Genomic DNA, 72,089 nt, shown 5'->3' on the forward strand with positions numbered 1-72,089 from the left:
GTCAATCTCTGTTGGCTGGGCACTCACTGTGCTCACTGCCATTGCATTTCATCCTTATGGAAGAGCTACTATCTGGGAATTGAAAGCTGTCATAAAAAAAGAAAAGAGAAAGCTCTGGAGTATCTATGCATAAGCAATTAAATTATCCTCCTGGAAATAATACACATTACTTGTCCTCATTACTGTTGGCTAGGACTGCCACTTGCCCTAGCCAAACAAGAGAGTCCAAGAAATCTAATTCTATCTGGTGGTTGGAAAATGACAAGGTAGAAATGGTTAATGAGCAGCATTGATAATTACCACAGTGCATGAGGCTTTATAACTTCAAGAGGGAAAGAAGGATAAAGAGGTGAGAAGACCTCCAAAGGGGATCCTCAAATAAAACAAGGCTTAGCAGTATGGAGCTTATCTCAGTCAGCCTTATTGTTGGGCTCTTATAATTACAGACTTCTTTGTTTATGTTCATTTTCCTTTCTTCTTATCAACATTCCCAGTGATATTCTATTGCATTTCGTCTTAGAATGTGTTGTAGGTTCCACTGGTGATAGGACATAGCTGATTGTTCGTCCTTCCCCTTATGTCCTATGTAGGATGTAAAAAACTCCTTTGATGGTCATCTTCTCTGTTGTCTCTGAAATTTGAGGTGGGGGGACCACTTTGACTCAGAGCAAAACATCTGGTACCTAGAAATGAAAAGAACTCTGATTTAAAAGGTTATCTTATGCTGAATGGCCATTTTATATCAAAGCTCCATATAAGCACTGGATGATTTTCTTGATAAAATACTATGGAAATGGCAAGATGGATTTGTCCTTCTCTTCAGATAACATGAATCATTAGGGGAGAGAAATTGCTGTTATTAGAAAAGAAATCCACCAATATAAATGGGAAAAAGTATGTCTTTGAACTCCATTTGAAAGGCTATATTCCCTCCCCCTATAATGTTGGCTGAAAGCACAGGATAAAAGCATTTTCTAAGATTCTACAAGGAAGCAGAAGAGTGATTTTTGTTCTGCATAAAATACTGGGTCACCACAAAAAGTTCAAGGTTACTGAGGAGATGTGGCATCAACAAACAGGAAACAGAGAAGAAGAGGGGCAATAAAAATAGGGATAAAGTAGAAGGGAAAAGAAAACACACAGAATGAAATACAATAGGTTAAATGCATTCCTTTCTCCTCATATCAATATTGGCACTGAAGACAAAGGCATTTACTCAGTAGATCTCACAGTGCCTACTGATGTTTGTGCAGAAAGATGTCACTGCATTCCAGGCCCTCCAATATAATCATTGAATTCAAGAACCTCTGTGTAGTAAAGAGTAACTTTGCCTAGAGACCTGTTTGTCCCTATGTCCTGGTTCCTAGAAGATAATCTCTAAGACCTTGGTATGTCCTGCCTGATCAGAGGTCTTTGTTTACCAAAAGGCCCAGGGTCACACCAGATAGTGTATGATAGCAATGTGATTGATGGTGGGGAGCCCTTCGCCCTGCTTGTCAGCTCAACATCTGGAAAGGCTGGAGGCTAAAGTTAGTCATGTAGGAAGTTGAACATGTCTATGTGACCAAGCTCCAGTAAAAGCTCTAGACACCGGGCCAGCCTGAGCAATGTAGGGAGACCCCAGTCTCTATAAAAAATAGAAAAATTGGCCAGCCATGGTGGCACATGCCTGCAGTTCCAGCTACTCGGGAGGCTGAGGAAGGTGGATTGCTTGAGCTCAGGAGTTTGAGGTTGCAGTGAGCTATGATGACACCACTGCCCTCTGTCCTGGGCAACAGAGCAAGACCCTGTCACAAAACAAAACAAAACAAAACTCTAGACACTGAGGCTTGAGTGAATGTCTCTGGTTGGTAATACTCCATCTGTACTGTCATAGATCATTGCAGGGAGAAGTAGGCACTATTTGCACAATTCCACTGGGGTAGGACAATTAGAAGTTCCATGTTATGAATGCTCCAAAACTCTGCCCTATATTCTTTATTTGGCTGTTTTTAATCTGTATTCTTTTGCTGTAGTAAACTATAACTATGAGTATAACAGTTTTCAGTGAGTCTTGTGAGTCCTTCTACCAAATTATCAAAACTGAGGGTGGTCTTGATGATCCCTAAACTTGTCATTGGTGTCAGAAGTGAAGGTAGTCTTGGGAACCACTAAATTTCCAGCCGGTATCAGAAGTGAAGGTGATCTTGGCGACGTCTATTAAACTTTCACACATACCCTTTCCCCAATCATAGGTCATTGTCCTGAAGGCCCTTCATCATATAGTTCTGGGCTATTTAGGTTTTTTCAGGACAGCAGATGGGTAATGAGGACCATTTAATCATTGAGGCTTGATATGTAGATATGTTGGAAATGAAATGTAATAGAAAATAGTGTTGACTTCATGAAAAGCCAGCCTTCCCAGAGAACCAGAATATGCTTCAGGAAACAATGAAATTGATTGCTTTAACATTATTTAACATTGATTGTTTTAACATTTAACATTAAAAGACATTATCTTTTCTCTTACTTGACAAAAAAAACATTCTCCATTGCTTTATTACAATATCATATTATCATTATAGGACTAACCTGTTATATATATATTATATATATATATATGTAAAATATATATATATGGATTATGCCTGTTCATGCATCTGGTAAATAAACTGCTGTTCTCACTCCTGCTTAGTGTCTGTTCTCTGTGTGCTTTTTGACTTCCACCTATGCTACTTGATTCTTCTGTGCTTTGTGTGTCATGCACACAAAACTTTCTGAGATAGGATTTAGTTGAGTAAATGTTTCCCTGTTTGGATTATCAACACTGGAGAGAGCTCCCCATGTCAGCCCACCTCAGAGGCCAATGGACAGCCTATTCAAAGCTTCCAATGAAAATATAATGCAAGCCACATATGTAGGTTTTAAAAATTTAATAGCTACATGTTTAAAAAGAGAGAAGAAACATGTATAATATTATATCTAAATTATATCTAAAACATCATTTCAACATATGGCACTAGCTACTTATCAAGTACTTAGTAGCTACACGTGGCTGGTGGCAACCTTATTGGATAATACAAATCCTGATGATAGTTGAGGTCCAGGTAGAATAACGGTGAACCCCATGCTTCAAAACCTGATTTTTGAGAAGAAATATAGGATGATAATTATTATAGAAGATTCTGGAGGCCAATATACTTACTTATTAAATTTTAGCCATATCACTTACATGTAGTGTAGCCTTGGGAAAAAATGCTTTACACTGTTAACTATAATTTTCTCATATATAAAATAAGCTTGCATAATATCTTCCTAATTGGGTTATGTATCTGTCACAGTCTTGGCAGGAAGCAAATTGTACACTCAAAGGAAAGGTTAACAAAGTGACTATTTACAGCAGATGTGTGCAAGGTTAAGGGTATTGATAAATAGTGAGGTGTCCAGGGACTAAAGACAGTGACAGGCCTTCATTTTACCTCTCCATTTCCTCTTCCAGCCTTAAAGGGATGTTGTTACCAGAGTTGGGTTGAAAGTTTAGAGGTTTGGAAAAGTGGCCACCTCACAGGAATGGACAGAGCCCAGGCACTACCAGAAAGGTAGTGAGGCCAGGAGGGAGCAGGGTCTATGCAGGTCAGGCTACATCTCTGAACTCTTCTTCTTTTCTTCTCCCATCTCCTACTGATGCTTCTCCTTGCTCAAACCCAGCAAGAAGTCAGGGCAAGGGATGAAATTTGTAGAAGTCAATCCTCTCGGGACCAGAACAGAGTAGAGGCTGAATCTGGGTAGGGGAGGCCAACTGACAATAAGCAACACAAGTTATTATGAGGGTTAAATGAAAAGTAAATCTATGTTCAGAACTTAGTATTATCCCTGGCACATAGTGTACTCAATGCATATTAGCTATTATTAATAATAAAATTGTTTGAAGTCTACACTTATCTTTGGTACCAGCAGTTGTGATTAAGGTAGTGAGGCTGTAGGTAGGTTAAGTACTTAAAGGTTGATAGTGTCTTGAATGACATGGGCTCCAATCTCTTTAACACACCAACATTTCCTATCAGATACTAAATATTCAGCGAGCCAAACCTACTGTTCTTCTATCCTCTCTGTTTGTACAACTTTGCTTGGAAGCAGTCCAACTTGAGGATAATCAATTCTCTGACAGCCCCCTATTCCATTTGCCAAAAGATCAATTTGTCAATGACAATTTGCCAAATTCACCAAAGATACTGATTTCCTTAAAGACTTATTTCTTCATTGCTTCTCTTTATAATGTTTATGGGAAATTTTATTTAATGACTTGACAGATTCTAGGAGGATGGCAAAGAGTTAGAACTCCATGTTCAGAAACCCCTGACCCTCTGTTTCTCTTAGCTGCATGCTTCATTTTTCTTTCTCTCTGTTCTTTATCTTCTTTGTTGGCTCCTTGTGTTCCCTGCCCTCTTGGGTTGTCCACTACTTGATCTTCCCTCTCTGTGCTCCTCTCTTGTTTTCTCATTTTTTCTTTGTGTCAAACATCTCCCATTTGCTTCTCTAGACCAGGATTCTCCTTCCCCATTCTCCTCTCTGCCCCAAGATTGACCCACATGGAGGGCATCAGGGGGCTCCCTTGCCCTCTGGCTCTAAGAAGTGTCAGACCAATGGGAAATACGGGCAAGAAAGTGAAAGAAAGTAGCAGAGGTTGGAATACATATTCCAGTGTGGTAACTATGGCCAGCCCTGTCCACAGACGTGACCTCTGTCAGGTAACTCTCTCTACATAACTCCCCACCTCCAGCTTGCAGAAACCTCTTCCTTCCCTTACTCTTTCAAAACTTGGGGTGATCTTCTACCCTTAGAATACCAATTCTGAAATATTCTTGTCAATGAATACCATTTGTACTAGTCTGTGTGATTTCCCTACACTCTGTTGACACCATTGAAATAATCTCTATTTGCAAGCTTTTTTGAATTATCCTAATTTGAAAGTGCCACCATTTTCCTCTTTACTGCACACTTCCCCTTAGTGTCCCTTACTCAGTGTTCCTCAGTCTCTAGTTTCTTCTTTGCTCTGTATTTTCCACGCTCTTCAAAGAGTGGTGGCTAAGACTTGCCTATGAGTGCATCTTCTGCTCTCTGTTCCAGCTCCTGAACTTGCAGAAGGAGACACTGGGGTGGGAGAGGCGCTGAGGGGTGCACAGGAAGAGAATAGATGTGAGAGATGGAGATGGGGATGGGCAGAAGAAGGACTGAGGGACAGAGGGATAAAGAGATGGTCAGTCTGAGAAGGAAAAAGAGAAGTCATGAGAAGAGCAGGACGCCCTGGAAGCCTTGTACCAGTGGAGTTCTGGTTGTGACAGCCTCCATCTTGCATCCATCCATTGTGAATGGCTAGAAGCTCAAAACTTAGCTTTGTACATTTTTTTTTTTCCCTTTGGTGAAAATCATTTGTCAAATTGTTTTTTGGCCAATTGATGAATTTTTTTTTTAATCTTTGCTTATTTTGTTTCCTCTACTTTTCCATTTGAAAAGATCACGCATTAAAATCTAAACATTTGGCTTAAGTTCCCCTAGAGTTTTGAAACCTTCCATAATTTCCCCAACAAGATGTATATTCGTCTGACATTGAGCTTTCCAGGGTATGTATCTGAGTGCTGTGAAAGCAAAAATTGCATTGGACAAGATTAAACAGGTAGGAAGATGTAACTGAAGGCTAGTGCAATAGGGAAGAGAAACCAGAATGTAGTCTGAATTTAATTCTGCTCAAAAAAAGGGCAGGTAAGCTTTTAAAATCTGGGATGGGGGTGGGGGGTCCCAGGCTTAAATCCCAGGCTGCCTGTGTTTGTTAATTGACCTCAGTCAAAGAAAAAGTAAACTGTCTTACATCTTCATGACAAGAGGTAATTTTACAGCTTGCAACAAGGTAACCACCTAGGCTAGGATTCTACCCTCCCATGGAGACTGGGAGATAGGAGCTGCATCTTCCTTGATAATTACATTTCAAGAAGATGGGTCCCAAGTCCTTGAGAAAGATAATCCTGGGTTGTAAAACTGGCAAAAAGATTTTTAAAAAGATTTACATCTTAAAAGGGCATCGAAATAATTTACAATACAAGGATAAGTTTTCTTAAGGAAATGCTCTGTGAAAAGGGAGGGGAGAGACCTCAGTGTTTAGGCCATCTGGATTCTGTATAGGCCAGTGTAGAAGGGTGGTCAGGGGCCTCGAAGCAAAAAGAAGCCCAATGTTTGGTCAAGTGAGGGAAATGCTAGGGCCTTCTTGGTCAGTGTCTTATCTCCTTTAAAGATACTCACATGTCGGTCATATTTCTTGTATTGCATTGTGAGCCTCATGAAAGCCTGAAATGTGCCTTGTCTCTGTTTATACCTCTCAAACGAGGTATTATAATTAAAAGTGAATAATAGAGCATGAATTAAATCAAAGTAAATACTAGGCAATATTAATTGTGTGTGAATGTATGTGTGTGTGTATGTGTTGGTATATAAGTTTATATTTGAATTCATCCAATTACTGTCCCTTTTGAGGAGCTTAATTTACCTACCACAGCATGGAATTCTAATACTTTTGAAGAACTCGCTCTCATCTTCTGACCCTAAGATGTGCCAACAACCCACATTCATTACCCATTTTGCTGACATTTCTCTGGAAGTGGATGCCATTTTCTCATAGAAAGACTTTGTCAAAAGAGGAAGTAAAGGCTGGGCAAGGTGGCTTATGCCTGTAATCCCAGCACTTTGGGAAGCTGAGGCAGGAGGATTGCTTGAGGCTAGGAGTTTGAGACCATCCTGGGCAACACAGCAAGACCCTGTCTCTACAAAAAATTGTTTTAAACATTAGCCGGTGTGCTGGTACACATCTATAGTTCCAGCTACTGGGGTGGCTGAGGCAGGAGGAATGCTTGATCCTAGGAGTTCAAGGCTACAATGAGATATGAGTGTGCCACTGAATTCCAGCCTGGGTGACAGAGGAAGGCCCTATCTCTATTTAAAAAAAAAAAAAAAAAAAAAAAGAGGCAGTAAAGAGTGACACTCTACATGAAACACCAAGAGCAAGCACATTTCTTTTTTTTTAGGAGATAGACTCTCCACATTCTCAAACGTCAGTCTTAGACGTGTGCAGAAAATGGTGTGTTAGGACTGGGGACAGTGTGCTGAGCCTACTGGAGGCCCTGAGAAACTGCTCCTTTGTTTGCTGTGGCTAATTACTTATCTAAAGGAACATCGGCAAATACTGCCTATATTGCTTATTCCCTCAAGTTTATACCCCAAAGATACTGAGCGTAAATTATTTGCCCCTGAAATAATAAAGCCAGGATTGACACAGTGGTTGAAATCCCTATACCACAAATGCAAGAGAAAGACAAATAAAAAAAGGAACTAAACAAAAATAAGTAAGGAAGTAAATAAATAAATAAATTTCAGGGAGTCATAGGCCCTCCTTAGGACTATCTTTTCAAGGCAGAACTGCAAGTGCTTTTGCTCCAGCTCTGATCATTAAAGTCTTTGTTTACCATAAATAAAAAAAAAAAAAACAAAAAACAGCAAGTGTGCAATAGAAAGTCAATCATTCTAGAGCGTCTGGCAAATATGTTGGTCATTTGAAAAGATAAATCACCGGCAACAGCAACCTGGATTCAAAGCACAGGCAATCTCATTTGAAGCATTCTCATCTCCAAAATGGCAATATATTGAGTAGCTTTTCTCGGTAAGATGGCCAGGAAGGCCTTACTCAACATTTTATTCATACAGTAAACACAGCCAAGCTTTTCTGAGGCAATAATCCCGTTGGAGCTCTTTGTCTAGAGCGAATGCAAATGCAGGAGACCCTGGACTCCAGCAAGACAATAAAAATCACCTTTTTTAAAAGAAACAAACCGTGGCCCTTCTTTCTACTTTATTTCCTTTTCTCTTTTCTTTCCATTGAAACAGATCCACATGGTGAAAGTATGTTTATATATATCCTGTTTGCAGGGTAAATCAAGAAATATAAATGATGTTATGGTTTGAATTGTGTTCCCTAAGAAGATACGTTGAAATCCTTATCCTCATACCTGTGAATGTGATTTTATTTGGATAGGTTCTTTGTAGATGTAATCTGGTTAAAATGAGGTCATACTTGATGAGGGTAGTTCCTAATCTCATATGACTAGTGTCCTTACAAGAAGAGAAAACAGAAACACAGGCAAGAGAACACCGTGAGAAGACCCAGTGAGAGGCACACAGAAGACAGGGGCAGAGATTGGAGTTGTGCTTCCACAAAGCAAAGACTCTCTGGGGCTGGCAGAAGCAAGGAAGAATCCTTCCCTAGAGGCTCCGCAGGGAGCATGGCCCTGAGAACACCTTGATTTTGTACATCTAGCCTGCAGAACTGTGAGATGATAATTTATGTACTTTTAAGCCAACAAGTTAGTGGTACTTTGTTACGGCAATCATAGTAAACTAACACAAATTGTTAGCTGCCTTTCAGAAAAAGCAGCCAGAAAGTGCTGCAGTATTTCTAGCGCTGAATATAAAATATTGCTTTTCGGGACCTGAAACTTCCTCTTGGCCTTTGGCTGTGGACACTACCCAGTGAAAGGAAGAAGGCTGACAAATCTCTGTTCAAGTTCCAGCTCTGATCCTTACTGGCTGAATTATCTCAGACTCGTGATTTAACCTCCATAAACTTTATTCCTCTCTGTAAAAATAGATATAATAATAGCTACCATGCAGTATGTTTTTTGTTTGTTTATTTTTGGACTAGAGGGGATAGCATATGTAAAGCACTTCACATATTATACTTTTAGTTAATCTAGGTCTCTTCCTTTTCTCTCTTCTTTTTCTTCCTGAGCACATACCTTCCCCAAAACCAGCCATCTACTAATCCCTCCTGAGGTTCAAGCTGATAATAGCTTCACATTTTATATATCCCAGAGATATCTGTAATTTAACAGACAACTCTTAAAGGCTGTAAAGCCCTTGAGGCCAAAGCAATGAATTCTAATAGAAAACTTTAGGCCTTCTGATAGGCAGTGGAGTAGTTATTTTTTGAGCTGGAGAACTTTGCAGAAGGCATCCAGAAAAGGCACCTGGCCTTACCCGTGTGACTATGCCTGGTTGGTAACAATTTATTTTGAGAAAATTGATTCTTTTTTGTGTCTAATCTGTAGCTTCTTTTTATGCATTCATTTGTTAATCAATTATTTCCTCATTTATTTATTCAAGCTCTCATTCAATTTGTCAAGTACATATTTTATGCAACACATTAAGGAAGTTACAAAGTTCAACCTAGGAAAGTTACTTCTTACTTCCAAGGAGCTTGTATTCTAGTACAGTAGAGGAAACATTCAGATAAAAAGATAGTTCATGCAATTTAGAAAGTTCTGATATTCAGAATTGGGATTTTGTTTTTAGAGAGGACTTTCCTAAGCACTCACTTAATCTCTTTTCTGTGTCTTTACTTTTTTCTTCTCTCCTTTTTCTCTCCCCCCCCCTCTTTTTTCCCTCTTGCTTCTGTATTTTCTTAGTTCTTCTCTCCCTTTCTTCATTTTTGCATGCTGATGAGAGTAAGAGCTGATGTGCCTGTGATAGAGCCATTTTTCACATGTGAATAAATATATGTACGTGTGTGTATGTCTGTGATAATCTATAACTGAGACTTGCTCTTTCTCTTAGACTAGTCTAAAATATTTCCATATCTACATCTACCCATTGCACATTAATCATAGTATTTCTCCTCCATTAGTACACATTTATTTATTCATTTCACATTTACAGAGCATTTCTTGTATGTCAGGTACCATGTGAATAAGTTATTCCATTTTCTATTTCCTCTGGCCGATGTAGCATAGATCTGAAAAATTAATACTTTTTAAACAATGTTTTTCTGTTTAAATTATTGCTGGGTTTAGAACCTCTATTCTTAAATACTTCTTTGATTCTTCATTAGTAAAAATAACAATTTATAATAATGAATACTTAATGGACATTTATGTATTAGATATTGTGATAAAATTCAAGAAGAATTAGATTGCTGAGTCAGTAACCCAATGGGAAATATATTCAGTTTTTGATTCTAATATAGGCTCTCAAAGGCTCTATCAGAAACATAGCTTTGAAAATCAAAGGATTTGCTTTTCACGAGGCAAGTAGTTCTGAGAAAAGAAAAATCTGTTGAAAAACAAAAAGGAAAGTTTATAAGGAACAAGACATAGAGTATATACCTTTACAACATGTTGAAAAAGAAAAGAAAGAAAGAATTATATCCAAGGGAAACTAAACATGGATCAACCAGTCTGGGAAGGGGTAGGAGACTGGAATATGAAGGGCTATGATCTTAGATACCTAGAAAGTGGGAGCAGATCTGGGGGTCAGGGGGGACCACATAAAGGGGAAGTTGAGAGACAGCCATGACCAGAGAGTTGCATGGTTGTTAATCAGTGGTTACAATTAGAGTGAACACATGTTGCCATGTTAGCTCTTCAGCATGCAAATGTCTTCATTCTATACCTGCCTGCAAGACATCCTGCATTTTTCAGCAGAACCTACGTCTGCCCCAAGTCGTTGATGATTCCCTTCCAAACTGGTCCAGGGAAATATGTCCTATTTCATAGCACCAGACATGTATTAACATGGCCAAATATACCCAAACAGTCAAAACGTTGAGGAAGAGAAAACTCCAAAACCTATAATTAAAACAGACTGGATATAGGTGAAAACTTAATGCTAAAAATCAATCTTAGGTTTCTGTGGGGACATGACCTGGAATATGTTAACTTCTGAATTATTTACACATAGTTTCAGATGTCTCATGCATAGAATAGCACCCTTATAACAAAGATAAGTCTCCCACACACTTCAACATCTTTCAAGATGAGTATTATATTGACAAAAATGGTGCTTTGGAATAGATATTATCCATTCAAAGTAGTTTAGTGATAAAGATAGTTATAGGAATAAATCCTGAACCACACAGTTTTCTTGGTGATCTCCAAATTCATTAAAGGTGTATTTGAGATCTCTCCTATCCTATAGAGGAAGGTAGAAGGGCAAGATGCTAGTGGGGATTATATTTTCCAAAAATGGCTATAACAATATATCCTACCCTATGTCTAACGTGTGCTCTGCTGCAGTGTGATTTTGCCAAGCTGTTTTAATCACCTCCTATGGGTTAGAGAGGGATTCCAACCTAAGGGTTATGGGGATGTCTGAACATAAAACATGTAACACTGGAGAAATGAAATTAATAGCAATTTATTAGTCATGTGAACTCACAGCCTGGGGGAGAAGTGTACCACATGATATACACTGCCATGTGGGCGTGTCACTTGGGAACACAGTGTAAAACCAGGGGCTTCGAGAGGCAGGCTTTGTAGTACCAAGAAGGTGAGGTGACCCCTGGTTCCTTTTGGAGGTTTGTTTGAATAATTCTGCAGGCTGGCAGGGAATAAAACACACTACTCAGAGAGAAGTCCTTGGCCTCCTTGATAAAGGGAGTTGTTTGGTTCAAGGACCTTATCTGTGGGAGAAGACTAGTAGGGAGGGAAACTTGCAATTAGGTTATACAAGGCCCTCCTGGTTTCACCAGATATCAAGGCCAGCTTAGGAAATACAGGTTATTTTTTTTCCTACACTCTCTACTTCTGACATCAGATGTACGTTTTTTCCCCTTCCAATTCTCAGACATCAACTGGGTATCCTACAATGCAATTCAACTTTGACACTACCTACCTAAAGTTATCATCAGATCCCAAAATATGGGCTCCATCCCACAAGACTGCCCCCAGTTGACATTCCAATTGCAACTACAGGCCAGCAATAAATCTGGGGTTCTTACAATACCTCCTTGGATTCAATAATTTGCTAGAATGGCTCATAAAACTTAGGGGAATACTTTACTCATATTTACCAGTTTATTATAAAGGGTACTATAAAGAATACAGAAAATTAGCCAAATGAAGAGGTACATAGGCCAAGGGTTAGAAGGGTCCTGAGCACAGGAGCATCTGTCCCTGTGCAGTTAGGGTCTGAGTGACTCTCCCCTCACCTGCACTTGGATACATTCACCAACCTCAAAATTCATCAAATCTCATTGCTTAAGAGTATTTATAGAGCTTAATCTCTAACCTCTCCCTCAACATTCTTCCCTAAAGTCTGTAGTGGAAATGAATGTTCCAACCCTCTAATCTCTTGGTCTTTCTGGGGACCAGCCCCATCCTCAGGCTATCTAGGGACCCCAGTTTAAGTCACTTTATTAGCATAAACTCAGGTGTCATCAAATGGGTCACTGTATGAATAACAAAAAATATTCCCTTCATTCAGAAAATTCCAAGGGTTTTAGGAGCTCTATTCCAGGAACTGGGCACAAAGACTAAATGTATTTCTTATTATATCACAGTACCGCATAAAATCAGGCCTTAATTTTAAGCCTTACACTGCACATACCTCCATAAAGATGTATTGTCTAATTCCCTTTCCTTGTGATCAAAAGTACGTGGTAAAAGTGATGCTGTGTGATTTCCAGGAGGCTAGATCAGAAGAAATTTGCAACTTCATGGAATGCAGCTTCTCTGGACTATCTCAGAATCCACCTGTGATGCAGGGAGCAGCCCAATCTTCTCCATGGCGAAGACCAGATGAAGGTGGCTAGTTGATAGTCCCTGGGTTTTCTGCTTGTGCAAACCATCTACTCAAATAAAAGGAGGAGGGAGAGGGAGAAAAAAACTAAAAAAAAAAAACAAAAACCTGAGCCTATAAACAAAGAAGACTCTTTTAAACCAGAAGAGATGGAATTATCTTTAAATTGACAATTTTAAGTGCTTGACATTATCAGACGAGAGCTCTAATTAGAAGAGATCAGCAAGAGAACATAAGGAGATTTACTTTTATTGCACATCTGATTTATGCTGAGTGAAAATATAGTTGCTGCACGTGTTCCCTCAGTCTCATCTGCCCACTAACATTCACTTCATCCCTTCATTTAGTCATTCATTTAACAAAGCGTTAACACATGCCTATCTTGTGTCTATAACATATTAGTTTAGAGATAGTCAGTGGGGTCTGGAATGAAGGGAACAGAGGCAGGGAGACCCTTAAGGAGCTCATACTTGATCCTGCTGAAAAGGAATTGGAAGAGTACAATGTTTTGTAATAGGTTTTCTTAAGTGTATGGCATTGTGGTAGAACAGAGAGGGGTCCTCAAGGCAATATTGAAGAATCAGAAAAGAGAAAGAGGCATTTAAGCACATTATTCTTTTTTCCTCCTAATACTACCGTTAATAATTTGTAAAGTACTATATGAATATAAAGTGGAATAGAATTATGAAGAGATCATTTTCCTATTCCTTCATGATTCACCACTATCCACATGGTAAAATCCAAACTTTCCAGATTACCTCTATTTCACCTCTTTCCCTGTTCATCTCCCACTATGCCTGGAGCAGAACTGAGTTTTTTACAGTCGGAAAAACATGTACTGTGTCAACTTCCCACTCTATCAAGATCTTTTTGCTCACTCTCAGATTCAGGAAACCAGTTTTGCGTTTGAAAGAGCACGTAGCTGGGGAAAAGGAGGTTGATATTTTTTAGACTTGGCTTTGTCATAGATTTGTTATGCTCACTCTCTCTAGTTCAGAACATGTTTACCTTGAAATGGGCAATTTGGACAAGATGACGCTTCAGGTTCTGTCTGCTCTATAATTCTATGAGCCTCTGAGATATTTTTTGATGAAAATTTGCAATATAATTAGAAGAAATAAGAGACAGCACTCACATATTTCATTTGTCAGGCTTATGTCCATGGGAACATTTCTTACTTTCTCTGAACATAATTTTTTTTTTCTTTTTCATTTGTAAATTGGGATTACTAATATCAGTCTTACAATATTTATATCGATGTTGGTTGCCAATAACAGAACAAATCTGCTTAACATAGGCAGAAAAGTAATCTATTGAAGGTGTAATAGGTAGTTCATAAAATGAAGAATGGTCAGGCATTAAAAAAAGCTCCCCAATTGTCAGGGAGTAGTACTTCAACTGTGGTCACACCACCATGGGAAGAGCATGGCTAATACTGAGAGCCACCATACTGGCCTAGATGCCACAGCTACCGTGGGTGCCTATGCATCCTCGCTGCTATTGCTGTCCATGTTTCATTAGATTACTGTCTCCACTTCAAAGTGACAATAAGAAATATCCAACTGGCCAAGCCTAGTTCATGTGCCTGCACTGTCACTACAGGAGGTGGGGAAGTGATTATTTGGACTTCTTTATTTTTTAGCAGTAGGCTGTGTTTTCACGATGTTTCTCATACTGGGAGCCACAAAAAATAAGTCAACTTTGCATTATAACCCTAAGAGTATAGACAATGTCGGAGGTCAATTTTAGTGCGTCATGCCTGGCACATAGTAGGTACTCAGCTTCTGGCAGCTATATTTAGGAACTGGGCTCCACTGGCTGGCTACCTCATAACTGGGGTGTTTAAGTATCCACGTTCACCAGGGATGCTAATGAGATCCGAAACATGCAGAGTCTTATGATTCATGAGAAGCAAACAAAGCCAACTGCTCGTGCTCAGCACGGGCCAGAGAGAGTTGTGGCTCAAGGTTTTAATAGCACTATCTGCAAAAGCTGCAGCTTTTGATATCCCAGTCCCTAGTGGGGAATCTGCCAGGTAATCCTCCTCTCTCCAAAGCCTGTCAGCGGAATCCATGTTAGAGATAGTGAGCAGCTGTGAGTATGAGCTCTCTGGCCAGTGAAGTGAAAGCTTTGCTTAATTGTTCTTGGTAATTACTGCCTCTAGGGAGCTGGCCTAAAGAAGTTGTTCATTTCATTTCCTCCTCTGTTAATACTCTATTTACATCCTTATACCATACTTAGTGTAAGAGAGATTTCTCTCCTCCCATTAATGATAGTGATAGCTGTTGTTGCCCCTCTAAAGTGGAATCCACATTTTCTTTTTAATTTATGAAACACTTTTATACACATCATCACCTTTCAACCTCACAATATCAGTTGAGGAAAAGGATGCTCAGAGCAAGGAAGTAATACACACAAAGCTAATCAAAGTGGCAGGTGAAGAATTGAAAAACAAGGATGTGTGGCCCCATGGTTACTGTTAGTTTCACTACTGCACCTCTTTCTGAGCCTGCAGCAGTGTTGGTGTATGGAAGTCATGCAACAAATATCTGTGGGACAGAGTGAAAGAGGAATTCAGAGATGGGGCATTTCTTGAAAGAATCAGTGAAAGTTTGAGAGAGAAGTCCCTAGAGATTACTGTATATAATTTTTCCATAACATCATCTAAACATGAGGGCCATCTTTCAAATCCTAATGCTCTGAGATTAATGCACTGCTAACAACACAATTTGCACTGTTGGAACTGTATAGTTTTGTTTTTGTTGTTTTTGCTGTTGTTTTTAATTTTTTATTATTTTATTTTTAGCGGACATAATGGTTGTACATATTTATGGGCTACAGATTATTTCAATACATACATATAGTATATAAGGATCAAATCAAGGTAATTAGCATATCCATCACCTCAGACATTTACCATTTTTTGTGTGTGTTTTGAACATTCCAAATCCTCTCTTCTAGCTTTTTGAAAATATACGCTAAGTTATCATTAACTATATTCACCCTGCAGTGCTACAAGATGCTAGAATGTATTCCTCCCACCTGTAACTTTCTATTTGTTATCCAACCTCTCTTTATCCTTCCTTCCCTGCTACACATCCCAGTCTCTAATAACCACAGTTCTAATTTCTACTTCTATGAGCTCAATTTTTTTTTTTTAGCTCCCACATATGAATGAGAACATGCAATATTTCTCTTTCTGTGCCTGGCTTATTTCGCTCAACGTAATTGTCTTCCAGGTTCATCCTGTTGAAGCTTCAGGTACCATCTGTAAAATTCATATTTTAGGTTTGCCATAGTAAGTACTTAGTATGACAAGTCCTCATTTTATGGGTTCTTCTGTCCTCTGAGTTCCAAGTATTTCATTATTAATTCCTTATTTATCTACAGAACTTAAGGAAGCCTGACTTCTACTCAGAGGTTATAGAAGTGGCTGATTTCTTTCTGAGTTTGACCCTAAGTACTATCAAGTCCAAAGCAGCATAAGTATCATTTGAAGGTTTTTGAACTTCAAAGGTAGTGAGACCTTCCTGTTAGTTAAAATTTATGGAAAGTGTCAAGGGAATTTAGAGTTGCTTGATGAGCTAATGTAGCCTGTTTCTAGAATCTCACATTGGACAAGGCAATGAAAAAGTCAAAACCTTAGTCATACATTCATTCCATTTTTATGATGCCTGAACTTGAGGCATTTGTTGCCTGGGGTCAAAAAGAAATGAGTAAATGTAGAAATAGGACAATGATATAGAGGAGGATGTCTTGATATGGCACAAGGAATGAACAAAACTCATATTCTGATGATCTCAAGCTACTGACTTGTAGTTCAGTCTGTCTTTGCCAGTCTAGGAAATAGTTATTTCTTTTAAAGCACAGGAAATTTTACAACAGAGATTTACAATGGAGATTGAGAGACGTTTTGAAGAGTACGTAGGGTATCTACTTGTTAATAAGAAATGAGGGAGCTATCTAGTATTAAAAAGCAATAGCTTAGGAGTATGAAAATATACATCATGGACCATCACTAAATAATTGGGTACAGGGCCACTAGCATCAAATGGTAGAAAATGTCACGCAGCTACTAATATATTCGTAACTCGATTCACGAATGATGTGCCTTAATTTTAAGGCATAGCATTTTTAGACCTAAAAATGCAATAAGATACATGGTATACTTAACCTTCGATTAGTACAACGGTATTTCTTTTTGACCTATTCTACTGATAAAAAAATTTTCTGTATTCATGGTATTATACTTGCATGATTATGACCCTATATTTGAAAGGCACCAACAGTCTAAGAGTCATACGTATGTTGCAACGTTTGCAGTGTGAGTGTTAGAGAATCTTAGGAAGGGAAGTGCTTTGAAGTGTTTTAGCCACGTTCAGTGGAATCCTGGGCCAGCAGTATCCACATTATTAATAATTTGTATCTTATTAGATTTCAAATTCTTAAATCCTACCACACAAGACCTACTACATCTGAAACCCTGAGGGTGGGCCCAAGCAGTCTGTGGTATAACAAGCCCTCCAGGTAATTTTGATGTACATTGAAGTTTGAAAAATTCTAGCCTAGCAGTTGGAAGTGCAGACTCCCTCAATCCAAATTAGTAATTCTGCTATTAACAGCTGAGTGACATTAGGCTAAATAATCTCTCTCTGATTGTGCTCTTAAATGAGGCAACATTGCCTGGCCCCAGGTAAGTACCATATAAACACTAGCTCTTGCCTCAAGGGGTAGAAATGGCACCATCCCTTAGTACTGCCAAAGCCTTTCTTTTAGAACTCTTGGAAGCGTTGCTTTTAGGACTGTTCGTCTATTTTCAGTTACAAAATGAGAACAACAAATTGTCACTGCCTTACTTTAATGTTTGAAATAGATTCTCCAATAAGGAGCTGCTTTTTTGTCCTTAATTGAAAGAAAAATATCCCTTACATTTCGATGCTGAAAAAAATACTCATTACATCTGATCTACTCTTACCACAAGCCTTGAGACACATGTTTCCAGAGTGAATTACAAGAGCCACAGGCAGCAACTATTGCTTTTCAAGCAGCTCAATAATCCATCATTCCGCCTTCGCTTCTTCTCCTGCAATTCACCTGGATGCAAAGAGATTGCCTCCTAACTTTTATTGAAACTTTTCAGATTCAGGCTCCAAGCTAAATTCCTTGCCTTCATTTTGTTTAATATTTTGAAGACTCTAACTTTTTAGTATTGATTGACTATCCAAGCAGGCAATCAAAATGCTTGATCAATAACAGTCACTCATTTGCTGCCATGTTGTCCTTCCAGAGCAATAGGTGGTTAAACCCTCTTGACCTTCTATTTTAATTAATTCTAGTCTTTATTAATAAGCCCCTTACAAGCTTACAAACTCTGCAAAATTGCATCTCTCAAGGAGGAACTTTGCCTTTTTTGCGTTTTCCTGAAATCAATGAAAGTGAAGCCAAAGCCACAAGAAGCAAAGCTGGAATGGGAACATAGGAAAAAGGGGGCTCCCATGAACTGCCCTGACAGCTGATAGATGGCAACCTGGTCCTGGGGTAAATCACTGCTGAATGTGCTCCACCCCTGCTGTTTGGCTCAGGGCAGATTACAGGAATGACTAATTGGTATTGCTTCTGACTTCATTGCTTTTGCCCAGAAGCAAAAGTTATTGGAACAAGAAAAAGTAATTAGGGTTCACAGAAGGAGCACCTGTAATTCTGTGTGGTGTGCACAGCTAGAAGTTAAGAGAACTGACTGCCAATGATAAGAATATGTAATTTTTGCCAAGGTGCTTCTTCTGCATGGACCACAATTTCTTCATCACTCAAATGATAGGCTCTTTTTGGATGGTCTCTTGGGTTCTTCTTTACCTCTGAACTTCTATAATTACTTCCTCTCTCAGAGCCACTTCTCTCACTGGAGAGGTAGTTAACAGGGTGAGATTTGTGTAGATCTGGGTCCTCTGGAAAAATGCCAATTTCTTTCCCTTATGAATTATTCCCCAGCACATTACAGATGTTGCACACAGATGACCACATTCGCTTACTCTAGTCAATAAAGATATATTCAGATTTCAAGGGCTGAAAATTCACCTTTACATAATATTTAATTATTTCATTTGGAGCATTTGTTTTTTGACAAATTAGAAGATTAAAATTAAAAAATAGAAAGTATAACATGTAACTGTATGTACTACCTAAAATAGATAATAGTTAATATATTGTAAAATTTGCTTTGTCTATTTTTTAAGTCATAAAACCATACACATTATGAATGAAGTGAAATTTACTTTGCTTTAACTCCAACCATTCCAAAAAACTCTCCTTCCATTCTTAGGCAACTGTGTTCATAAATTCAATGTGTATTATCCTAGTTCATTAAAAATCTTCCAGATAGGTGGATATATCAATGGTTTGATTGAAAGATGAATAGATTCATCAATACATAAAGATTCTAACAACTATACATAGGTAAATAGACAAACCCATTTATGTAGATCCATTTATAGTATTATCTTTAAATTTACATTTATATTTATTCTATGTCTCATTCTTCAAATTGCTTATTTCTCTCAGTGCTTATGCTTTTGAGACTACCTATGTTATAAAAAAGTCTAGTTCATTCCTTTTAATTGATATCAAATATTGAATTGTGTAAATGTACTACATTTCATTTTTCCATTATTCTAATATGTAGCATTTTGGTAATTTAAAATTTTTTGTTATTGCATTAATGCTGCCCCAAATATCCTTGCACAAATCCCTTATTGTTTATTTAGAGAATTTCTGTAGCACATAAACCCAGAAGTACAACTGATGCTCATAGAGTTTGCACATAGCCAGTTTCACTAAGCATTGCCAAATACCTCTCCAAAATGTTAACATCCCTTTGTGCTCTATTTTTCCACATTCATGTCAACACTTGCTACCATCAAACTTTATTTTTGCTTATCTAATGGATATAAAATGGTGTATCATTTTTGTGCATTTCATTTATGTTTGTCTTACGTTTGCAATTCCTAGACCAGTGAAGTTGAACAATTTTTCATTTGTTTAATGAATGCTATAGTTTGTGTCCCTCCAAGATTCATGTTGAAATTAAATCTCCAATGCAATAGTAATAAGAGGTGGGGTCTTTAAGAGATGTTTAGGTTGTGAGTGCTCCACCGTCATGAATGAATTGATGCCCTTATAAAAGGGCTCAAGGAAACTAGTTGGCCCATTTTTGCCCTTCCATCCCTTCCATCATGTGAGGACTCTGCTGGTGCAATGATCTAGGCCTTCCCAGACTCCGTAAATTGAGAAATCAAACATTTGAGGGGGTTTTTTGGCATTTTTTTAATTTCAAAAAAATTTATGGAGTACAAGTGTTTTTTTGTTTCATGAATGGATCATGTCATGCTGAAGTCAGGAGTTTTCAATGTACCCATCACCAGAGTAGTGTATATTGCACCGAATAGGTAGATTTTTATCCCTTACCCTTTCCCATCCTCCCAGCTTCTTAGTTTTCAATGTTCATTACACTACTTTATGACCATATATATCTCCCATTTAGCTCCCATTTATAAGTGAGAACATGTGGTATTTGTTTTTCCATTTCTAAGATACTTCACTTAGGATAATGGTTTCCAGTTTCATCTAAGTTGCTGCAAATGACATTATTTCATTCTTTTTTATGGCTTAGTAGTACTCCATAGTGTATATATACCACATTTTCTTTATCTATTCATCAGTTGATGGGCATTTGTGTTGGTTCCACATCTTTGCAATCGTGAATTGTGTTGCAATAAATATTCGAGTGCAGGTGTCTTTTAGATATAATGACTTCTTTTCCTTTAGGCAGATACCCAGTAGTGAGATTGCTGGATCGAATGGTACACCCACATTTTGTTCTCTGAGGACTCTCTATACTGTTTTCCATAGTGGTTGTACTAGTTTATATTTACACTGAGAGTATATAAGTGCTCTCTTCTCACTGCATCCATGCCAACATCTATTATTTTTTACTTTTTAGTAATGGCAATTCTGATAGAGGTAAGGTGGTATCTCATTTGAGCATTTTTTCATATGTATATTGGCCATTTGTTCATCTTATTCTGACAAAAATCTGTTTATGACTTCTGCTCACTTTTTGATGGGGTTTTTGGTTTTATTCTTGCTGATTTGTTTGAGTTGTTTGTAGCTAATGGATATCAATCCTTTGTCAGATATACAGTGAGATGTTTGGCCCCTCCAAATCTCATGTTGAAATTTGATCCCCAGTGTTGAATGTGGGGCCTGGTGAGAGGTGTTTGTGTCATGGGGTGGATCCCTGGTGAGCAGCTTAGTGCCCTCCCTGCAATAATGAGTGAGTTCTTGCTTTAATAGTACATGTAAGAGCTGGTTGCTTAAAACAACCTGACACCACCTCCTCCCTCTCTTGCTCTCTGCTCTCGCCAGGTCACACACCTGCTCCCCCATCACTTTCCATAATGATTGGTAGCCCCTGAAACCCTCACCAGAAGAAGATGCTGGTGTAATACTTCTTGTGTAGCCTGCAGAACCATGAGCCAAGTAAGTCACTTTACAAATTAACCAGTCTCGGTAATTTTCTTTTTGGCAATGAAAATGTACTAATACATATAGTTTGCAAATATTTGCAACCATTCCATAGGTTGTCTATTTGCTCTGTTGATTATTTCCTTTCCTGTGCAGAAACTTTTTAGTTTAATTAAGTCCCGCTTATTTATTTATGTTGCTGCTGTATTTGCTTTTGGGGTGTTACTCATAAATTCTTTACCTAGGCCAATGTCCAGAAAAGTTCATCCTACATTTCCTTTTAGAATTTTTAAGGTTTCAAGTCTCTTACAGTTAAGTCTTTAATCCATCTTGAGTTAATTTTTTGTCTATGGTGAGAGATAGGGATCCAGTTTCTTTCTTCTACATGTGGCTCCCCAGTTTTTCCAGCACCATTTATTACATAGAAGGTCTTTTCCCTGGTGTATGTTTTTGTCTTCTTTGTCAAAAATCAGTTAATTTTTAGCTATATTGTTTTGTTTCTGGTTTCTCTATTTCGTTCCATTGATCTATGTGTCAACTTTTACACCAGTCCATGCTGTTTCGGTTACTATTGTCTTGTGGTATAATTTGAAGTGGGGTAATGTGATGCCTCTAGATTTCCTCTTTTTGCTTAGATTGCTTTGGCCATTTGGGCTTTTTTTGGTTCTGTGTGGATTGTGTTTTTTCATCCATTCAGCCAATCTGTTTTTTAAGTGGAGCATTAAGACTGTTTATGTTCAATGTTAGTATTGACATGTTTGATACTGTTCTGTCCATCATGTTGAACTATGCCTAGTTGCTTTGATTTCTTCCTTGTGCTACTGTTTTATGAGAGTTGTGAGCTTTAACTTTCAGGTGTTTTTACCCTGGTGGGTGTCAATTGTTCTATTCTATGTATAGAGCACTTTTAACCATTTCCTATAGGGTAGGTCTAGTGGGGGCAAATTCCCTTAGTGTTTACTTGTCTGGGAAGGTGTTTATTTCTCCTTCATTTATGAAAACCTAGTTTTGCAGGATATAAAATTCTAGGCTAGCAGTTATTCTGTTTAAGAAGACTCAAAATGGGACCCTAATCACTTCTGGCTCTAAGGTCTCTGCTGAGAAGACTGCTGTTAGTCAGACGGGTTTTCCTTTATAAATAACTTATTTCTTTCATCTCACAGCTTGGAGGATTTTTTTCCTTCACTTTAACTTTGGCCAGAGTGATGATTATATGCCTTGATGATGTCTTATTTGCTAGGAATCTTCCAGGTATTTGATTATCTTGAATCTGGATATCAAAATCTCTAGCAATATCAGGGAAATTTTCCTCCATTATTGCCTCAAATAGGTTTTCCACGCTTTTAGCTTTTTCTTCTTCACCCTCAGGGATACCTATGAATATTATATTAGCTCATTTTGTATAGTCCCATATTTCTTGCAGTGATTGCTCATCCTTCTTTATTCTTTTTTCTACTTTTTTTTTTACTGACTTGGTTAATTGGAAAGCCTTGACTTCAAGTTCTGAAAATCTTTCTTCTGCTTGGTCTAGTTTGTTGTTTAACACTTTCTGCTGTATTTTCAAAATCCCTTAATGAGTCTTTCATTTTTTTCAGGTCTGTTATATCTTTTCTTATGTTATCTATTTCTTTAATGACTTTTTCATTCTTGTTCTGATTTATTTTTTGATTTCTTTGTGATGGTTTTTAACTTTCTCATCAATCCCATTCATCTTACTTGCCATCCATATTCTGAATTCCATCTCTGACATTTTGTCAACTTTCTTTTGGTTAGAGTCCATTTCTAGTGAACTATTGTAATCCTTTGAAGGTATCAAACAAGCTTGTTTTCTATGTTCCCAGAGTTCTTATGATGGTTCCATCTCATCTGAAACTTCTTCTGTCAACTCAAGACGGGTATCTTTGTGGTGTACTCATTCTCCTCTGCTGGGAGCTCTCCTACTCAATAAAGAAAAGGTGAGGTCTTTAGAGAGAGCACTTGCGTCTTACTCCAGAAGATTGACCCAGCAGGAGAGGGGCAGATACACGTGAGCTTTTAACATTGCTGTTCTCCTGCATCACACATCTCACTGTTCCCCTGTGGTTATCATGGGCAGTCTGCATGCTACAGTGTAAATGATTGCCCCTACCTACTTCCATAAACTGCTGCAGTGGTTTCCTACGAGGACTTGAAGACTGCCCTGTGCATGTCCACAGATAGAGGAAATCATCTGCCTGTGACAGGTTGAATGCTGCCTTGGCCACCATCTTTGGTGCCTGTGTTTGTCTGGATTCAGAGGCTTGAGTGCCACCCCACTCTTGTCCATGGGCAACTATATTTGTTGGCCCATGGTGGCCCAAGCATTAACCCTGCCCAGGTCTCCTGGCTGTGGTGAGGGCACATGGCTTCTGCCACGGGATACATGAATGTGCCCAATCTCTTTGCTCCCTCCCCATTCCTGCAGGGCAATGGGGAAGCAGTAGCAATGGATCTGACTCCTGGGTAGATGCAGTATTCTGGGTCTGGGATCTTAAAATGGTGAAAGCCACAGTGCCCAAGTTTGGCAAGCCAGTGAGTACCTACTATACGCTCTATCCAGAGAAATACCACTGTACAGTCTCATCTGTCAGCGTGCTACAGTGGAAAGATCTTCCCACACTCAGATAGTAATGTCCACAGGGGAGGTGTGGAGCCCCTGGATTCTCTCTTCTGTCCATTCTCCATGTGTGGGTCCCTTCTCTGTGTACTTTTGATCCTGCAGGGCTCTCCTTCACTTTGGGAGCCTCCTATAGCCTGTTTGTTTATTTCCAGTGTTTTCTCTTGAATGATTGATCTGGAGATGAATATCCTCTTGCCTCTTTTGATCTTGTCTGTGAGAGTGACATGTGTGGGCTGCTTCTAGTTTGCCATCTTGCTCCAATTTTTGTCCTTTATAAATTACCTAGTCTCAGGTATTTTGTTATAGTGCAAAAATGGACAAAGACAAATGACATTTCAGGGATTTCTCTTCTATGAGTGACCTATTCATAACCCATGCTGTCTTCATTTAAAATATTTTATTTAGTGATTTTAAAACTATACATGGATATTTATTTGTTTTATTTCTTACAAGTTTATTTAGACTAACAAAAGCCAACTGCTGTTGAATTACTTTAGAGAGAATTGTTATTTTCTTCTTTCTTGATTGCTCCTTCAGAGGATCACTTTATGACATTCAAACAAAATATTTTCTTTCCTTAAACTGGTCTCCTAACTCTTGATGCTTATAATTGTAAAAAAAAAAAAAAATCCCAGACATTTCCAAGACTCAAATTGGGAGTCCCAGCTTCTAAAAAGTAAAATTGGACTTTAAAGAGTTTCATTTTTTCCACCAACTGTTATGTTTAGTACTAATTAACTGTAAATACTTTTGCCAGCACCCAAATGGGATCCTAGTATAGTAAAATTTACAAAAGGGAGATGTCTTAGCCCATTTCTGTTGCTATAACAAAATGCCTTAGAATAGGTAAATTACAAATAATAGAAAAATATTTCTGAAAGTTTTAAAGGCTGGAAAGTCCAAGATTAAAGGCATTGGCAGATTTGGTGTTGGTAAGGGCTCACTCTCTGCTTTCAAGTTGGTACCTTGTTCCTGCATCCTTACATGGTGAAATGGATGAACACTGTGTCCTCACACGATTAAAGGGGCAAAAGAGGTAGGCAGATCTATGAAGCATTTTTTATAAGGGCATTAAACCCATTTATGAGGGCTCCCCTTCCCAAAAGGTACCACCTCTTAATATTATCACTTCGGAGTTTAAGTTCCTACATATGAATTTTGGAGGGACATTGCATTCAAACCATAGAAGGATACTTTATAGATAGTAACTACCTTTATTATAGTCTTTCTAATGTCTGTAGTTGAAAAATACCACAATCTTAACGTAAAAGTGATGTGAAGAAAGAGGAACATACAGAAGGGAAATAATTTTGGGGAAATATTTTATGGAACTAATAGAATAATATTTGCTATTATTCACTCTTATGATCTTTACAAAAACTCTTTAATGGAGATAACATCATCCCCATATTATAATATACTGACTGCATTTCAGAGTTTGTCAATGATCACAAAGCTAGAAGTTAGCAGAGTCAGATTTTGATTCCAGTTTCATAAGACTCCTTCAGCATGCGTTTTCCAATTACTTACTTCAGAATGATCTAGAAGTTTGAAATCTGAATTATATTAGCATAATGGAAATAACAAAGTAGGTATTGTCAACATAAATATGAGGCTCAGTGTTTCTTTTTTAGAATTTTTAACCTTTACAGTGTGTTTTACATGCATAGCCTGAATTGATAATCACAGTGATGCCTTGATATATGAGTGAACATATATCTGAGTTTGTCTGAAATAGATGCCTGTTTCAAGTCCTGTTTAGTTCAACATTTTTTCTAGGTTTTTCATGTATTAATAATGCATTATTAATAATAGCTGCATTAAAATTTTACTTCAGCTCCTGTCATGATCTTGTGTAATAATGATGGGTAATGAACAGAGTTCTAACTTTCATACATGGCTGTCTGGAAGATCACCAGTATTTTATCACTGTCCTCTTCTAGATACAGTATAACATTTCCCTTTCGAGAACAGAATTCAGAATACTTGCTGATAAAATAAAGCACACTTTGATAGAGAGACTAGAAATACACTACATTTTTCAGGTCTAAGGTCATAGTAGAAGTGTTTGACTCAGCTGCCTCTGCTGGCCATTTGGAATACCAGCTATTTGTATCAGGATTTGTGACATACCCTTTGAAATGCTGAATCTGTGGAATTCCCAGTTAGTTGGGTCAATGTGAAATTATAGGTTGAAGTGTATTTGAAAAGTATGCAAGAAACAGTGGTTGTAGCATATTGTCAAAAGCTTTAGAGTAATCTGAACATTCTTGCTAAGTGGTTTAGATATTTATTTAGCATTGTAAATTAACAGATTTTTTTTTGTGTTTGGTGATATTTTATTTTATTCTATTTTATTTTCGCAATAAACCCTTTTGGCAGCAATAAGCTTAACAATGTATATCTAGAATTTCTATTTCTCAAAAAGGTGATAAATGTTTAACTTGAATTACGTATTGGTTGATATTGGCACCTGTAATTAAGGAAGGAAACGAGAAGTTACAAATCTTCAGAAGAAGCATCAGTATTTAATTTAAAAATCATACCCATTTAAAATAAACTATGCTTGAAATGACAATTTAATGTGTTCAGAACAAAAAAGAACATTAACAATCATATTAAAAACCATGACTTTTTATTTAGACTTACTGAATCTTTCTTAGGGAAAATATCCAAGTTTTCTTGGGCAGGCAGGAAAAGTGAAGGAATAGATAGTACTGTTGATTCCTTTATCAGAACATCACAAACGGTTAAATGACGCAAGTGTTATATCAGTGTTACCAGATGCTTTAAATAGAAATATCAGTTAAATCCAATATGGTTCAACTTTTTTGTCCATTTCATAGTGTAAAGGAAAATAAAAAATCTCAGGACCTACATACTTCTTTTGTCAAAGGGAAAGTTAATCCTGGATCTGAGTCATGCAACATCCTCATCCAAATGAATAGCTGTTATTTCACAACCTTATGTCAAAGCATTATATATTAACCAGACTCCCACAGAAAGGCAAAAGAGATCAAGGTATCTCCAGATGACTGCTCCAACAACTCATTCATAAGTAAACTCTTCGTTGACCTCAAAACCTGTCAAGATACATATCCTCCTGTTTGGTGGATAATGAGGGATCCCAGGTCTCCTAGGGACAAAAGTGAGTGCTGTTGCCTTGGTGCAACTGCCTCACCTGGGAAAAAGGACAAGGGTGGGCCCCAGGCCCCCGTGGTCCTGCCCCACTTTGATCCTGCTCTGAACTACTACCATACCTGGGGGAGGAGGGAACACCCTATGAATCTGCCAATAGGAACTCAGCACCCCAGCTGCAAAAGAATGCAGAGGACTCACTAGCCCACAGACCTAGTAGCACAGGTACCATAAAGTCCAGAAACTGACCTAGAACCCACGTGCACAGTAGGACTCAGGTCATGAAGCTCCCAGTTGTCCAAAGTGGTTCCATGGTGACATGTGAACCACAGGGAGGTACCTATCTAGACATCATAAAACAAGACCCAGACCATAACCAAGCTCTCTTTTCCTGCTGTGGTGAGGGGTCCAATTGTCATCTGTGGAGTATGTGTCTTGCTCTGTAAACCTATATCTTGCTTTTGCCCTGTAATCCCATTGTGGTCCTCTCTTGCTCCCCCTCAATAAATTTGCTTGCCTTGCTTTGGTGCATCTGGTCATTCTTTGACCATGGGCATGCCAAGAACTGACACTGCAGACTGAAACCTGACACTCCCATGAACAAAGGCATGCCAATTGTAACTTTAGTTCTGCAATCTAAATCAAAGTAAAGTTTCACAAATTCAATCTGTTGAAAGCAAAACATATAAGACCACTGTGAATGCTATTAAATTATTCAACATTGAAGCTGTGATAGTTAATTTTAGATGTAAACTTTACTGAGTTATGGTATATTTAGAAAGCTGGTAAAGCATTATTTCTGGGTATGTCTGTGAGAGTGTTTCTGGAAATGATTGGTATAGAGAGCAAGGCCCTTGGCCCCATAAAGGCTCACTGAGAAATCACTGATGTGAGACAGATTGATTAATAGGAGAAAAACATACAAATTTATTTTAGTGTGTATGCACAGGAGCCTTCAGAATGATGATTAGCCTCCTCAATGAGGTACAGAGGTTTTTAAAGAATGGGGCTTGGATTGTAACCAAACAGGTTTTTTGTGGTAAGACACATTATGAGAGGGGGAAAAAAATGGAAGCTTAGCTAGCAAAGGTGGTCCTGTTGTGCAGATAAAGCCTCACAGGTTAGCAACCCTCACAGAGAATAGATGGTAAATATTTCTTTTTGGACCTTTACAGGTGTCAGACTCTTAGCCAGTCTTTCCTAGATCAGTAAGAAAAGTCCTGGCTGCATTAATGGGGATTCTCTGTGGATGTAAATTTCCCCCCAAAAAAGACAGCTTTGCAGTTTTACTTCTTTGGTGGCCATCTCAAAATATGTCAAAGAAATATACTTTGGGGTAAAACATTTCTAATTTCCTTCATTGGCATTTGAATTGGTGATATTAATTAAAAAATATACCCTCACCCAATGTGGGCACTATTCAATTGAGGGATTTTGTAGAACAAAAAGGCAGAGGAAAGGCAAATTTTCTTTCTCTTCTGGAGCAGGGACACACATCTTCTCTTTCCTTGGAAGTCAGAACTCCAGATTCTTCAGCCTTTGTACTCTGAGACTTCCATCAGTGGCCCCCCAGGTTCTCAATCCCTTGTCCTCCAACTGAGGATTACACAATCAGCTCTAGTGGTTCTCGGGCCTTCAGACATAGACTAAACTATGTCACTAACTTCCCTAGTTCTACAACTTGCAGATAGCATATTGTGAGACTTCTCAACCTCTAAAATTACATGAGCCAATTACCATAATAAATTCCTTCTCATCCATATCTATATCTATATATCCTACTGGTTCTGTTTCTATGGAGAACTCTGACTAATACAGAAGCTAAGATAATTTTGTTTTTTCAGTGATAAAAATATGATATACTAATCTGATATAGTACAGTGCTGTAAAAACAGTGCTTTATTAAAGTAAAAAACCTATTGACCAGAAATATACTTGAGATTTCTTGTGGTATACAAATTAATGATTGTGTTAAAATAAGTTGTATTTGTCAAGATTTATAAATACTTTATGTATGCAAGTAGAAAAACTTAAGTAAAATTTGTGTGTATGCATAATTAAGATAATGTTGCATTAAAAACATTTCAGATGAGTTTGTACTTTTTCTTTTATGCCTACCATCAGTTGGATTAAAACAGTGTTTTATTTAACATTTCAAGAATTGTTTTAAACATCAGTGTAAATGTTCTACAATGGTATTGAACTTCTTTTTAAACAATATCTCTAAATTTTCATTGCATTTTGTTAAATATCAATTGAAAATATTTATACAGCTTATTCAAGAAATAGAAGAACAGAAAATTTTCAGCTTCTTAAGATTTAATGGATTGAAGTTATTAAAAACAAAGCTTGCAAACAGGAAACATTGAAATTTATTTCTACAAAGGTAAAAGGGGAACTGCAGTAATTAATCGTGAGAGTTCAAATAGAATACAGAATTTAGTATTAAAATTCTATGGTTTAGGAGGATTCTGGGAAGATGGTTGAGTAGAAAGCATTATGGACTGTCTCTCTATCTAGACAAAAATTGCACTGGCAGGATTTGTCTGATATAACCATTTGGGAACTCTGAAGACTTGCTATTTCCACCAGGTTAATTTCCATCAACTTTAGCTGGTAGCACAGTAGCACATATTCATCCCCCAGCCCCAGCCCCAGCCCTGTGACAGGCAGCAGTGAATATTTTCTTTGGTCAGGTCAAGTATAGCTTTCAGGAACCAGCGTGGACAAAAAGTACCCTGTCTTTTAAATATCAGGAACCTGTGCATGGGTTGCTGATTGCTGCTTAAGCAAGGAGGCAGGTGACCATTGTTTTTGCACTCTTCTCTCATTGTTGCAAATCCCTCCGCCTCGACCTGAAGTGACTTCCAGGGGACTTAATGGAATGACATCCTCTTTATCCCCTTCATTTTTCTCTCTTTCTTTTTCTGGGTGGGGGGAGCCAGATTTTAAAGCCTAGGACATTAAAAAAATGTACATATACAGAAATAAATAGAAAGTGACTGTGCATGCCTAGGGAAAAGCACAGGTTCAGAAGACTTGTGAAGATGGTCAGTTTAAAAATAAGGCTAGCCCTTGGCACAGAAGGAGCCTACAACAATAAAAAATAAATAATAAATAAACAAAAACAACAACAAAAAAAAATTCAAATCCTGGGGAAGTAGGAAAATCTGAATTGTAGAATTGCCACATTATTAGATTCAAATGCCCAGTTCTCAAAAATAAATACCAGAAAGCATGCTGAGAGGAAAATATAGCCCATTCAACAACAACAACAACAAAAAACTCAATCGATCAGCAAAAACTGCAGAAGACCTGATGGCAGATCTACTCAACAAAAGCTAAAATAACTGTTTCAAAGATGCTCAAAGAACTAAAAAAAAGTGGAGAATATCAAGAAAACAATGTATGAACAAAATGAAAGCTAGAAAGCTTAAAAAGAAATAAGAAAGAAATTTTGGAGCAGAAAGTACAATAACTAAAATGTAAAATTCACTAGAGAAATTCAAAAGCAGATTTAAGCAGGCAAAAGAAAAAAATCAGTAAACTTAAAAATATAACATTGGAAATTATTAAGTCTGAGAAACAGAAATAAAAAAATGTTGAAGAAAAATGAATACGGCCTAAGTGACCTGTAGAAAATCAACAAGTGGAGCAATATATTAATACATATTGTGTGGTCCTAGAAGAAGAGAGAGGAGAAAAGAGAGTATTTAAAAAAATAATGGCTGAAAACTTCTCATGTTTGATGGAATATGTGAATACAAACATCCATGAAGCTCAATGATGTCTAAGTTAGATAAACTCAGAGACTCACACCAATACATGTTCTAATCCAACTTTTAAAAGCAAAATACAGAAATAATCTTGAAATCAGAAAGAGAGAAGTAACTTATCACATACATGGAACATACAAGGGTTCCTCAGTAAGACTATTTGCATATTTCTCATCAGAAACATTAGAGACCAGAAAGCAGTGGGGTAATATATTCAAAGTGCTAAAAGAAAAAAAAAAAAGTCAACTAAGAATTGCATATCTGGCAAAACTGTTCTTTAAAAGTGAGGGAGAAATTAAGGCATTCCCAGGTAAGCAAAAACTGAGGTAGTTTGTTATCATTAGACCTGCCCTGAAAGAAATTCTCCAGGGACTCTTACAGGTTGAGATGAAAGGACAATAGAAGACAATAACTAGAACCCATAGAAAGAAATGAGGACCTCAATAAAGTTAAATACATGGGCAGTTATTTCACACTTTAGCTATTGTAAATGATGCTGCTATACACATGAGTGTAAAAATATCTCTTTGAGAGCCTGTTTTAAAATCTTTTGGGTATATACCCAGAAGTGGAATGGGTGGATCATATGGTAATTCTATTTTTAATTTTTTGATGACTGCCACACTGTTTTTCACAGGGCTGTATCATTTTCATTCCCACCAACAGTCCGGAAGTTTTCTTCACATCCTTACCAACACTCATTATTTTCTGTTTGTTTTTTTTTTTTTTTTTTTTTTTTTTTTTGCCATTTTAATGGGTATGAGTTGGCATCTCATTGTAGTTTTGATCTACATTTATCTAATGATGAGTGATATTAAACATCTTTTCATTTTACCTATCTTTTATAATTTGCACATTTTGGGGAAAAAATGTTTAAGCCCTTTGTCCATTTTTGAGTTGGATTTTGTTGTTGCTATATTGAGTTACAGGAGTTCTCTGTATATCATGGTAGCAAGTGCTTATCAGATAGATGTTCTGCAAATGTTTTGTCCCATTCTGTGGGCTGATTTTTGTTTCTGTTGATAGTGTCTTTTGATGCACAAAATTTTAAAATTTTCATGAGTTCCAAATTTGCATTTTTTTGGTTTTTTGTTATTATTCTTCAGTAATTTTTTTAAATTTCAAAATATTAAGGGGTACAAATGTTTTTGTTACATGGATGAATTGTATCATGCCGAAGTCAGGGCCTTCAGTGTACCTACTACCAGGATAGTATTTATTGTACCTAATAGGGAAGTTTTTATCCCTCACCCCCATCCCACCCACAACCCTCCTTAGTTTCCAATGTTCTTAACGTCTTTTTGTGCCTGTGTGTACCCAATTTTTACCTCCCACTTATATTCTCATTCTCCTGTTTATTGCAACATTATTCATAGTAGCTGAGACATGGAAACAACCTGTGTGTCTGTTGATGGATAAATGGAAAAACAGAATGTGATATATATATATATATATACACACACACATACACAACCACATACACACATACACACACACACACACACACATACTCACACATATATGAGGGCTGTCTGGAAAGTATCCAGCCATTCAATATAATGAGAATGTTACATGGCTGGATACTTTCCGGATAGCCCTCATATACACACATATATACATATAGACATATATACACCCACACACATAATGGAATATTATTCACCCTTAAACAAGGATATCCTGCCATTTGCAAGAACATGGATGAACATGGAGGGCATTATGCTAAGTGAAATAAGCCAGACAGAAACACTAATACGGTATGATCTCACTTACATGTAAAAGCTAAAAAATGTCAAGCTCATACAAACAGAGTAGAATGGTGGTTGTCAGAGGCTGGGGCCTGGGGAAAATGGTGATCTGTCCGTCAAAGGGTACAAACTTTCAGTTACATGTAGAATACATTCTGTGGTTCTAATGCATGGGGACTATAGTTAATAATACTGTCTTGTATGCTTGAAATTTGCTAAAAGAGTAGATCTTAAGTATTCTCACCACATATATGCACACAAAGGTAACTATGTGAGGTGATAGATATGCTAACTAATTTGATTGTGGTAACCACTTCACACACATATATCACACTTACCTGACAGGGGAGATACCATGATCACAAAGGTGATTTTCCCAGGGCACAGCTTATTCATTGTATTCCAGGTGTGCTGACCTCTGTGATTTTTCCAAATGTGGGAAACTCGACTGCATAATTTGTGGTACTGGGGGACTGCATTTGCACCCTCCTCTGACCTTAAACAATATATATCCACATATAGATCTTAAACCATCACATTGTACACCTTAATTACATCCAATTGTATTTGTCAATTATACCTCAGTAAAGCTGTATTGGGGAAAAAAAGAATGTACTTGATGTGTTCTTCAAACAAAGGTATTCTAAGTTAACAAGAATGAACAGTCCTTGAAGAACGTGGGCTGGGGTAGTGAAAGGGCAGGCAGACACTGGATGGAAATGGGGCCTCATCTGCCAGCACCTGGATCAGCTGTGTGACCTGGTGAATCTTTTTGTCATCATTCCTGGGAAATAAATGCCTGATAGTCTACCACTCAGTAAATTAAATATTTTCATTTTTTTCCATAGATTTTTCCTCATTAATTACTTTTGAAGGATAATTCCTACATCTATAGTAAAATGTGGTAGCCCATGAAGGAATGGATAGCCAAACTACAATGAGGAAAAGGAGCTCAGGAAAGGAGTGTTGATTGCACAACAAAAACACTGAACCTGTGTATTAGGTGAATCCTTTTTGAGGATAACTCTCAGAAATCCAATCCAATCTATCTCAGAAACAGACAAACAAAAATGTACATGTCAGGTAAGACTGGTCTTAGGTGCTCTTACAATGCCAATTACATCTTGTTCTCCATGCCCTTGGGTGTCTTTCTTCTTTTTGGCTTTATTCTACATTTAGCTTTCTCCGTTGATAGGAAATATGACCACTTGCAAATCTAGCCTTACATAGTAGTTGTATCTCTTACTCTCAAAGGGAGCACAGGCTGAAGGTTATATTTTGAAAAGGAGACCTTCAATTGAATATAATTATATATTTTTATATGAATATCCATAAGTAGTACATTTAATTGTAATAGAGTTCAACATCTTAAACATTTTATAAAATGCAATATTCTTTCAAGGGATTTTTTCTTTTATTTTTAATATTGCTTGCTTCTATTGTTCTATTTATTTATTTACTTAGCACCAGGTTATGGAAGCAGTAATCCTTAGTAATTTTTACTATGTGTGAGGACCTGTAATAAGCCTTTGCCTGCATTAGTCACTTCAAATTGTCACAACAGCCCTATAAAAAGTCCTACCATTACAACCACTTAGAAAGTAAGCCAATTGATGTTTAAAATATTGTACAAGTGTAGCAGCTAATAAGTAGCTAAGCCAGGATGTGAACTCAGAAACTGAACTTCTCTCAGGTGCTAGGCTACCTCCCCTTTCTAACAGTACAGTAGGGGAAAATTAGATAACATTATAATGCTTCTTCAAAACTGTGTGTCTATATATTGATTCTTACTAAAGACTGTATTTTGGCATATATAAAATACCATAAAAATGGCATGGTATAATAAAAGATCCCAAAGACTAATAGCCACACATGAATTCAAACCGCAATTCCATCACTTTCTAGCTGTAAAAATTCAGGCACTCAGCTCAATTTCTGTATACATGAGCTTTATCAAATGTAAAAATAGAATAATATCTACATCAGAATATTTTGTGATGATTAAATGAAATAGTTGATTTCTTAGATAGTGGGAAGATTGTACAATGGCCAATAAATAACAATGAAAGCCAGGGGAAAGGTGAAACTTGTTTGCTTAAAGGTATTAGAGAGCTTCTGAAGCACGAATAAACTCTCACATTCCAATGGAATATAAAATGGTACAACAACTTTGGGAAACAGTCGATTTCATAAAAACACAAGTGTACACTATCACATGACCCAATGATTCTAAGTATTTGCCTAAAAGAAACAACATATATTAACACAAACCATTTTACACGAGTATGTATAGTAGCTTTGCTTCAGTAGCCCCAAATTGGAAACAACTGGGATTTGTATTAACAGGTGAATGGTTAAACAAATTGTGTTATATCCATACAATGGAAATATAAAGTAACTATTAATAAACAAAACAACACGGATAAATCTCAAAATCATTATACTCAGCAAAAGGATCCAGGTACAAAAGAATACATACTCTTTTAAAATTGCAGTAAATGCACTGTAATTTCTAGAGACAAGAACCAGCTCAGTTGTTGCCTGAGGCTGGAAGTAGAGGGAAGAATGAACTGCCAAGGGATATGAGGATCTTTACAAGGTGATGGAGATTTTATGTATCTTGATTATGGTGGTGGTTTCAAAGGTATATACATCTGTCAAATTTAGTGAGTTGCACACTTTAAATGGATGCAGTTTATTGTATGCAAATCATACCACTGTAAGGTTAATCGTTAAAAATGGAGAAATATTCCATGTGGATGAATTGGAGGATTCAATATTTTAAAGGTATAAATTCTTCCCAAAGTGATCTTTACATGAAATGCATTTCAAATAAAATCACCAGCAGATTTGAATGTCTATGTAAGTGTGACAGGCATGCCCTCACATACACATGTAAGAAAATTAAGAAATTAAATCTAAAATGTATAGAGAAATGCAAAGTATGTAGAATAACTAAGGCAATATTGAATAATAAGCAAAATGACTCTCATATTGAGGACTGTTATACATAATGCTATAATAATTAAGACAGTGTTGTATTGGCATTAAAAATAGGCACATTGGCCAATGAAATTGTAGAGAAAATCTAGAAATAGGCTCACATATGTTTGGTATACAAATTTTCACAAAGGAAATACTGTAATTCAGTAGAAAAAATGGTCTTTTTGATAAATGGTGTAGGGTTGACTGGATATTCAAATAGAGAAATAATAATTTCATTCTGTGTACTATATATGAGAATCAATTCTAGGTGATTTATAGATCTAAATTTGGAAGAAAAACAATAAAATTTATCTAAAAGAATATGAATATGAAAATACCTTCATTATCTTAAAGTAGCCAAAGATTTCTTAAACAAAAAGGAGATTATTCATATTAAGAGAAAATAAATAAAATGATGTAGAGGTCTACCTTAAAACTAAAATGAATTCAAAGACATGATTAAGAGTGTGACAAGCAAACTGAGAGAAAATATTTCTAATGCATATATATCTGGCAAAAGAATACTATTCAGAATGTATAAAAACTTTATAAATAAATATGAAAAATAATAAATCAATGGGAAAAAATGGGCAACATTCTTGAACAGACATTTAATTAAAAAAATCCAAATGGCCAATAAACTTAGGAAAATATGTTTAACATTATATGCCATCATGGAAATGCAACTTAAAACTGCTAGAATGACTAAAATGAATAAATGCGTGTGACAATTCCAAATGTTAGTGAGCGTCTTCATACTTTTCTGGTGAGAGTATAAATTGAGACAGCCACTTTAGAAAACTCTTTGGCAGTGTGTACTAAAACTGAATTAGCTCATAATTTAGGATGCAGTAATTCCATTCCCTGGTATATACACACATAGTTATGTTCACTAAAATATTATACAGTCATGTTCATAGCAGCATTATTTGCAACGGACTGATAATAGAAACAACCATAACTAACTGAAAGAATAAATGCAATGAAATATTATACAGTAATGAAAGTAAATAAACTGCCATTACATGAAGCAACATAGATGGATTTCATAAACAATATGTTCAGCAAAAGAAGTCAGGACACAAACATAGTACACGTTATATGATTTCATTTGCATAAAATTGAAAAAGAGGAAATGTTACTTTCTAGTGTTGAAGTGAGGGTACTTGGTGCCCTTGTATGGCTAGTGATGGAGATGAAGTGTTAGGGTGACTTCTGGGATACAGACAATGCTTTTATAGCTTTCTCTTTTTTTTTTTTTTTTTTTTGGAATAATCAGTTTTATTTTTGTATACTAGTGACAAGCAACTAAAAAAATAAAATTAAAAAAATATTACAATAGCTTCAAAGCATTAATATTGCTTAATTAAGGCTCTGGTTACAGTGGTATGTTCATTTTTTGGAAATCCATTGTGCTGAACACCTAGGATTTGTATTCTTTCATTTATGTATATTATACTTTGATAAAAAGACAAAAATAACATATATATCTAAGGAATTCCATTTATTTAAAAGGGCACATAAAATTTCACAAGTGTTTTAAGTTCATTGCTAGAAATTATCTGTATCATTTAGTAGAACCCAGAGGGAGAACTTCAAACTATTTTATATTAGAGTATTTAGCTTAAACAAGGTCAAGAGACTGACAAAAAGGAGGAAATCAAAGAAAAAATGGGTAGAAGTAGATATCCAGATATGATGAGGAAACATTTCTGCCTTCAAGGTGTTCAGAAATTATTTAGAAATAAACTAGTGTCACAATCAAGAGTGATACTAACATCACTTTCTATACTGGGGAAAGAAATTGGGATTAACAAAGTAAAGTGCAAATTTTAATTTTGTGTTCATGAATATTTATTCACGTGTGTTATTAAGCTTGCCCCATTCATACACTTATGCCCCTTCTCCTTCCTAAACCGAATGTAAAGTCCCGAAATGTGAGTATTTGAATATTGAGTCATTTTTGCAGTAGTTATAATTTTCCTAACAATGTAGTTCAACTCGTACTTCAATGTCCTTATTGGTAATTTGAACATTTTAAGGCTATTAGAAATACACCCTGGCTGAAAGCAACTGCTGACATTTTTGACCTGCAAGTTAAAAAAAGAAAAAGAAAAAAAAAGAAGTTAACAGTTTAGGTACTTCATTTTCTCTAGTACACACACAAATCCTCACAAATGAATTTAGATCCCTTCAGAAAAGGACTGGAGAACTATTTTCTGTATATACTTGCAGTGGCTTTTCAGGACCCTTTCTCAAATGGATTCAGCCTCCCCCTGAATCAATAGGCTCTAGAACTCAACTGATTTATTTATTTTTCAAATACAGAGATGGGATCTCACATTGTTGCCAAGGCTAGAGTGCAGTGGACAGTCACAGCTTACTGCAGTCTTGAACGTCTGGGCTCAAGGGATCCTCCCCTTTCAGCCTCGCGATTAGCTAGGACTACAAGTATGTGCCACCACATCTTGCTAATTTTTCTTATATTTTGTAGACATGGGGTCTCACTATATTGCCCAGGTTGGTTTCAAACTCCTGGGCTCAAGCGATCCTTCTGCCTCAGCCTCCCAAAGTGCTGGCTTTAGAGGTGTGAGCCACTGCACCTGCACCAACTGATTTTAATCTAGAAACTAGGTGAAGACCAGTGTTTTCCATTGCAGTAGTTGATAACAGCTCTCGATTTCCTTCCTCCCTTCCTTCCTTCTTTCTCTTTCATTTTCTTCCTCTTTCTCTCCTCCCCCCTCCCTGTGTCTCCCTTTCTTTCTCTCTCTCTCTCTCTTCCCCACACTGGCTTTCTTTCTTTCCTATAAATCAAGCAACACCATAGCTGGTTACCAATACATCTTGTTCATAGGAACATTGTTATCTATCAGCTATCATTCTGCTTTCCTATGGGGCAAGACAACCCCATTTTCACTCTTGCTTTCTTGTCAGTTCAGTCTTGTCAGTCATAGTCTGTCATTCTGAGATCTCATCATCCCCATGATATCAGAGACACCAGTTACATTGCAGCATCTCTCACTGCTCACTCTAGCCTTCAGAGGATGGCCAACATCAATCTTCCCCAACATGCTGGTGCCCTCTACACAATGGTATTTCTTAAAGATAGTATTTGTTAGGCCATTTGTACTAAAATTGTGGTTCTCATATTAGCAGCACAATCTCATGCTTTATCCCAGACATATTGAATCAGAATTTGCATTTTAACAAAAATCTCTGGGTACTTTGGATGCATATTAAAGTTTGAGAACCACTATTCTAAGCATTCCCTGGAGAACCTGTTCAAGTGGTAGGTTCTTAAGTCCTATATAATAAATCCTTTCTAATAGCCCCTCCTCCTTGAACTTCTGGCCCCTTCTTCAATACTCTTCCAAAGAAGTTTGGGACCACCACTTCTATGTAAACCATTGTCTCATTCAGGTTTTAAAGAACTATCCCAAGAAATTAGAAGCAGCTACATCTGTTCTTGATGCAACACTGAATCCAAAATCATAACAGAATGTCCCCATATCAATAAATGTTCTCCATCCATGCCTCAGCCCCACTAGTGTAACCCCCTCAATACCTCCCCTTGGTTTATGCTGGTACACATTTTCCAGGTTGTATAACTCCTTTAGTAGTAGTCCATTTCCTCCTGAAGCAAAATTCACATTTCCCTGCTTAGGTTGTGTTAAGATTAATTCTGGTTTTGTTTCCGGAGGCCATGAGGAATATTGGATGTGGAACTTGTGGAAGACAAATATCATTTGGGAAGCATCAACTCCAGACGTAGGATTTCCAGATAAAATACAGTCTACCCAATTACATTTGAAATTTAAATAAACAATTTTTTTTTTTTTTTTTTTTTTTTTTTTACTGTAAGTATACCCCAAATGTTGCTTGGGGAATACTCATGCAAAAAAGCATCTATTGGTTTATCTGAAATTCAAATTGAACTGAATATATATTTTTTAAAAATGTCATATAATCTTTTTATTTTAGAATAGGTTTATATTTAGAGAATTTAGGTTTACAGAAAAATTGCAATGCTAGTATGGAGAATCTCCATATACTCTGCACAGACTTTCCCTCATTATCATCATCTTATTTTAGTGTGTTACATTTGTTACGATTAATGAACCAGTGTTGATACTTTGTTAACTGAAGTCCATACTTTATTCATGCAGGTTTCCTTAGCTTTTTGCTGTCTTCTTTCTGTTCCAGCATACCATCCAGGATAGTACATTACATTTACTTGTCATGTCTCCTTAGACTCCTCTTGCAGTGACAGTTTCCCAGACTTTCCTTGTTTTAGATACCTTCAGAGTATGTAGATTTCAGAGTTTGTAGACTGTCTCTTAACTGGCATTTGTGTGGGTTTTTTTTTTTTTTTTTTTTCATCATGATTAGACTGTGGTTATATGTTTTTGGGAAGAAGACTACAGGTCTATAGTACCATTTTCATCATGGCCTATCAAGGACACACACTATTAACATGACTCAACTTTGAACCTTATTATTTAAAGATTCTATATTTTGGGTCACTGCTTATTGAAAATACAAAATGAAGTGCTTAGATCTCATGCCATTAGAACTTGTGGCATTTTGTCTCTCTCCATTTGTACCAAGATTTTAAATTTAGTAGATGTATATGATCTGTTTGGGGAATGGATCATCAATGATCCATCTCTTAATTATACAATTAAAAAAACCACATCTGAGAATACATTATTTACATAGCTAATATTCATGCATATTACCCTAAAATGAATTTTTCTATGAGCTTTCTGTCCATCAATTTATTAAGGTGTTGTAACAAATTGTCTTTCATTTTTTTTAATAGCAGACAAATGAAGAAGGAAAAATGGCCCTGGTTACTGGCTAGCAGATTCTCCACACAGTATAAAGAAATAAACACCTAAAAAACCATAATTATAGAGACTATCTATTGTCAGCTTTCCAGACAGAGTGAAATCCACCTTTGCAGGTTGAGTTTTTGGGGTTAGCAGCCTAAGTGAGACTCCAGGGTGCTTGGAAGATTGCTGGGTCTGGGGATATAGCTGAGTGCTAATATTGAAAGTCCTTCTGGCCATTTTTCTGTATAGATGAGTGCTTCTATATCCTTTATCAGTCTAGCAAATATTTATTTTCCTAAATATCTTTGTTTGACTGTTCTGTCCCAGAGAGCAAAGTCCATAACTCTTATGGTATCTGCCACAATATTTTATGTGTATAATTTGTCAGTCATTTAGAAAATATGGTATTTTTCACTGAGGGCCTTTTTATTTATATATATATATATAATTTTTTTTTTTTTTATTTGAGCTGGCCACAACTTTTCAGAAACTTTCACAAGCTTTCCTTGTTCCTTTGTGATCCCTAACTTTCTGTTTGTTGACATCATTAAACATTCTATGACTGGTATGGCACTTGTTAAGAAAACAAACTTAAAATAATAGAAACAATATTTGTTAGAATACTACTATATGCTGGGCATTATGGTGGGCTCTCAGATAACAAAGATTAATAGTACATTACTGCATGATCCAGGGTACTCACATCAAATGGTAGAGTTAGAACCCTATATAATGGTATGTATAAAGCACTATGGAAGAATAGGAGACAAATGATTTATTATGTCTAGGGACAGGGAAGTGCCAAAGAAAATTTGTTCGCACATAAAAACAGAAGGATGAATAAAATGTTACCTGGTAGAGAAGAAAGCAATGATAGTCTAAGAAAAGAGAATAAACAATAACATTTACAAAAGTATGAAAGAAGAGCATGATGTGCCTAGGAATCATAAGTAATTTAATGAGATTGAAACACAATGTACACAGAGAGAGAGGTAAAGGATGAAACTGGAAAGCTAATATCTAGTTGGATCATAACAGGCCTGGGGCATCATCCGAAATGTTGCAGACATTATTTTAAGCATGAGTGTGCTAAGACTGAATCTCGGCTTTTTGAAAGCTTCACTGGTAGCTACAGGAAGAAGAAAAAACTAAAAGTTAAATGATCTGCCCTGAGATGGATGAAAATCTATCTACTTGAGAAGGCAAGACTTAAGAACATGGGGTAAGGCCTAATTGAAAGTGGAGTAGGGTCAAGTGGAAAAATCGTGGTCTAAAAATATGGGATCAGTAACTACTGGAGTCTCTTTAATCCATTTTCTTCATTCCAGCTAGAGCTCTCTTGTTAATGCATAAATCCAATCATTTCAATTTCTGCATTCCATGGCCACTGAAATCCTTTGATGACTTTCTAATGCTTATAGGAAAACAAAATTACCTTTCCTTAACAGGTCTTAAGAGCTTTACCCCATAGTTATAACAGGGCTTCCTCTTATTTTCTGCATTTCTATCGCACTGGCTTTCATAGGGCCCTCCGGCAGCAATAATTACTTTTATTTAGGTTATTAAGTATGAAATGTCTGATTTCTTTAAGTACTGAGTTAGACAGTTGATATCTCTGACATTTCACTTTGACACTTCTTGTTTTATGTTTATTGTGAAGGTACATCCTCAGCCTTTCAAATGCATGTTTCAGCTTGTGATTATCTTTCAAATTTTTTTAGAGCAATTTTTTGGTGAAACCACGCATAAGTAAAAAATTCATGTTATTTTCAAATATGAGTTCTGTTGTGGAACCAATGAAGACCAGATAGCTTGAAATACCAATGAAGTGTTTGGGAAGAATGTGGTTGATGAAAGCACAGTACCTTGGTGGTTTGAGAAGTTCCATTCTGGTGATTTTAATCTTGAAAATGAGCCACGCGGGCAACCTGAGACCAAGGTGGATCATGAAGAGCTGAAAGTTGTAGTGCAGTGGTCCCCAACATTTTTGGCACCAGGGACTGGCTTCATGAAAGACAATCCTTCTATGGAAGGGGAAACGGGGGCGGGGGGTTGGGGGGGACGGGAGGATGGTTCCAGGATGCTCCAAGTGCACCACATTCATTGTTTCATTGTGCAGTCAAACCTCTCTGGTGATGATAATCTGCACTTGACGCAGCGCCCCAGCTACAGCACTACCGCCAGGGCTCCGCCCCAGATCATTAGCACCAGACTCTCAAGGAGCCCGCAACTGAGATCCCTCGCATGCGCAGTCCACAGCACCTGAGATCCCTCGCATGCGCAGTCCACAGCACCTGAGATCCCTCGCATGCGCAGTCCACAGCAACTGAGATTCCTCCCATGTGCGGTCCACAGAAGGGTTCTCCTCCTGTGAGAATCCAATACTGCCTCTGATCTGACAGGAGGTGGAGCCTACGTTGTGATTTCAGCGATGGGGAGCGGCTGCGACCACAGTTGAAGCATTGCTGGCCTACCTGCGGCCCACTTCGTGCCCTACAGCAGACCCCCCAACAGGCCGCAGACAGACAGGGTCTGCGGCCTGGGGGTTGGGGACTGCAGCTGCAGCGGAAGGAAACCCATCCCAACCTACGTGCGAATTAGCAGCTAGGTCTGACATTACTATTCCAACAATATTGGATCATTTGAAACAAATCAACAAGGTAAAGAAGCTGGATAGTTAAGTTCCTTGTAAATTAAAGGAGCGCTAGAAGAGAAATCATCTTGAAGCTTGCCTTTCTTTGCTGTCAGGATATAAAGGAGAAGCATTTCTACACCTTATTATGACATGTGATGAAAAGCGGATTCTTTTTGACAATTGCAGTGTTCAACACAATCGTTGGATAAAGATGAAGTGTTGAAACACAGTCCAAAACCGAATGTTCATCAAAAAAAAGGCAATGGTTTTTTTTGGTGGTCCATTGCTGGTATTATCTACTACAGCTTCATGAAACCTGGTTGATTGATTACAGCAGATGTCTACTGCAACCAGCTGGATGATATGATGAGGATGCTTGCGATTAAGCAGCCCAGATTGGTCAATAGAGACAGGCCAATCCTTTTGCTAGACAATGTTCTACCACATGTCACACAAACAACGCTGCTCAAACTACAGAAGCTGGACTTGGAAACTCTCTGTCATACATCACATTCAACAGACCTTGCACCAACTACCACCTCTTCCAGGCTTTGGACCACTTCTTGCAAATAAAAATACCCAATTCTCAACAAGCTGTGGAAAACACCTTTTGCAATTTCATCGCCTCTACTTGCTCTCCAGGCTTCTTCACTGCTGACATAAACAAGGTACTGTTAAGATGGCAAAACTGTGTCCATAGTTTTGGCGCATACTTTGATTAATTATACTGCTTCTTATTTGAAATATATATACTAAACTAAACTTTTGATTTGAAAATCGGACATTTCATATTTAATGACCTAAGACTACAGGCCTTTGCATGGGCTGTCCCCATGTCTGAAATGCCCTTCCTATCCTAGCCCTTTTTGTTTTCTTGCTTAATTCCAGGCATTTCACATCAAGAGGTATCATTGGGGAAGCTTTCACTGGCCTCCCTAACTTGTGCAATCCTCATAATTTAGTTTCATACTATACCATATAGGTCTTCTTCACAGCTTCAATTATAGTTGCAATATGGCATTTATTGAGTGGTGACTTTTCAGTCTTCTCTCACTAGACTATATGCTCCATGATAGCAGGATTCTTACTTGTTGCCATTCACTATTATAAAATCAGCACCTAGCACAGTTCTACGCACATATTTAAAATAAAATACACATCCTAAAGATGAATGATCTTAGCACACTTTACCTCTGTATTCTTTCTTTAGAAGTTAGGACTGCATGTTTCAACTCCTCTTTTATCCTGAAGGAAAAGTTAGCCCCCAAAGAACGACTTAAACGCCCCTGTGCCTACGAAATGCAGAGCCTGTTGCCCAGTTTTAGAGATGTTAGGAATAGTTTACTAAAAAAAATCATATCTCACAAACGAGTTAATTATTTTTGTTTGGATTGTGGTGATTCTGTAATTGTAGATTAATTGCTTCCATCTGCTCTGTGATTTTCCAATTAACAGGTAATAGCTTTTGAAATTCAGTTTATTTTTGACATGTGTAGGAATGTATTTAAGATGGTAATTTTTTTCCCCTAATGCCTCTGTTGCTACTTTTTTTTTTTCTCTTTTCAAGTCTTGAGGCAAATGACACATTTTTCCTGTGTCAGTTGAGGCCTTTCCAGGACAAATCTTCCTGCACAGGGTCATAAACTTTTTCTTTGCAATTGGTGGTCTAGGTTCATTTATTATTTGCTGCTGTTGCTAGTACTGATTAATGATAGTAATTTTTAAGGCTAGAGGTGTTTTGTTATTTTTTTTTAATTTAAAAATTGACTGACTATTTGATTAAGTTTTTTCCAGCTGAGTTTTCATATTAATGGAGATTCCTGACTGCAGAATGCCTGCTATAAGTGGATGGGGTGGGGGGAACAGGGAGTGAAGTGAGGAAAGCTTTCAAAATTATCTGAGCATAAATATTCAAGTCTGTCAATTCATACTAGAAAGCTGACCTTGAATGTTATATTAGCTAATTGTATTTTTTATGAAACACTTGAAGTTTTGGAATACTATATCTCCTTTTCCTCCTGAGCTATTGTGATATATATCTATATATTTATATATTTCTCTTCCTTTCTTTTCCTGGCACACAACTCCTAAAATCTTTGTAATCTCTGTAGTGTAAGTGCCTTTTTGTATGCTACTGAGATAGATGGCTGGTTGGGGGTGGGGGTCCTGGATAACCTCAGAATGGGGACTGGCTGCCAGAAAAACCAGCCATGGGATTAGAAGACTGGAACTTTTACCCCACCCCTGACCTCCTACGACTGAGAGGGGCTGAAGGTTGAGTTGATTGCCAATGGCCAGTGATTTACTCAATCATGCATACTAACAAAGTCTCCATAAAATCCCAAAAGGATGGGGTTCAGAGAGCTTCCAGGTTAGTAACCACATGATACTGGGAGGTGGATATGCCCGGAGAAAGCAGGGAAGCTCTGCACCCTTCCCCTATGCATCTCTTCTGTACAGCTGCTCATGATTGTACCCCTTATAATAAACCAGGAATCTAGTAAGTAAACTGTTTTCCTGAGTTCTTTGAGCTATTCTAAGACAGGATTGAAAACAAAGAGGGGGTTGGGGTAACTTTTGATATATAGTTGGTCAATCAGAAGCACAGATGACAACATGGACTTGTAATTTGCATCTGAAGGGGGGTGGGTGACAGTCTTGTGAGACTAAGCCCTTAATCTGTGGCATCTGCACTAACTGCAGGTAGATAATGTGAGAATGGCATTGAATTATAGGACACCCAGGTGGTGTCCAAGGAGAATTGGAGAATTACTTGTGGAAAAAATCCCACACATCTGGTGTTAGATGTGAAATGCTCTAGAAGTATTGAATGTGAGTGTGATAGAAAAACAAACAAACATTGTTTTCATAATACCTCTTTATCGTCATAAATATCATCATCAAGGTCAAACAATTTTTAGAACCTCCAGAGTATTAATTTATATGACCTTGTTCAACAGTGACAAAATGTGGGCTATAACACAGAAACTTGTCAAGTAGCCAAAAATTTCCAGTTGCATCTGTGTTTCCTCTGAAAAACAAAAATGAACTATAAAGGACTAGAACTCATACTATAAAATAATATCTATTTACTTATTTGTTTATTCATTCAACGAATACTTAACATTTGGCATGTACAGAAACTATTCTATTAAATAGGTTGTTGGAGTACTTCAGTGAATAAATCCATCATAGATACCTGTGCCCTTATGGAGCTTGCATTTTAGTGTAGGTAAGATAAATGTTATAGTTAAGAATAATATATAGTTTTAAATAGCTAGAAAGATATCGAACATTCTCAACACAAAGAAATGAAAAATGTTCGAGATGATGAATATGCTAATTACCCTGATCTGATCATTATACATTACGTGTATTAAAACATCACTATGTACCTCATGAATATATACAATTATTATTTGTCAATTAAAAATAAAATTTAGGCTGGGTGTGGTGGCTCATGCCTGTAATCCTAGCACTCTGGGAGGATTGCTTGAGGTCAGGAGTCTGACACCAGCCTGAGCAAGAGCGAGACCTCATCTGTACTAAAAATAGAAAAAAATTAGCTGGATGTGGTGATGCCTACCTGTAGTCCCAGTTACTCAAGAGACTGAGGAGGAAGGATCACTTGAGCCCAGGAATTTGAGGCTGCTGTGAACTAGGCTGATGCCACAGCACTCTAGCCCAGGCAACAGGGAAGACTCTGTTTCAAAAAAAAAAAAAAGAAAAAGAAAAATTAAAAAGTAGAGAGACTTTAGGCTATGATGGAGTAACAGAGACCAGATTTATCTTCCTGCTAAAAACAACACAAAAACTAGATAAACTATATAAAACAAGTATTTTCAGACACTGGGCAATAGGCAACACAAAACTTTGATAATCTGAGAGAACAGTAACAAACAAGGTTAGCCCTGTGATTCCCTAAACTTACTGTACGGAAGCAGTTTCCAGGCCACAGTGCAGAGAGGAAGAATTCAAGCAGAGCTCACAGGCTTAGCTGCTTTAAGGAGTGTTTATGGAAAAAAAAAAAAAAAAAAAAAAAACTTTCTAAAATAATTTAAAAGGGTTTATTCTGACCAATATGAGTGACCATGGCTCAAGGATCCACAAATTCAAGAATCCTTGATGAAGTGATCCTGAGGCAGTTAGGTTACAGTTTGGTTTTATACATTTTAGGGAGACAGGAATTGCAGGTAAAATGATAAATCAATACATGAAAGGTGCACATTGGTTTGGCCCAAAAAGGTGGGACATCTCAAAGTGAGAGCTTACAGCTTATAGGTGGGTTCAGAGATTCGTTGATTTTGAATCATTTAAAGAAATAAAAGTCTGTCTAAAAGCTTGGAATCGGTAGAAGAGAAGTTTTAAAGTTAAGATAAGGAAGTCTGCTAATCACAGAGCAATCCACAGTACATTGCCTCAAAGTGATCTGTTAATAAAATTGATGGCCTGTAGACATGACTTAACCTCTGCCTTGCATGGCCATAATTTAGTATCTTATTGCCACAAAGAGTCTATTTTGTTAGACTTATGCTCTCTATTTTGACATTAATGCTGATCAGTTTTTGTGTCTGAACTCCAAAGGGGTATGAGGAAGTGTACTCTACCTCTCTTCCCTTTATGACCAAGAACTCAGTTTCAAGGTGTTCGGGGGTTTCCTTAACCAAAAGGGAGTCACTTAGAATTTTGGTGGGTGCACAAAAAATTTTATTTTTAGTTTACAGAAGTCAGAGAGTAGACTATACAGTGGACAAGATAGTTAGAATTTGAGGAACAGAACTTTAGAGACAATTGTGAAACATGACATACAAAAATGGCCTCACTCTGGCTCAGAGCTCTAAAATGGAGACAGGAAGCTATTCGAAGGAGGACTACCTACATGTTCAGTAACCTTGCCCCCAAAACAGGAACTTGACTTAAAGCTTCGAACTGGGCCAAAGCAGCAGGACCACAACAAGTTGTGGAAAACAGCTCAACTTCACTCCAGTGCTGCAACTCCTGAACAGCAAAACTCAATGAATTCGTGATTCAGTGACTCATGTACAAAGCCAGCCATCTCCAACAATAATTCTTTCAAAACAACTTTTGTAATAATCCTTAGCTTTTGCTTTAAAAAAAACCTCCCTCCCTCTCTTTCTCTTTGGAACACAATCTGTGTCTCTCGAATTGCAATTCCTAAGACTCCAGTAAACAACCATGTTTTACTGCTTTCTAGTTTGGTTTTTTACCTCTTCTTGATTGACATTAAATAGTGTCAGAATAGAATGGGATACAAAGCCACTCTCATCCACTGCATTCTGGTGCTGCTTTGGATTTGAGCGTGGTGCTGCAGGAACCCCTTGTTGTTCACAGCCTTTCTGATGGCCCTGCAGTTTGTTGGTGGGTCCTCTCATTGCTTGGAACCTCCCACCTTCGGAGAGGTCAGGCCTTTACTGGTCAACAAAAAGATTTGTCCCTTTTGGTGAGTACTCGTGGGGACCTTTATTTCTAAGGGTATAGGTGATGAGTCACTAACTTCTAGAATTCCTGCTGGTTTTATGTACCATAATTATGGTCCTTCATCTTGTGAATTTCTTTCTCAGTGCACCAACATCACTAAAAGTGACTTGAAATTACAGTGGCCAACCTGGGGATCCTTTGATCTCCCAGAAGTTGTTTTCCTCCCCTGACAGTTAGAAGGGCTAAAAGGAAAGATTAAAAGGCCTGAATGGGATGTCTAGTTTAATTTGTTATCCTGTGGTACCTAAAAGCCTCTAGGAATCCAAACTAGTGTCCCCGAAAGATATCAAAACCAAATTAGCTCAAAGGCTCTCTAAATTGGAAGAAACCCTCAGATGCTTCTAATAATGAAAAAATTCCTGCACTAAACTTGCCTCTGTTTGTCTTTGTTCTGTATTGTCTCCTGCTCCTAGCCCTATCCCACTGCTACCTTCAGCACCCTCTTGCTCACATGGTAAAAACTTATTCTAAACCTCAGAAGTTACTTCCTGGCTTTTCATGAAGAGGCTTTTTAAATTGAATGAATGCTGGTAAAAAACTCCATTGGAAATTCTGTCAGTGGCCAAAAGATGGATCTCTTAAATTAGAAAGACTCCTATATTTGAAAAATATTTTAGAAATCTGTTATGTCAAACTACTGCCTTTTTTGTATTTATGGGAGAATCAAATTTTAAAAAAGACTCATAATAATGTCATGGCTAGCCTTAGAAATCTCTTGACAAAATTAAAAAGCAAAATTCTGACCTAAAACAAAGTTATAATCTTTTGTATGCTCAGACTGCCTGCTTTAGGTTTGCTGTGGGATTTGCAAAATGAGGCACTCCACCCTGCAGTCTAACGGCTGAGATTTGGCACTTTCGCTGCCATGGCCCAGGTTTTTTTTATTTCTGGTCAGGGACCTGGTATCTGCAGGTGTTAGTCGTTAACTCAGTAGAAGAAACATTTACTAAAAATTTGGTTTGGTATTTGTGTGACTCTTGACTTTTTGGGGTACCCCTTTGTTATTGTTCATTTTCTCTGCCATGGACAGCTTTTGTTTTCCTGTCCTACCAGCTGTCTCTTAATTTTTCATCTATAGGGCACTTGAGATGGTTGGCCTTTGTGTGTAGATGGTCAGCTGAGAAGCCGAAACCCTAGAGAATAGTGCCAGACAGAAATAAGGGTCAAATCCCATTTTGGCCAGTGATATTTTCCTTTCCTTGAGCTGTCTTTGGGGTGGTTCTAGATCTTGTAAGGACTCCTTTGCACCACTTTGGAGATGCCTTGTGTGTCTTTTGTTAGATCATAACCTTGGTTAAGTCTTTTTGGTTTGGGTGAATAACTTGGAAGGTATCTTTGGTAAAAAAAAAAAAAAAAAATCAAAAGATAGGAATAGTGATGGTTTGTCCTGGTTAAAATATGATAACAAGAGATTTGAAAAGTTTTTTTAAAAGAGCTCTATGGCCAGAAGTCAGCCTGGTAAAAAATGTTTATATATACATACATTTTTTTTTAAAGGTCTTTATGGTTTCTGGTTTTTCTCTTTTGGATTCTGTTTCTGAAATTTTTTTTTTTTCAGTCAACTGAAACCCTTTTTTAATTATATATTTGATTCTTCTGTTTGCTCTCCTTTCTAATTGGCATGATATTTTGCTGAGAAAAATGTAAAACTTCATTGGTCTTTCTGGGAAGCTTAAAGTCTCTAAATTGGCTCCTCTGAGACTTATTCTTGTATTTCTTTCCACTTCTGCTCCTCCTTTATTTTTGTCACCTTTAATTCCACGTAAAAGAATCTAGAGGAGACTTCCAGTAACTCTGAAACCCCTTAAGGAACACAGAAAAAAAGTGACACACCTTTTTTGGTGTCTTCTGTTTACTTCATGGAGCTGGAATAGTCATAGGCCTTTTTTGGGGGGGTCTAAAGCCCTTCTCTTTTTTGCATTTAGTTCTCTGATATCTCTGGCTTTTGAGGGTATCTGGTATGTAATATAATCTTTTAAAGGATTTTGGTGGCTTCTGAAAGGAATGTCATATATTTGTTAGTAATGCAATATATATTTCTGTATAACCAGTGGTAAATCTAAAGGGAAGGTTTTGAGGACAAAATATTTGTCTGATACAATATTTGAGAGTATATAATGAAGACAGTCCTAGGCGTTAGAAAATTTTATATGTTTGTGTGTGACTTATAGTCACATACACTATGCTTTCATAGTGCTAAGACTGGATCCAGAGTAAGCTTTCTTGTGGATTATTAGACAGATGTATTTTTCAATATAATATTCTTGAATAACAGGCTCTACTGGGTTGTTATAAAGCTAATTGTTATAAAATTTTGCCCAAACTACAGTTATTAAGATGATATGATATTGGGAAAAGAAAAAATAAGCAGACAAATGGAATAGAAAAGAGAGACCAGAAACAATATGTACCCATGGATATTTGAATTATGACAAAGAAGGGGCTGTAGAACTATGGGAGAAGGGAATGTCTTCTCAATAAATGATACACTGATCTTTAGATATGCATATGGAAAAAAAAAAGAATCAAACTTTTTTTCTCGACCCCCCACTCATAGTGCCTTGAAACATAAGCTAGTTGCATTATAGATGTATACGTCCAAGCAAAAATGATCAGGCATCCAAATAAGCAGAAAAAATTGACCTTTAATTATGAAAAAGTTAATCAATAGAAAGAGATTTAGAAGTAATAAAGATGATGAAATTTACAGAGAAGTATGTTAAAGTAGCCATTATACATGTACTGTATATGTTTAAGAAGAAAGAATATGTCAGAAAATTGATGAGGAAAGAAAAGGAAGATGTGAAAAAGGGCTCACATGAAGTGGAAAAATAAATGAAATAAAAAATACACTGAAGGAGATTAATGGCAGATTGGATACTGCAAAAGAAAAGATAGATGAAATTGAAGACATAACAATAGAAACTGTTCAAAATGAGGCACAGGAAAAAATAATTGACTAAAAACTTTTTTGCTGAATTGTAATACTATGAACTTTTAGAAAATAATTTAGAATATCTTCATGGTTTTGGGATAGTAGAAGAGGTCTTACTGAGGTCAAAAAATTGTTGGAGTTGACACAATAGAAACTAAGTGTCTGTGGAAAGAGAGGAGGTGTGGTCGGAGAATGGGATGTATAAAATTGAGATTATGAAGGGGCTACATAATGACAAGTTCTAGGTTATGACCATGGAAGGAAATGGCTGAGATAAGATAGGGTGTAAGATTACAAATGGAGCAGTATGAAAAGACACAAGAGGCAAAGAGTTACATGACTTACTTATGGTTTCATAGTGAGTTAATAATTGACAGAACCCAATTCTTGCTGACTTCAAAGTTGTGCTCTTTTCAGAGGAAAAAATCTTGCTCCGTATGAAAATGTAAAAGATGGTACAGTAATTAAACCTGATAATTTCATAGACCCAAGTAAAAGTTTTAGATCTGGATTAAAGGGATATGTTAGAATAAAAACCTTCAGTGTTATTTTTCCCCAAGAAAATTCAGCTAACAAACTGATGTTTTGTTATTAGGGGGGAGTCAGCCATGCTAAAGCCATGCATGCACATTGCTATTTATGACCACCACAGTGGCACTCACCAAATTGTGAATTTACTTAGCTAATAAGAAGTGCATTGTATATTCACTGCAGGTTCTTATGGTACATTTTTGGAAATTTGCATATACCTCCCAGCTTTATCATGTCCAATGATTTATGTGACTGTTACAAGTAGCCTTTCTCAGTGTCTTTGCATAAATGTATATTCTAAGTGAATACAAAAGCCTGACTCTGGATTTGAAAGGAAAGAGGAGGAACACAAAATAAGGATATTCTAGAAAGGAATACACAGAAACAGTCTTCTTTCAATAGAATCACAGATCACAATGTAAGCATTAAGATTGAGTTGTTTAACCCAACTTCTTTCAGTTTTGTTTGTGGGCAGAAATTTGTTCATTTTTGTAATAGTTAATGTTCTTTAAAAATTACTTATAATTCAAAGATATATTACCTTTTTAACATTAAACTTGGTATCTTGAGGTAATTGTAGATTCATAGTTTTAAGAAAGAATATGAAAAAGATCCTGTATACCATTTATCTAGCTTCTTTCAAAGATAACATCTTATAAAATTGTATTACAATATAACTACCAGGATTTTAACATTGATAGCATTCACCAATCTTACTCTGATTTCCTGAGTTTCACTTACACTCATTTGTGTGGGAGGGCATATTTAATTCAATGCAAGTTTATCACCTGTACAGGTTCATGTGTCTATCACCACAGTCAAGATACAGAACAGTTCCATCACTGCACGAATCCCTCATTTTACCCTTTCATACACTTAACTACCTCTCTTCTGTTCTCCTTCCTTGTCCCTAGTCCCTGAAAATCACTAATCTGTTCTCCATCTCTATAATTTTGTCTTAAGAATGTTATCCAAATAGAATCACCTAGCATGTAACCTTATAAAATTATAATTATAAAATTAGCTGTTTTATAGGAAGGTATATTGCTTTTATATCAATAGAAATGGCGTTTTGAGCATTTAGTATGAGTCAAATGCATAATTCTTTACTTCATATACTCATTCATCATTCATTCAGCAAATATTTATTGATTGCCTACTGTGTTCACATCACTGTTCAAGAATTGGAGCTAGAGCAATGAAGACTATTCTTCTGCCTACATTCTAGTGTGGGAAGAAGACAACAACAAATACATCAACAAAAATGATAATGCCAGATGGCTTGGAATCTGATAGCAATAAGGCTATTTTAGATAAGGCAGTCAGGGAAGGATTCTCAGTGGTAGTGACATATAAGCTGAAGACTTCCTGATGAAGTGGAAGAAGCCCTCCACATATATGGGAAAAGATGGTTCCAAGAGGAAGGAATGGCAGGTGCAAAGGTTCTGGGACACAAATGAGATGGTCAAGTTTGTAGGAGAGGAAGAAATGAAGTGTGGTTAGAGGCTTCCTACTGAAGGAGAGGGAGGAGCAGGGAAAGAGCCTAGAGAAAAAGATATATCTCTCATTACATAGTCCTTTCTGATCTAAAGAAGATGTTGGCATGTTATTCTGTTTGTCATTTAAAACTATTAGGAGAAACATTACACAAAGGGGAGACAGGATCCAACTTAGAAAGGTTTCTTGGCTTGTGGAGAATAGACAATAGTGTACCGTGAGGGTTCATCAAGAACCCACTTTATCTCACTTGAGGCCACTGCAGGAGGGGCCCAAACCGACCAGCGAAATTAGGTATATGTAGGCAGAAGAAGACTACTGGAGGGCAGTGGCCAAATCTCAGCCAGCTCCTCCATTCCTTGATAGAGGTTTCGGAAAGGAAGCCTTCCTAGATGCAATTTGGCTTAATGAGACACCTATGGGCTTTAAAGGCAAACAGATCTGACATCAGATCATGACTCTGTCTTTCACTACTGGCCTCAGATAACTTATTTAATCTTTCTGAACCCAAATTTCCTTATTTACAAATAAAATAATAAACCTCACTGAATTGTTAAAAATGAAATTAAACAATGAGTTTACCCACAGGGTCTTGTCCTACAGCTCCCATTGGCCTGGAAGAAAAAAAAAATAGAAACTCAGAAAGCTGCTCCTGGCATTTCTTAGCACAAAATCCCCTTCTCAAATAGCTAAGATTATGAATTATATATTAGCCACAGATTTAAAAAGTGATGACTAAGAAATCAAAACATTGACGTTTATGTAGAGGCCAGAATTTGACCTGAAATTTGTATCAGCAACTTACCAAGGCAAATGAGTGTGCCAAAAAGTATGAATTTTTTAATGATTTAGTATTTTTTGAGTGTTTGGGCAAAGGTGGAAACCAACTGCTAATTGCATGTCGTGATTACTATGATCAATGTTAATTTACTGTAAATCAAGTTTGATTATTATTGTTGATTTAAAAACAACATATGCAAAAGGGCTTCTTGTTCAAAAACATCTCACTGGTCTTGGTGGAATAGGAATTAGGAACAGATTTCAACATAAACAAAAACTCTCTCCTGTCCTGATTCACATAAGAAGCATAGAAAAATCTATAAAAAGGGGACACTGCTTCAGCTCTTAGGTTGAAAAGAGCCATGATTCAAAATGTTTCCATTTCCTTTATGCACTTTGCATATCCCTATGGACAATAAAATACATTAAAATTAGAGACATTCTTCTAAGAGAATCAGATAAAAAAGTTTTGAATTTTTTCTGAAGTTTTCTCATATTTATTCTTAAGCATCTCTGTCTGCCTTGAATGCCAAACAAACGATCTCCTCTTTAAACAAAGACAAAACAAAATTTGGTCCCCTGATAGAGGTAGTGTTATGTTGGGGTAACTGGCTCACTTAGTTCAAGTCAGCAATGTGGTCGAAACTGCGTGATCCTGTGCAAGGATTAATTGACATCATTATCTCTAAAAGCATTTGGCAAGTCAGTAAGAAGTGGTCACTTTGTGCCTTTTGGGAGGACTGAGGTCTGCCAAGAGAACTAATTCATTCAGGGAATAGAGGAAGTTTATGATTTCCATTTCTAGTTTCTTTCTAATCAGACTGTTCTCAGTTCATACATTCTCTTTGGTGTCGAATCTCAAAAATTAGAGAAAGGGAGTGAATAACCATTGTCTCTCCTGTGGGTTGCACCATAAGAAGCCAGCAAATGTGGACTGATAACTAAGGTCCTTCTAAAACCACAGAAGCTGTTAACAGGAATGAATAGTATCAGGTTGAACTCAGGACTTGCATAAAATTATTCGTCTGCCACTTTAAACAGACTATTCAGTTTAGGATCTTTTATAGTCTTTATGTTTTCCATATTTTGCATAGAAAGGTTTTGTAGGAATTGTTTCCTAAATTTTATCACTTACTTACATGGTTCATGTTTCTTTTTATTTTTCTTCTGAAGTTGTTCTTCTAAAAATCAATGTTTTGTGGTAATGACTTTAATGCACATAAATCAGGTCACATATGGAGTTAGTGTATTCAGCATTTATCTCCCTAAGCTAGATGAGCCCTATCTGAGAAATTGCTTGTTCTTCCTAACTACAGCCAACTTGCCTAACTAGAAAAAAACAAAACAAAACAAAATGAGAAATGATTTCTGATGCTTTAATAGAAATAATATTATGTCTTATTATGAAGTCCAATTTTTGACATTTACTAATAAAAATGTCATTTAAAATGGGTCATCCATGACCTCTTTCTTTATTTCTTTTCTTCTTTCTTCCTCTTTCTCTCTTGGTTAAAAATTGGATAGCCTTTGATAAGATGGCTATATGTCATAAATTAGTGTTAATAACTCATAGATCTATAAAAAGGATAGGAATTAGGGAAAATTTAAACATATATCCAGATAAAACTAGAATGAATAAAACAATTTAATTGACCAAATCATAGAAAAACTTAATATAAAAGGAAAATGCTTTCCATGCCTGGGAAGAATAATTTTAAAACAACAAAATAAATTATACACAGAAAAGATGGATATATTTGATTATGATATATAAGTACACATAATTAAAACATAGCCATATCTGTAAAAAATAAGCAAGAATACATGTTCAAGTAGTTTGAGATCTTTAGGAATGTACTTTGAACAAATCACATGGAATTTTTACTTTTACTTTTTAAACCATGTATTTGCAGATTTTACTTTTTTATAATATGTATAACTTTACAATTATCAAACAAAATAATTTTAGTTAAATAATATAAGAAATATGTTATTTTTGATATCTACAATAAGGAAGAACATTTGGAATAGACTCATATATATCTGAAAGTTGTTGTGATAATCTTTTTCTTGTGAAATAACATTGCTGCTGAACTTTTCTCGACCCCTTAAAAGCCCCAGGTTTGCTTTGAGGTTTGAGTGATGACTGAGAAAGACTCATGTTTTTTCTGCTATTTCCTTTTCTTTAATGACAGTGGAAGATGGCTTAGACACTTTGGAGAGAATTATTGTACAAACAGGGTGATTATCTGAAGACAAGCAAAATTTGGCATCAACTGTAAAATCATGCACTTTTAACAGCATTTAAATCATATTTTATACCAAGTTTACAGAAAACATTTACATGAAACGTTAAAGAACTAACACTTTAAAACCAGGGAATTTGCTTTTGATCTCCTCTCTGCAGTAGTATTGATACTTGAGATTTTAAGAAGCCTATGAAAAGTACTCTTTATCTGTATTTGAATATTAATGAAGGCAAATGACATTTTGGAAAAGGAAGAAAAAAATTCCCACCCTGAGTTGTCTCTACTTAAGCATCACTTTCTTCTGGAAGTATGAGTTTATATTTTTTTAGTTTAAGACCAAATTCTCTTATATTTTGTGGTTGCATTTTTAATTAACAATGCATATATTTTAGATTTCTATAAAATAATCAGCTATTTCTTTGCAAGTAAAGCATTGAATTCAATATAATTAAAGTAACTTTTTAAATGCCACTATAAAATAGAATTTCTGCAAGATTCTGTGCAATACAGACAGGTAAGATAGAGTCCTTAATTTCATGGATTTAATTATCACTTTGGTATCCAGAAAGCTGCTACAAAAATTCCTTCAATTCCATCTTTTGTGATCTAATGTAAGATATTTTTAAAAGTATACTCTTCTGGGTCATGATGTTGCACTTTCTTCTATGTATCATAGATTTTGGGGGCTGGATGGAAACTTATTAACATTAATAACAAAACAACAATGGCAATATTTATGGTACACAAGAACTGCTGAAGAACTTAAGATACATAAATTGTCTCATCCTTTCAGTGATTCTACATCATAGGTGCTGTATGTGTCTCCAATTTACAGCAAAGGAAACTGAGGTATAGACAGTGTAAGTAACAAATAGCAGAGGAGGGACTTGAGCCAAGCTCTGACTCCACAGACCTGACACAACATCTTATTCAATTTTTTGGCAAGGCTGGTGGTACCATGGTTAAAAGACATTCTTGAAAGAGTTGAGATTGGGAAGTGTGGGAAGAGAGTCAACTTTGGAAAATTTTTGAGAAATGAAGAAAAGTATCAAAGAGAAAATTGATTTCTGAGAGGCAGAACAATCTCGTTCTCCTCTGAGGAGCTCTGACCTTGAGGCCATGGCAACACTGGGTTGCTGTCCCTTTTACTAGAGACCTCAGTGGACACGTATCAGAAAGATAAAAGGTCAGACTCCTTGTTATCAATTTGCCAAAGCTTAGGTACCATGATGGGAAAGGTGACTGAGAGATTCTCGTTCCATTTTAAAAGTAAAGGATGAATTTAAAAGGTGATGTGGGGAAAGTACAAAAAGTGACACACAGGAATCACAGGACAAGTATAGTTGAAGTTTGAAGGCTTTTTGCCTTTGGACAGGAAAAAAAATACAGAGGAGCAACTAAAAGAGTAATTCAACATCAGCATCTCTCCTATTTATTGCCACATCACAGTCACAAAGACTGAGTCTCTCTGCTGTCTTGGGCTCACTGTAACCACCAAGAAGGGGAAAAGTTCTATTTTCTGCTGCAATACAATCTCATTGGAGTCTGATTCTCAAAGATTTTTTGACTGCAACCCCAAATAAAAATATTTACTTTTACTTCATTATTCAGTATACACATATACATTGTCAACCTAAAGGACAGATAGGGAGAGGGTCTCTAAAAGAAAAGTTACTTATTTGGGAATAAAGCATTGCAATGGGAATACATATAACATAGTAAACTATGTGCATATTCAGGGAGATAAGGGAAGACAAAGATTTTTAAAACAAAAAAATGAGGATTACATAATTGTTTTGAAATAATTTTCCCTGGCTGCAAAGATCAATAACAAAGGTGATACTAGTTCAAGTTTGGACATGCAGTTGTTGGGCACATGCTTTTGCAGACGCATTTTTTGTGTAAGTTTATGATGGCCCTTGTGAAAGGTTGTGGTTTTTGTGAGTTTTTGAATTATCAAGCATACAAGCATGAGGACCCTCTCTTTATGGCCTTCTCTGGCTTTATTTGTCAGGGTTTTCTTCACATTAGTGACTTCATTTTGATTCTGACAACTTTCATATTTCCCCCTTTATGATTTAAATCTTTTTCCAAAAGTATCACTGATCGATCATCCTATAGTTAGGTTTTGATGTCCTCTGATGCCAGGGCAGACCTGTTCCAGTAGCTGGTCTCATTCTATGTTGGGGAGAGTTACTGGTAACCAGGAGTCAATGTCAAAATCCTTTTAGCCCCATTTGAGCAAAAAGGAAGGTTTGAAAGTAGAGAATCTCAAGCTAAGTTTACCTGGAGTCCATCATTAAGTTCAATTTTTTTCTGTTTCATAGTCTCTTGCTGTCATCTTAAAAGTGCTAGGCCAGCATTAATTATTGTGTTAGAAGTCGTATTTCTGAAAAAATTTAACAAGTAACAGACACAAATTTTAAAAGGGGGATATACAAAGTAAAATTAATAGTAATATGACAATTCCAGTTTACATATGGTTTTCAGTCTTAACCTAGCCTTAAAGACAATAAATGAGTCAAAGCCCATCAGGAATTAGATGAGACCTTTTGTAACCATGTGGTCTGCTTTCTTATTTTGTGTATATAAGTCCCAACTTTTCCCAGAAGAATATATCCCAGTAACAGCTTGTAGTATTAGCAATAGCACAGACATTTTCTTATTTAACCAATGGATGCTAAAGAATTTTTTAGGTTTGGTTCTGTTAAGTTACTAGCAAAAGCTATTGATTGTGAAATTTCAATTACACTGCTATCTTCTCAAGTGAGAAAGGTAACATGGGGAGGTAAAATTCTCATTATGATATGGAGTCTTGTTCCAACTTTTTGGGGAAAGCTGTTTACAGTGTGAAAACATTAACTTCTCTTCCTGATTTGTGGTTTGAATGTCTCTGGTCATGACATTGGGAGGTTTGATGAGCTTTATATGTGGTCCAAACATCAGGTATGAGCTTTACTCCTTAAAATTCATCTAGTTTCAGCTATAGGATTTTAGGAACAGAGAAGCTTTTGTTTTTAGTAATATTGTTGTAGCAAATATTAGAGACAATTAGGAACATTCAGGAAATAGTCCAATGTATGAAATACCATTGTGATCCAGCAATAGCACTGTTAGGCATCTACCCAAAAGAGCAAAAGACATTCTATAATAAAGACATCTGCACCCGAATGTTTATGGCAGCGCAATTCACTATTGCAAGGATGTGGAAACAACCCAAGTGCCCATAATTCATGAGTGGATTATTAAAATTTGGTATATATATACAATGGAATATTACTCAATTATAAGAAACGATGGTGATCTAGTACCTCTTATATTTTCCTGGATAGAGCTTGAGCCCATCCTCCGAAGTTCAGTGTCACAAGAATGGAAGAATAGGCTGCTCATGTACTTGCCATCAAATTGGCACTAACTGATCAACATTATGGTGCTCACACGGTAGTAATATTCTCCAGGGATTAGGGGGTTGAGGGTAGGTAAACTCACAACTAATGGACTCGGTGATCGTTGTCAGGGGGGAAAGGCACATCCCAAATCATGGTTTGGGTGGGGCAAAGTTGTAACATGTAACCAAAATGTTTGTACCTCCATAATATCCTGAAATAAAAAAAAACAAAAAACAATGCATAGGGTTACAATCTAATAACAGGTGTATTACAGCTTTTCCTTAAAAACATAACTTTTTTCTCTTTATTGATCATAAAGGAATCTTAGATTTAAAAACCTCTTGAGACTAGGAAGCCAAACAAAGGCAGACTTTAGATTTTACTTACAGACTTAAGGTTTTTGTGCCCATCACAAAGTGACAATTTTTACTCAATAAAAGGCTCTTGAAGGCATTTTATGCACATTTTTAAATATGACATTTTAGCCAAAACTGTAGTTTTATTACTGATGTTTCCAATTTTATCCTGCTTATAGAAAACTGATTCTTATTAAACTTAAGTAAATAAAAATAAGAATATACACTAATAATTTCCAAATTTTGGAGGAATTAAGTAAGGAGAGAAAAAAATGTCTCCACCTTTTTTCACAAAAGTATACTTTCCCAAATTATGGTAAACTATAGATAGCTTATAAAAGAAAATGTTCTTAAACCTGGAAAATAAAACATTTAAGTAAAGAAAAAAATGCTGTAAATAAAATCATAAAAACATTATCTTCATCAATTATTTAATCTTATGGAATTTTTTGTTTTGCTTGATCTTGATTAGCAGTTTTATAAATACATCAGATTTTTACTAGAGGTCTGGAAATCTTTATATATAGTTTGTACTAGTTTGTACTCAAGAAAGAGTACTTGTTAGTCTTTTCCATGAAAAGCAATTTTGGACTAGAGTTGATTACAAATGCTTTTAGAGAAGAATTCAAAGCAATAATTGTGGATGACAAAAACTTACAATAGCTATGGTTAAAATTTGATGAACAATTGCAATTCACAAGTAAATGTAGTGATTTCTATTATATGCAACATTTGAAGATAATCAGAATCATGAGTGACAGCCCCATATTAGGACCATCAGACTTTTTTACATTTCATATAATCTTTAGTATACTTATATTAATAACATATCCATACAAATATCATTTGATTATTTTACATTTATTTTTATTTTTAATTTTTTTAAAATTTTTATATTTTTTGTTCTTTTTTAAATTTTTATTTTTTCATATTAAAATATTAAGGGGGTATAAAAGGTTTTGTTACATGGCTACACTGTATAATGCTGAGGTCAGGGATTTCAGTTTGCCTGCCACCAGGACAGTGTTCATTGTACCCAAGAGGTAAATTTTTATCCCTCCTCTCCCTCCCATTCCTCTCCCCTTCTGAGTTTTCAATGTCCTTTACGCCCATGCACACCCATTTTTTAGCTTTCACTTATTATTGAGAATATGTGGGGTTCATGTATCCACTCCTGAGATACTTCATTTATTTTATGATAATGTTCTCCAATTCCATCCAAGTTGGTGGGGCCATATCAAATAAATCTAATCATTTAGTATCTTTACAAAATGAGAGACACATTTCTTTTTTATTCTTTCCAGGGGCCCAAATGAAAAATCCCAAAGTAAATTTTAAGCCAAAAAGACTTAATTTAGGATTTTGAACCTGGGGATACCTGCCAAAGATGTCAAAAGTTTCAAAACACTTGACTAAAACAGCAAGTCACTGTAAATATTTAGGTTAGTAAGTATGAAATGTCCCATTTCCTTAAGTACTAAGTTTGACAGTTGCTATCTCTGACATTTCACTTTGATACTTCTTGTTTTATTTTTATTGTGAAGGTACATCCTCAGTCTTTCAAATGTATGGTTTGGCTTGTGATTATTTTTCAAAAATTTTTTAAGAGCAATTTTTGTGAAACCATGGATAAGTCAAATATTCATGTTATTTCCAAATGTGAGTTCCATCATGGAACCAATGCAGTGCAGATAGCTAGAAATATCAATGAAATGGGAAGGATGTGGCTAATGAACACACAGTATGTTGATGGTTTCAGAAGTTCTGGTGATTTTAATCTTGAAAATGAGCCATGAGGGTGACCTGAGACCAAGGTGGATAATGATGAGCTGACAGTTGTAGCAGAGGCGAATCCATATCAATCTATATGTGAATTAGCAGCAAGGTTTGACGTTACGATTCCAACAATATTGGACCCTTTGGAACAAATCAGCAAGGTGAAGAAGCTGGACAGTTGGGTTTCTCATGAATTAAATGAGCATCAGAAGAGGAATTGTCTCAAAGCTTGCCTTTCTTTGCTGACACAACCATAAAGGTGAACCATTTCTACACTGTATTATTGCATGTGATGAAAAATGGATTCTTTTTGACAATTGCAAGCATTAGGCACAATGGTTGCAAAAAGATGAGTCCAAAACCGAATATTCATTAAAAAAAAAGCTAATGGTGTCTGTTTGGTGGTCCAGTGCTGGCATTATCCATTACAGCTTCATGACACCTGGTCAATCCATTACAGTAGATGTCTCCTACAACCAATTTGATGAAATAATGAGGATGCTTGTGATTAAGGAGCAGAGTTCATCAATAGACAGGCCAATCCTCTTGTAAGACAATGCTCGACCACATATCACACAAAAATGCTAGACTTGGGCACTTTCTGTCATCTAGGGTATTCACCAGACCTTGCACCAACTGACAACCACTTCTTCCTGGCCCTGGACCACTTGCAAGGAAAAATATTCAATTCTCAACAAGCTGTGAAAAACACCTTTTGTGATTCCATCACCACTTGCTTTCCAGGCTTCTTGGCTGCTGGCATAAACAACCTACCGTTAAGATGGCAATACTGTGTCGATAGTTTAGGTGAATATTTTGATTAATTTTTGCTTCTTTTTTGAGATATAATAAACTATACTTTTGATTTGAAATCAGACATTTCATACTTAATGACTTAATAATAGTTAAACAGAGTGATAATCAAGCAACTTCAAAAACAGTACAGAAAGTTACATGGATGTAAAAACTTTAAACATTTCAAAGCTCGGTTTTCCAAAATAATCAAAAACTTAATAAAAACAACATAGAAAATTTTTTTTGATAAAAAATAAAATCTTATTTTTTTTAGGCCAATTACCGAAAAGGTAAAACAATAAAGAAAAACCTGTGGTGTAATTGCATCACCTTATGGGAAGCCCATTTAAATTACCTGGAGGTCAAATTCGATGAAAAGGGTATTCAAATTTTATCAGACACAGGCATAGTCTGTCCAAGGTTATGAGTGTACACTATATTATGGAGGAATGTAGACAAGAAAAATGGTACCTTGAGTAGGGGAACACCTGGCTGTTAGTAACATCATGGGAAGTTTCCTGGTTACCTGGAACAATTCAGACATATCAAGAAAAGTCAAGAATACAAATTTAAGTTATATTGAAGGAAAACATTGCTTTTCTAGGTTTTTAAGATAAACGTTTTAGCATCAAGCCATAACAACAGAGTTAAAACCAGAGGAAAAAAGTTACGGGAATTGATGAAAAGATTGAAAAAGAGAGTTATCATCCCAACCAAGCAAAACGATATATTCTTTCAAGGGAAGAAAGAACAAAAGGCAATGATGTATGACCTGCAAATCATGTGCAGTGAGATATAGTAAAAGTTGAACTTCTGAGATATGAATCTGAGAAGTTTCAAAAGAAACACATTTTAGATTTAAAAATCAAGACTTATTGCAATTTTACTAAAAACAAATCAATACTTTAAGAAAACCTTGTTATAACATAGGCAACTATTATTTTTTTTAGTTTTGTATTAGTGTGCTTTTAATGTCAAAGCTCAATCTTTAGAAATACTATTATAAATAATTCCCTTTTAATTATTGCTTACTTGGTTACACATATAATTCGTTTCATAAATTTCCTTTTCACAAACCTCATTACAGATTACACAGACCATTGCTTGGACTTGCTGCCTTGTCCTATACTTTCTCTTTCTTCAATAACCAGTTATTTTACTTCAGGGCAAAAATTTACCATATAAAATTCTTTCTCATACAACATTATTCTCTTTTATTTTTAGCCTTCCTTATCAAAAATATAACTTCCTTTGAATCTCTCCTACTTATTATTTTATTTCTTTATTGTTTCTATTTCCTTTCTAAATCCATATTTTGAATCAACCTTTAAATAACATCTAAATTAGACAAAATTATTATTTTTCTCAAGAGCACTTTTTTTGCCTTTCTTTCATCTTAGAAACATATCTTAGTTTTGGTACGCTTTACATCTTTCTTACTTTTTTTTTTTTTTCCTTAAAGCATATACTATATTTTGGTATGTTTTATAAAGAATCATATGTATATTAATTAGAATTTTTAACTCTTAGTAACCTTACATTTTAGGTTAAGGTTAAGGAAATCCTAGGAAATAACAAATCTTGAATTCTCTGTCATTTATCAGTATTTTATAGATAAGAAACATGTTTTCCTATAAAATATTTTCCTATGAAATATTTTTTAAAAATCTTATTTGGAAACAACTGAGACATTTATTAACTATTATTTATTTTAACATAACTTCAAGATTTCAAATTACATGAAAAGTTCATTTATGTGCATTTATCTCATTTACATTTACTGAATTTATTTTTAACAGTTTGCCTAGTTTACTTATGAGAACTGAGATATTAGATGAAACTAGTTATCAAGTTATTTTCCTGTTAACCATTTTTATAACCTGTGAATATCAGATGTTCACTTAAATAAGAATATTAAAGTTAAATATATGAGTATCTTATTGATAACTCGGAAGATACAGCTTTTTTTCATTACATTAACAATATTAATTGAGTTTTAATTATCAAAATCTGACACAAAGATCATTCTGTTTTAGGATAGGTTTATAGTTTTATAAACTTTATGTCAAATCCTGACACCTGAAAATATCTATCAGAGACAAATATAAGGTTGTCTGATTAGCAAATCCAAGCAAAAATATATGCTAACAATTTTGAAGATATTTCTATTTTTATTTTACCAGTAATTTTAAAACTAGCCTATTTATTAAAGATTTACTTAAGTCATGTGAACTAAGAGGCATTTGGATTAATTACTGTATATTTTATATGAGTGCTCATTTATTCTTAAGGGATTTCTGACTGACTATGCCATATTTAACCATGTAGATACAACATATAACATCACATAGGCACATATACACACATGCAAATAAATGTTCTTTAGCTTTAATTTTAGAATTTTAGTCATGAGATAGCACTATAAACTCATGAGTTTACAAAAGACAGTTGGATCCAAATTATATTTCTGACAAAACTGGGACCTATTTACATGGTTAAATTTTATTTGCCTCAATAAGTAATCTAATGAAGTCTGTGGAACAAAATTTTGGGCAAAGGAATTTCCAGGGCAGTTTGATTTTTAAAAAATATCTTTTACCCTTTCTTCATTTTCAATGTAAAGTAAGTTTAGGGTTAACTTTTCAATCATTATATTTTAGCCAGAATTGGCTGAATTGTATATGAAAAACAAAATCTCCAAGTAGCCTTGAGTTTGTAAAAAAATCTATCTTTTCCTTGCTCATCTGGTTTGCTTGATTAGCAAATGCAAGTTATGGAGAATTTTAACAGTATCTCTTTTTCCCCCAGCTTTTTCCTTTTTTACTTCTGCATGGCAGAAAAAGCAAAATTTTTAGGCTAGAGAGAGATACCTTGTATTATTGCACTGAGCTCAAGATTTTGACTTGTTTAATCTGAAAGCCTAACTTTTATAAATGTTTATGTAGTTCTTTTTCCTTTAGATTATTATTTTTTTAATTAACTGTTCCATCACCATACATAATTAGGCAAATCTAATTTTATATTTTTAAAAGGTGACTAGATTGTTGGTTACCATGGAGCTGTTGTATTATAATTTGTAAAACCATTAATTTGAAAGCTCTTTAAGACTTTATTTTTTTTTAATCTTGGCTGGAATCCATAAGCAGTAAGTTTTATTTCAACACCAATAGAAAAGTAAGCAGATGCAACATAGGCAGATAAATAATAGAGAGACAGAGAACTTAGAAGACTGTATGTGTTAACTTTATAGTTGCAAGTGTTTTGAATAATGGCCATTTCTGAAAGATCATTGATAGTATGACCAGCTCTGAATTTTCCTTGGTATAATTTGTCCATCACTTTAAAAATGCACATAAGATGCACACAGGAATACTCTCTAATATATAGACAGCTGGAGTTTCAGTAAATCTGGTATGTCTTAATGTTTGAGAATCCCTTTTCATTTCTTCTTAATATCTCAAGAATAAAGAAAATCTTATAAATCCTGTCAGGGAATGTCAGGAGTTTACACTGGTGTTAAGATGGTTGCCACTGCCCTAGTGGCTTTTAATTCACCATTGTGAATGAACCCACTATCCAGAATGTTTGACTTTGCTCTCAAAAGATTTTCAGAAACTAGCAAGGGAAAAGAGTTAAACTAAATTAAAAAGAACTTAGATAAAGTTGTTCACAGAAATTTTAACCCACACATGAACATCAAACAAATTATTAAAGTAGTTATGCAAACCAGAGAAGACATGCCTCACAGGCAAATGTAAATTCTTTAGAAACCAACAGCACGCAATACAGAAAGACACTTGTCTTCATAATGGAAAGGACTTAGCAGAAAAGACAAAAAGTCTTTCACCATCTTAGGAGAGATGTATGGCCCTTTATTAAGGTGGCCTTACGTAAGCCAGAATCCAAAAAGCCTCTGCAAAAAGGAGGGAAGTTTAACCCATGAGAAGACTTACCAGGGCAGAAAAGATGAGCCATGAAAGTGGAGAGCTCAAGGGGCTCAAGTGAGTACTGTGTATCAGTTCCGTGAATCACTGGTTGCTTTCAATAGTAAACTTTTTCAAGTCCTATATCTGACACCATATATGTCAACCTAAATGACAGACAGAAGCTCTCTAAAAGAAAAGATGGTTATTTGGAAATAGAGCATTGCTGTGGTAATACACATGCCATAATAAACCATGTCCATAGTCAAGAAGGTGAAAAAGACAAGGTTTTATAAGGACAAAATGAGGAGGATAACATAATTGTTTCGAAATATCCTTGGCTACAAACATCAATAGCAAGGGTGACAGCAATCCAAGGTTGGACAGGCAGTTGCTGCACAGATGTCCTTGCAGAAGTATTTTTTGTGTGGGATTGTGATGTCTTCTGTGCCAGGTTGTGTTTTTTGTAGAGTATTTTTCATTATCAGGCATACTAGCATGAGAACTCTTCCTTAATGGCCTTCGCTGGCTCTATTTGTCAAGGGCTTCTTAGCATCAGTGACTCCATTTTGATTCTGATGACTTTCACAACATATATATCACTAAAACAAATGTTTCAGAAAACAAATGATACATTTTATTATGTAAAACATTACGATATGAATGATATCCCACAGTATGTTCTACTCTATTTCATTTTTAAAAAATACCTGTCTTAGTCACCAAATTGATTTTATGGTCTTCTGAATGGGTTGTAACTGACAATTTAGAAACTTAACACATTGAAAAACTGCTTTAAAAGCATAAGTTATTGCAAGAACCTAAGAAGAATACATAGTCTGCTAATTCAGTTTGCTCTGTGTATACTCTGAGAAGTTATTCTCAGATTAGTATAATGGACGAACTAAATGTTAAGATCCACTGATGAATTTATTTAATGAATATTTTTCAGGAGCAAATCACATTCTTGCATTGTTCTAGGTGGTTGTAGAAATGAACATAAAATTATATATAAATAAGGACTTCCATCATGGAACTTATTTGTAAAGATGCTCTTAGTAAAAAACATCTATAATGAGAGGTCATATAAATAATGTGGAGAGAAATCCAGCCTCATGAGACAGTGGAGAATGACTGTTTTTTGGGTTTTTTTGTTTGTTTGTTTGGTTTTTTTTTTTTTTTTTGAGACAGTCTCACTCTGTTCCCCAGGCTAGAGTGCCGTGGTGTCAGCCTAGCTCACGGCAACCTCAAACTCTTGGGCTCAAGCAATCCTACTGCCTCAGCTTCCTGAGTAGCTGGGAATACAGACATGCACCACCATGCCTGGCTAATTTTTTCTATATATTCTTAGTTGTCCGGTTAATTTCTTTCTATTTTTAGTAGAGACAGGGTCTCACTCTTGCTCAGGCTAGTCTCAAACTCCTGACCTCTAGTGATCCTCCTGCCTCGGGCTCCCAGAGTGCTAGGATTACAGGCATGAGCCACTGTTCCCAGCCTGAGAATGACTGTTTTAATATTTGATTTTAGATACAGTAGGCACAGAAGAATTTCTGAAAAGGTGGCTTTTGAGAAAAGAGCTAAATACATAGAGAAAAGGGGGCATATGAAGATCGGTCTGATAAAGAATGCTGAAGGCAAGAGGAACAGTAATGCAAAGTCTTTGAGGCAAGAATGAGCTTGATATATTTGAAGAGCAAGAAGTCTAGGGATCTAACAAGGTAGGAAATGAATTTAGAGACATACATATGAGCCAGATGATATAGAACCTTTCAAGCTTTAACATATATATTTACAATTTTTAGAACACTATGAAATACCATTGCAAGGTTTTGAGGAGAAGAATGGCATGAACTATCATAAATTTTACAAAGTTCACTTTGGCTGCTCTGAAGATGATTGACAATAGTTGGCAAACATGAAGCAGGAGGCTGGTTCAGAAGCCTTCACAGTAGTATTGGTGATAGATAAAGGTGGCTTTTATTATGGTAGGAAAATATTTGGGATATATTTTAAAGATAAAGCTGTGATGGGCTTTAGATTGGCTGAAATAGGGGTATAGTAAAGGAATTGGAAATGTTAAAAATGGCATCAAGTTTTTGGAGCACAATAGCTGAGTAGATGGTAGTGCCAATTGAGAAAGAGAGTAGAAAAACTTTTGAGTGAAACATAGAGTTCTGTTTTGGCAGTGAAATACTTAAGAGATTGATTATGACTGCAAGGGGCTTGTAAATATGTAGTTGTATATATGAGCCTGAAGCTTTGGAGAATGTATACAGCTAGAGCTAAATATTCAGTATGTAGATGATATGTAAAGTTATAAAATTAGATAAGGTTATCTCAGGGAGTAGTGAAGATAAGGGAAAGATGAATTCCAAGACTGGTTCCTGGAACACATAGCATGTAAAATTCAAGGAAAAGAAGTGAGGCTAGCTAAGGATACTGAGAAGGAGTAGTGCATAATGGAGAAAGAAAACAAGAAGAATTCTGTGTTGCAGAAGCTAAGTGAAGAAAATGTTTCAGGAAGGACCTTCATTATATAAAATGCTATTGAGAGGTCAATGAGGACTAACACTTGACATTGGAGTTTGACAAGAAAATGTTCTCTTGTGACAAGTGTAATACCAGTGAAGTGGTGAGAAAGAAAGCCTGAAGAGAGTGAGTTCAAGAGAAAAGGTGAGGCAAAAAGAAGAACTTAGGGTAGGTTATACTTTAAGAAGTTTTGTTATAATATAGAGCAGAGAAATGATGCTTAATGAAATAATGGGTCTAGGCATTTTGTCTTGTTTTGTTTTTGATGGAATATAGTGTGGTAGGTTTGCCCTGTGATGGACATAATTCAGTAGAAAAAGATAAACTGATGACATAGGAAAGGGGATGATTAATTTCAGAGCAACATTCTTGCATAGGTGACAGTGTAAAAACCAGTGTGCAAGAATAAAAATTGTCCTTAGACATGACTGTAGAGTTCACTCATTGTAGCATAAATGAAGATAAATGTTCTGGCACAGATGCAGAATCATTGATAGATTTGGTGGTGGAAAGATTAGAAAAATTTGTTTATGATTGTTTCTATTTTCTCAGTGAAATAAGATATAAGACTTTCACTCAATTATGAGAAAAAAAAGAGAGGATGAATTGACTAGCAGGATTCCCAGGAAGTACTCAGCTTGTGGTCAATTAAAAAACAGGACAGTATAGCAATGTGCTTTTCTCCAACTATGTTTGGTAATAGGAAAAGAATAGGTGAAGCGTTAGATTTTGACCAATGGATAAAATCAAGAGAGAAGGGGAAAAGGCAGACAAAACAGTTGCAGTTTGGGAGCTGAGAGTGTGTAAGGGAGTGGTTTTCATGATGGACTATCAAATGTAAACTGGGGGATGAAAGAGTTGAGAACCTGCTGGAGTTCATGGTGAGTAAAATAAATAGTAAAGTCGGTGAATTCGAGTACAGATGAGACTGAGTAATTTCCCCAGTGTGTGGGACAGAGTAGGTTAGTTGGAATCTTTATCATAGATTTTAATTTGAAATCAAGATTTTGGAGGTAGTGCAGCCATAGATAAAAATAAAGTATAATCTGTATTTATTGAAATAAGTAGCTAAAGTGGCAAAGAGAAAAGAGTTTGAATTGAGGCAGTTAAGAACTGAGGAAGAAGAGGAGGAGCAAAATGGCCAAATAGAAACTTCCAGTAATTGTCCAGCCACACAAACACCAAACTCAACAACTATCCACACTTGGAAGCACTTTCAAAAGAACCAAAAGGATGGTTCAACATGCCCAAATCTATAAATGTAATCCACCACATAAACAGAAGTAAAAACAAAGACCATAAGATCCTTTCAACAGATACAGAAAAAGCATTCAACAAAGTTCAGCACTCAAATTAAAAAGCTTCTGCACAGCCAAGGAAACTGTCATGAGAGCAAATAGATAACCTACAGAATGGGAGAAAATATTCACATGCTACATATATGATAAAGGGCTAATAACTAGAATCTATATAGAACTCAGGAAAATCAGCAAGAAAAAACTCAACCCCATGAAAAAGTGGGCAGAGAACATAAACAGAAACTTTTCAAAAGAAGACAGACTAATGGCCAACAAACACATGAAAAACTGCTCAACATCTCTAATCATCACGGAAATATAAATCAAAACCACAGTGAGATATCTAGTGAGAGCGTTTCTTATCAAAAAGTCCCAAGACATTAAATGTTGGTGTGTATGTGGAGAGATAGGAACACTCATACACTGCTGGTGGGACTGCAAACTAGTACAACCTCTGTGGAAAGTAATATGGAGATACCTCAAAGAGCTACAAGTAGAACTACCATTTGATCCAGCAATCCCATTACTGGGCATCTATCCAAAGAAACAAAAGACATTCTATAAAAAAGACACCTGCACTAGAATGTTCATAGCAGCACAATTCATAATTGCAAAGATGTGGAAACAACCCAAGTGCCCATCAATACATGAGTGGATTAAGAAAATGTGGTATATGTATACTATGGACTACTACTCAATTACAAAAAACAATGGTCAACTAGCACCTCTTATATTATCCTGGATAGAGCTTGAGCCCATCCTTGGAAGTGAGATATCACAAGAATGGAAAAATAAGCACCACATGTACTCACCATCAAATTGGTACTAACTGATCAACACTCAGGTGCTTACATGGTAGTAATATTCATTGGGTGTTGGTCAGGTGGGGAAGTGGGGGTGGGTAAACTGACAACTAATGGATGCGGTACACACTGCATGGGGGAAGAGCGTGCCTCTAGCCCTGGCTTGGACAAGGCAAAGGCATTACTTGTAACAAAATGTGTGTACCCCCATAATATCCTGAAATAAAAATAAATAAATAAATACATAAAAAGTAAAAAAAGACAAAAACTATAAAAAGAAAAAAAAAGGTCATTATATAATGATAAATGTGCCAATTCAGCAAGAGGATATAACAATTCTAAATGTATATGCACTGAACACAGAGTACCTAGATATATAAAGCAAATATTTTCAGAGCTAAAGAGAGAGATAGACCCCAGTACAATAATTGCTGGAGACCTCAACATTCTACTTTCAGCATTGGACAGATCATCTTGAGAGAAAATCAATACAGAAACATTGGACTTAATCTGCACTGTAGCCCAAATGGATCTAATAGATATTTACAAATGTTTCATCCAACAGTTTCACAATATAGGTTCTTTTCCTCAGCTCATGGAGCATTATCAAGGAAAGACTATTAGGCCACAAAACAAGACTTAAATTAAAAAGAAATAAAACTACATCATGTATTTTTTATGACCACAATGGAATAAAACTGAAAATCAATAACAAGAGGAATATTAGAAACTAACAAACATATGGAATTAACCAATATGCTCCTGAATGATCAGTAAGTCAATGAAATCATTAAGAAGAAATAAATTCTCAAAACAAATAAAAATGAAAACATTGCATATCAAAAACTGTAGGATACAGT

At 36.2% G+C, this 72,089-nt stretch overlaps 1 non-coding gene across 1 annotated transcript; it reads left to right on the forward strand.

Moving 5' to 3' along the window:
* The first annotated feature begins 32,744 nt into the window (after window positions 1–32,744).
* LOC138385653 (U1 spliceosomal RNA) lies at window positions 32,745–32,906 on the forward strand. The gene has a single exon (XR_011233865.1). It is a non-coding gene; the product is annotated as a U1 spliceosomal RNA (small nuclear RNA).
* Window positions 32,907–72,089: the final 39,183 nt, after the last annotated feature.

Source organism: Eulemur rufifrons, chromosome 6 (assembly GCF_041146395.1).
Source record: "Eulemur rufifrons isolate Redbay chromosome 6, OSU_ERuf_1, whole genome shotgun sequence".
Lineage (NCBI taxonomy): Eukaryota > Metazoa > Chordata > Mammalia > Primates > Lemuridae > Eulemur > Eulemur rufifrons.